General features: G+C 40.5%; 1 long non-coding RNA gene across 1 annotated transcript; it reads left to right on the top strand.

The window, feature by feature from the left end:
• The first annotated feature begins 25,176 nt into the window (after nt 1–25,176).
• LOC113900212 lies at nt 25,177–61,021 on the top strand. Its single transcript, XR_003513090.1, has 3 exons — nt 25,177–25,379; nt 48,896–49,139; nt 59,096–61,021. It is a non-coding gene; the product is annotated as an uncharacterized LOC113900212 (long non-coding RNA).
• The last annotated feature ends 11,068 nt before the right edge of the window (nt 61,022–72,089 follow it).

Genomic DNA, 72,089 nt, shown 5'->3' with positions numbered 1-72,089 from the left:
CAGGTATGCCTGTTAATTACATATATGTACTTTTCAACCAGGTCTCTAAGAAAATTTTCTAGCTAAAATAGATTTATTGATTTTCTTCTTATAATCATAGTAAATTTATCATGGTAAAAGGACACTAAAAAGTAACTTGCTTTTTATTATTTCATTAGTATTTTAAGACTTTTGACTTCTTGAAAAATTAAATAATCCAAATAGCATGATATTGAAAAAATCCAGGGGGTTTCCTATTGTCCCTTAGGAGTGAATCAACAGGAGCCACAGTCCTGTGCCTCTGATGTCCCCTTGCTGGAACTGGGAACTTCCCACCTCTCTCTTTTTCTTTCTTTCATTGCTTCTGCAGACTCTTCCATAGCTTATTATGCCCTCAATCCCATCCTGGCCAGTGCTACAATGTATGGGGATCTGAGTGAGGAGAAGGAGGGCCACACAACCTCCTCCTTCTTCCTGGATAATTCCCCACCAACGTGCCTTTTCCCAGTCTCTCTCTTCAGTTCCTCTGAATTCCCACTCACCCACCCACTTGATCTGGTCCTGTCTCATTTCCCTGAAACTCCAACTTCTTATCCTTCTTTTCATCCCTGAACCACACCAACCATATGGGAATCTCTGTGCTGAATAAAATCATGACTTGTTATGATTCATATGTTGAAATCTTAACCCTCAATATTTCAGCTATGACCTTATATTAAAATAGGGTCATTGCAGATATAATTAGTTAAAATGAAGTCCTACTGGAGTAGGGTGGGGCTCTCATCCAATATACCTGGTGCCCTTATCGAAAGGGGAAATTTGGACACCGAGGCAGACATAAACAGTGGAAGAAGGTCCTGTGAAGAGATACATGGAGAAGATAGCTAACTACAAGCCAAGGAACATCTGAAGCTATCAGAAGCTAGGACAGAGGTCTGAAACAGATCTGTCCCTCATAGCCCTGAAGGAACCAACCCTGCTGATACCTTGATTTCAAATATCTACCCTCCAGAATTGTGACAGAGTAAATTCCCGTTGTTTCATCCAGTTTGTGGTACTTTGTTACAGGCGCCTTAGCAAAGTAATATAGGTCCTTTCAAATCAATATTCTTGAAATATTTACTGAGGCTTATTTTAAAGAAGGCAGTGTCAGCTCCCACTGAGGCAGGACCCATTTCTCTTTCTCTTGTAATTCAATAGACATGAATCTTTGTAGTTTACTCAGGGAATGTGTTATTCCTCATAAACGTCAGTACCTCCCGGAGTCAACCCAGGTGCCCAGCTTCTAATCCAGCTCCACCTCTTCTAGATGTCCTGCCTCAGGGCCCTGCTGCCCAAGGAGCCTGCTGGCTTTGGATTAATTTATATGGAATCTGCTTTCCTGTGAATTAGGGATAAATGTTCTTTTAGTACTTTTTGTAAAATTATGGTTCTAAGCAGTGCCTTGGTATCAGAACAATCTTTGGAGCTAGTTCATAAAGATACCCATGCTTATGATGCCCAGCCTCCAAGTTTTGGGCCAGTGAATGGGGATTAGGGCCAGCCTTTGGTGCTTGTTAAAAAATCTCCTTCCCTTCAGGGGTCATCACGTATAACCAGAGCTGGCAACTGCTGGAGAGTCAAGAAGGATATTTGGCAAAACTAATACAATATTGTAAAGTTTAAAAATAAAATAAAAAAAAAAAAAAAAAAAAAGAATGTAACCCATTATCTTTCTGTACCCGGTAGAAATTAAAGAAAGTAAATTGAAGCATGGAGGAGACAATACTGTCATTGTTTTATCTCAGAGGGCATCCTTTTGTTATTAAGACTAAAAGGAAATGCAATACTTTGTTGTTGTTCAATCGCTCAGTCATGTCTGTCTTTGCGACCCCATGGACTGCAGCATGCCAGGCTTCCCTGTCCTTCACCATCTCCTGGTGCTTTCTCAAACTCATATTCATTGAGTTGGTGATCCATCCAACCATTTCATTCTCTGTCGTCCCCTTCTCCTCCTGCTTTCAAACTTTCCCAGAATCAGGGCCTTTTCCAATGAGTCGGCTGTTCGCATCAGGTAGCCAAAGTATTGGAGCTTCAGCTTCAGTATCAATCCTTCCAATGAATGTTCAGGGTTGATTTCCTTTAGGATTGACTGTTTTTTTTCTTCTTCCTACTCTCTGCACAAAATAGTCTCATCCTTTCTCTTCTCTCTTTTGGAAACATTTAGGCCTTTTGAGATTTGTTAAGGATTGCTATCTCAAAAGGCCTGAGTGTTTCCAAAAGAGAGGAGAGAAATGATGAGATTGTTTTGTGCAGATAGTAGAAAAATCAGTGTCAAAGCTAAGAAACAGATATGGGCAGTGGAAAGGGAAGCAGGATGGTAAGAGGTAGAGTGAGAGAGGTTCAGTGAGAGATGTCAGAGGTAGCCAGGGAGTCAGCCAGGACAAAGACAAGTCACCAGATAGTAATCCCTGGATGGATTACTAAATTCTGACCCTGCCTCTCAGAGCCTTATGCTTCTCAGAGTGGGAGGGAGGTTAGGCTATGAGGAACACTGATGGTTGATTGGTGTGGATGGTCCAAGGGCTTCCCTTGTGGCTCAGCTGGTAAAGAATCCACCTGCAATGCAGTAGACCTGGGTTTAATCCCTGGGCTGGGAAGATCCTCTGGAGAAGGGAAAGGCTAGCCACTCCAGTATTCTGGCCTGGAGAATTCCATGGACTGTATAGTCTATGGGGTCACAAAGAGTCAGACACGACTGAGAGACTTTCGCACACTCAGAGCCTCATGCTTCTCAAAGTGGGAGGGAGGTTAGGCCATGAAGAACACTGACGGTTGATTTGTGTGGATGGTCCTTGCAGCAGCACTTTTCATGTGTCGCTATCTCTCACAACCCTCTCTTTCCCTTCCCTTACCCTCTTAGATATTGTGTGGTTTGTGTGTGGGTTGGATGAGAGTGGGTGAGGAAAGGTGTGATGTATGACAGGATGCAGTGGAGATAAGGCACTTCTTACAGAGATCAGGGGTTAATTTTAATGATTTTAATTGTAATTTTTTAAATTAAACTGTTTATTTTGAGATAACCATAGATTCATGTACACTTTTAAGAAGTAAAATAGAGGGATCCTGTGTAACCTTTATCCAGTTTCCCCCAGTGGTAACATCTTGCAAAATTATAGTACAGTATCACAGCTGGCATATTCACATTAAAAAGTCAAGATACAGAACAGAGCTGTCATCATAAGGATTGCTCATATAATCCCTTTATAACCACACCCACCTTCTTTCCACACCCTTCTCTGCCTGAATCCCTTATAGCCACTAATCTGTTCTTCATTTCTTAGTGTTGTCATTTTAAGTATATAATAGAAGTGGAATCATTCATTTAGATGTGTATGAAAAAAGCCTTTGAGATTGACTTTTTTCATTCAGCATAATTCTCTGGAGGTTCATCAGGTTGTTGTATCTATCAATCAGTCATTCCTTTTTACTGATGAATAATATTTCACAATACAGAAGTACCACAGTCTGTTTAATCAGTCATTGAAGGATGTATGAGTTGTTTCCAATTTTTTGGCAGTTATGAATAAAGAAGCCTCTTTATTTATGTACAGATTTTTATGGGAACTAAGTTTCATTCTTTGGGATAAATGTCCAGGAGTGCCATTGTTGGGTCATGTGATCATTGGGTGCTTAAGGTTTTTTTAGCTTTTATTTTTTATTTTATTGAAATATAGTTGATTTTTAATATTGTGTTAGTTTCAGGTGTACAGAAAAGTGATTCCAGTTATGTAAATATATATCTTTTAGATTATTTTCCATTATAGGTTACAAGATATTGAATGCTTGTCCCTGTGTTATACGGTAAATCCTTGTTGCTTATATCTATTTTATATATGGTAGTGTGTATCTATTAATGCCATATTCCTAACTTATCCCCTCCCCTTTCCTTTTTCCTTTGGTAACTGTAGTTTTTAAAATGTCTGTGAGTCTCTTTCTGTTTTATAGATTTATTTGTATTATTTTTTAGATTCCACATGTAATGATATCATACAATGTTTGTCTTTCTATAACTTTCTTCACTTGATATGATTATCTCTAGGTTCATCCATGTTGCTGCAAATGGCATTATTTCATTCTTTTTATGGCTTAGTAGTATTCCATTATATATATATTTTACCACATCTTTTTTTAATCCATTCATCTGTCAGTGGACATTTAGGTTGCTTCCATGTTTTGGCTATTATCAGTAATGCTGCCATGAACATTGGGGTACGTGTATCTTTTCAAATTAGAGTGTGTGTCTTTTCTGGATATATTCCCAGGAGTGGGATTACTGGATCATATGGTAGCACTGTTTTTAGTTTTTCAAGGAAACTCCATCCTGTTTTTCATAGTGGTGGCACCAATTTATATTCCCACCAACAGTGCAAGAGGCTTTCTTTTCTACACACTCTTCCAGTGTCTGTTGTTTGTAGACTTTTTGATGATGGCCCTTCTGACAGGTAAAGGTGATATCTCATTGTGGTTTTGATTTGCATTTCTCTAGTAATTAGTGGTATGAGCATCTTTTCATACGCCTGTCAGCCCTCTACATGTCTTCTTTGGAGAAATGTCTATTTAGGTCTTCTGTCCATTTATTGATTTGAGTTGGTTTTTTGATATTGAGTTATACATGCCATTTATATTTCAGAAATTTATCTCTTAACAGCCACATGGTTTGCAAATATTTTCTTCCAAAATGTTGGCTGTCTTTTCATTTTATTGATGATTTCCTTCGCTGTGCAAAAGCACTTATGTTTGATTAGGTCCCAATTGTTTATTTTACTTCTATTTCTTTTGCTTTGGGAGACTGATCTAAAAAAATATCGATATGATTTATGTCAGAGAATGTTTTGCCTGTGTTCTCTTCTAGGAGTTTTCCAGGGTCATGTCTTATATTTAAGATCATTTCGAGTTTATTTTTGTATATGATTGAAGGAGTGTTCTAATTTCATTGATTTACATGTAACTGTCCAGCTTTCTAACATCACTTGCTGAAGAGACTGTCTTTTCTCCATTGTATATTCTTGCCTCCTTTGTTGAAGATTAATTGACTGTAGGTGTATGAGTTTATTCCTGGGCCCTCTATGCTGTTCCATTGATCTATGTCTGTTTTTGTGCCAATAGCACACTGTTTTAGTCACTGGTATGCTTCATTTTTATAGAAACTGCCACAATATTTTTCAGAGTGGTTATACCCTTTTGCTTCCTTCCAGTAATGCAACAGTGATTTGATTTCTCTCCAAAATTTGGTGTTATTATTTTTTTATTTTAGCTATTTTGATAGGTATTTGGTAATAGAGCATTGTGGTTTTAATTTGTATTGCCCTTGTGGATAATGATATTTAACATCTTTTCATGTACTTATTGCCATTGAAATATCATCTTTGATGAAATGTCTATTCGTGTCTTGCCCATGGGTTATATGCTTTTTCTGTTGAGTTTTGAATTCTTTATATATTCTTTGCTTGCAAATATTTTTCCCACTCTGTGGCTTGTCTTTTCATTGACTTACCAGAGCTTTCATAGAGTAAAAGTTTTTAATTTTGCTGAAGTTTATTATAACAATTTTTTTCTTTTATAGATCTTGCTTTTGGTGTCAAATTATCTTTGCCTGCCCCCTTTTCTCCTGTTTTTTTTTTTTTCTAAAAGTTTTATAGTTTCATGTTACCCTTTAAGCCTATGAACCATTCTGAGTTAATTTATGTATAACGTATGAAGTTTAGGTCAAGGCTCTTTCTTTGCCTATTGATGTGCAATTTCTTCAAGCACTGTTTGTTGAATAGACTATCTTTTCCTCCATTGAACTGCTTTTTCATCTTTGTCAAAAGTTATTTGGGCATTTTGGTATCTATTTCTGGCTTTTCTCCTCTGTTCTACTAACTGTGCGTCTGTCTTTCCACTAATACCACACAGTCTTGATTTTTGTAACTATTCAATAAGTCTTGAAATCAGATAGATGGATTCCTCTCATTTTATTCTTCTTTTTCAAAGTTCCATTAGTTATTCTATTGATTTTCCTTTCCACATGCATTTTAAAATAAACTTGCCTATATCAGCAAAAACTCTCCTTGAGATTTGGTAGAGGTTGTATTAGATGTCAGTCAGTTTGGGAGAATTGACATCTTTACTACAGTGACTTTTCCTAGCTCTTTGTTTATTTTAGATTTCCTTGACTTCTTTTATCAGTATTGTGTAATTTTCAGCTTATAAGTCATATACATGTTTTCTTAGATTTACAACTAAGTATTTCTTTCTCTTTTCTTTGAGTGATTATGCATGTTTGTATCTGTGTTAATTCCTAGTGTATAGCAGTACAGTTGATTTTGTATGTTTACCTTGTAACCTACAACCTTGCAGAAGTCACTTATTCTAGATTTTTGTTGTTGTTGTAGATTCCTTGGGATTTTCTGCATATGTCATCTGCAAGTAGGAACAGTTTTATTTCTTCTTTGTTCTGTATGTATCTCATTTCCTTTTCTTACCTTAATGCACTAAATAGAAATACAGCATTGTGTTGAGTAAGAGTGATGACAGTGAGAATCCTGGCTAAATTCCTGATTTTAGGGAAAAGGCACTCAGTCTTTCACTATTAAGTATGATGTTAGCTGTAGATGTTTTACAGATGCTCTTTGTCAAGTTGAGGACATTCTCTTTTATTTTTTCTAAGAGCTTTTTCCTTAGTATCATCAATGAGCAAATGACTTTTGAATTTGCCAAATGCATTTTCTGCATTAACTGATATCATCATTTGACATTTTCCCCTTCTTCTTTAGCCTCTTAATATGGTTGCTGCTGTTAAATCGCTTCAGTTGTGTATGACTCTGTACGACCCCATGAACAGCAGCCCACCAGGCTCCTCTGTCCACTGGATTCTCCAGGGAAGAATATTGGAGTGGGTTGCCATTTCCTTCTCCCTTAATATGGTTAACTGATTGCTTTTCATTCATCAAACCAGTTTGAATTCCTGGAAGAAACCCCACCTGGTCATTGTGTAAATTTTTTTTTATATTGCTAAATTAGTTCCAAAGAATAGCAAGGAGAGATGAGAAAGCCTTCCTCAGTGATCAGTGCGAAGAAATAGAGGAAAACAATAGAATGGGAAAGACTAGAGATCTCTTCAAGAAAATTAGAGATACCAAGGAAGCATTTCATGCATAGATGGGCTTGATAAAGGATAGAAACGGTATGGAACTAACAGAAGCAGAAGATATTAAGAAGAAGTGGCAAAAATACCAGGAAGAACTATACAAAAAAGATTTTCATGACGCAGATAACCACAATTGTGTGATCACTCACCAACAGCCAGACATCCTGGAATGTGAAGTCAAGTGGGCCTTAGGAAGCATGACTATGAACAAAGCTATTGGAAGTGATGAAATTCCAGTTGAGCTATTTCAAATCCTAAAAGATGATGCTGTGAAAGTGCTGCATTCAATATGCTAGTAAATCTGGACAACTCAGCAGTGGCCACAAGACTGGAAAAGGTAAGTTTTCATTTCAACCCCAAAGAAAGGTAATGCCAAAGAATGTTCAAACTACCGCACAATTGCACTCATCTTACACGCTAGCAAAGTAATGCTCAAAATTCTCCAAGCGAGGCTTCAGCAGTATGTGAACCAAGAACTTCCAGATGTCCAAGCTGGACTTAGAAAAGGCAGAGGAACCAGAGATCAACTTGCCAACATCCGTTGTATTTTTGAAAAAGCAAGAGAGTTCCTGAAAAACATCTACTTCTGCTTTATTGACTGCACCAAACCCTTTGACTCTGTGTATCACAACAAACTGTGGAAAATTCTTAAAGAGATAGGGATACCAGACCACCTTAACTGCCTCCTGAGAAATCTGTATGCAGGTCAAGAAGCAACAGTTAGAACCGGACATGGAACAATGGACTGGTTCCAAAGTGGGAAAGGGGTATGTCAAGACTGTATATTTTCACCCTGCTTATTTAACTTCTGTGCAAAGTATATCATGTGAAATGATGGGCTGGATGAAGCATAAGCGGGAATCAAGATTGCCAGAAGAAATATCAATAACCTCAGATATGCAGATGACACCACCCTTATGGCAGAAAGTGAAGAGCAACTAAAGAGCCTCTTGATGAAAGTGAAAGAGGAGAGTGAAAAAGTTGGCTTAACACTCAACGTTCAAAAAACTAAGATCATGGCATCCAGTCCCATCACTTCATGGCAAATAGATGGGAAAACAATAGAAACAGTGGCTGACTTTATTTTCTTGGGCTCCAAAATCACTGCAGATGGTGACTGCAGCCATGAAATTAAAAGACGCTTGCTCCTTGGAAGAAAAGCTATGACCAACCTAGACAGCATATTCAAAAGCAGAGACATTACTTTGCCAACAAAGGTTCATCTTGTTAAAGCTATGGTTTTCCAGTAGTCTTGTATGGATGTGAGAGTTGGACCATAAAGAAAGCTGAGCGTCAAAGAATCGATGCTTTGAATTGTGGTGTTGGAGAAGTCTCTTGAGAGTCCCTAGGACAGCAAGGAGATCAAACTAGTCAATCCTAAAGGAAATCAGTCCTGAATATTCATTGGAAGGACTAATGTTGAAGCTGAAGTTCCAATACTTTGGCCACCTGATACGAAGGACTGACTCACTGGAAAAGACCCTGATGCTGGGAAAGATTGAAGGCAGGAAGAGAAGGGGGACAGAGGATGAGATGGTTGGATGACATCACCAATTTGATGGACATGAATTTGAGCAAGCTCTGGGAGTTGGTAATGGACAGGGAAGCCTGGCATGCTGCAGTCCATGGGGTCGACTGAGTGACTGAACTGAACTGAATTGAGTACTTTTAAGGGCTTCTTTGTATCTGTAATCATAAGGGATAATGGTCTCTAACTCTACCTCTGGGGGTGTCTTTCTTCCCAGGTTCAGGAGTGGCCCATGAGGAATATCAGTAATTGATTGGTGGTTATGGTCATGGTTGTTGCATTTCTTGTTTATCTTTCTCTCTTCACCCCCTTGCCCAGTTAGGATTCATTTTTGGTCAGAAAAGATAAACCACAGACACAGTGAGGTGTGCAGGGGGAGGGTTTGTTGGGTGAGAAGGAAGTGGTGGGTGGGAAGCAGTGTAATGTAGATCATGATTAGGTGGAGATGAGGCAGTTTTTACCCAGATCTGGGATTTCAATTGTGCTTCAAAGAGAATGTCCTTCCCTTACCCCCTGCCCTACCTACCCCCCATCCCCACTCCAAACACACAAGTCAGGTTTTAACAGGAAATGGAAAACTTGAAAAAGGTACTGGGAAAACAGGGTATAAACATACCCTTTTTCCCCTTTCTTCAGTTCAGTTCAGTTCAGTCGCTCAGTCGTGTCTGACTCTTTGCGACCCCATGAATCGCAGCACGCCAGGCCTCCCTGTCCATCATCAACTCCCGTAGTTCAATCAGACTCACGTCCATGGAGTCAGTGATGCCATCCAGCCATCTCATCCTCTGTCGTCCCCTTCTCCTCCTGCCCCCGATCCCTCCCAGCATCAGAGTCTTTTCCAATGAGTCAACTCTTCGCATGAGGTGGCCAAAGTACTGGAGTTTCAGCTTTAGCATCATTCCTTCCAAAGAAATCCCAGGGCTGATCTCCTTCAGAATGGACTGGTTGGATCTCCTTGCAGTCCAAGGGACTCTCAAGAGTCTTCTCCAACACCACAGTTCAAAACCATCAATTCTTCGGCGCTCAGCCTTCTTCACAGTCCAACTCTCACATCCATACATGACCACAGGAAAAACCATAGCCTTGACTAGATGGACCTTTGTTGGCAAAGTAATGTCTCTGCTTTTGAATATGCTATCTAGGTTGGTCATAACTTTTCTTCCAAGGACTAAGCGCCTTTTAATTTCATGGCTGCAGTCACCATCTGCAGTGATTTTGGAGCCCAGAAAAATAAAGTCTGACACTGTTTCCACTGTTTCCCCATCTATTTCCCATGAAGTGATGGGACCGGATGCCATGATCTTTGTTTTCTGAATGTTGAGCTTTAAGTCAACTTTTTCACTCTCCACTTTCACTTTCATCAAGAGGCTTTTTAGTTCCTCTTCACTTTCTGCCATAAGGGTGATGTCATCTGCATATCTGAGGTTATTGATATTTCTCCCGGCAATCTTGATTCCAGCTTGTGCTTCTTCCAGCCCAGCATTTCTCATGATGTACTCTTTGTATAAGTTAAATAAGCAGGGTGACAATATACAGCCTTGACGTACTCCTTTTCCTATTTGGAACCAGTCTGTTGTTCCATGTCCCATTCTAACAGTTGCTTCCTGACCTGCATATAGGTTTCTCAAGAGGCAGGTCAGGTGGTCTGGTATTGCCATCTCTTTCAGAATTTTCCACAGTTTATTGTGATCCACACAGTCAAAGGCTTTGGCATAGTCAATAAAGCAGAAATAGATGTTTTTCTGGAGCTCTCTTGCTTTTTCCACGATCCAGCGGATGTTGGCAATTTGATCCCTTTCTTAAGCCCCTACAAAAATAACCTGTGAATCTAAGATCCTGAAAACTGCAATTTAGCCGGGCTAGAAGGAAAACAAATTCCCTTTTCAAGTGTTCCAGGAGTAAAGCTCTGATGACTCACTGACTTCAGCAAAAGCTTTCAGAAAATATCAACTTTAAAGTTCACGTGCTCACGCTTGTGCTCAGTTTCTCTGTCATGTCTGACTCTGCGAGCTCAGGGGCTGTAGCCCACCAGGCTTCTCTGTCCTTGGAATTTTCTACGTAGGAATATTGGAGTGGGTTGCCATTTCCTCCTCCTGAGGATCTTCCTGACCCAGAGATCAAACCCACTTGTCTTGCGTCTCTTGCATTGGTAGGCAGGCAGATTCTTTACCACTGAGTCACCTAGGAAGCCCCAAACTTTAAAATTGTTAACTCACTGTTGTGATGGATGTGATGACCTTTTGGATGTACTATTTCCTGTGCTGCTTCTACTTATCTGACTGGCAAGATGAACATTCTCTTGTCATTTTTTTTGTGTGTGTGTCCTCTGTAAAGAATCTGCCTGCAATGCAAGAGATCGCCTGCAATTCAGGAGACCTGGGTTTGATCCTGGGTCTGGAAGATCCCCTGGAGGAAGAAATGGCAACCTCCTCCAGTTTTCTTACCTGAGAAATCCCATGGATAGAAGTGCCTGGCAGGCTACAGTCCATGGGGTCACAGGAGTCAGACATGACTTAGAGAGTGAACCACCACCATCACCCCAATGCTGTCCACGTTTGGGGAACAATTAGAATGTGAATGCTGCTTATCCATTGTTTTTGTAATTAGGTGTCAACATTACTTAACATTTTTAAAATTCTGTGCAAAATGGCCTCAGAATAATTTTAATAATATAATAGTGTTTCTTTTAAGTCTTCTCTATTATTTATTGCCAAGTCACAGAAGAGAAAAAAGGAATGGAATTTATTTTACATGAGAGCCATTCAAATCATAAAATTCTGGGGGTTGAACTGAGATTGACCACATATTCAAGTTCATTGCTTTAATAGCTAAAATAAAAATATAGTATCACTTTTGTCCTATCGAAATCCATTTTGATAATCCCCTAAATCAGCCTCTAAAACACATTAAATGACTAACAAAAATTTACTTAAATTCTCATTTTTGTGTATGCTTGATTAATAAACACACCAACCAGCCCACCAACCCACCAACCCAGCTTATCTCTAAACATGACTGAAGAAAATAGGTAGATTTGGGATGTAAAGGTGCAGTCCCTCAGCAGGGCTAATTTTGTTAGCTTTTGCAGGGCTATTTCACTTTTAGCTCTTCTTCCCATGTGGGGCATGCACAGACTCATTGGATTTTGTGGGGACTTTCTTTAAGATAGAATATAGACAATGTACAAAATTGGTTGCATAGCTTTAAAAGGTGACTGTGTTGAAAGTCCTTTGGACAGCAAGTAGATCAAACTAGTCAATCCTAAAGGAAACCAGTCCTGAATATTCATTGGGAGGACTGATCCTGAAGCTGAAGCTCCAATACTTTGGCCACCTGATGCAAAGAACTGATTCATTGGAAAAGACCCTGATGCTGAGAAAGGTTGAAGGCAGGAGGAGAAGGGGATGACAGAGGATGAGATGGTTGGATGGCATCATCTACTCAATGGACACGAGTTTGAGAAAGTTCTGGGAGTTGGTAATGGACAGGGAAGCCTGGCGTGCTGCAGTCCATGGAGTCGCAAAGAGTCAGACACAACTGAGCGACTGAACTGACTGACTGTGCTTAGGCTTTTTCAGGTCATGGGGAATCCATACCTCTTGTACATGGAAATGAACCATGTATTCCAAATGGTGTCTTAAAAATTTCCTGATATGAGCTGTTTTTCTGCCACATAGTCATTAAATGTTTCTTACATCATCTGTAAGTACCTCAGACTCTTTTTCTCTGTTGCTCAGCTACTGTCAGTTTGATTAGGCTGATGTTTTAAAATCAACCAGGAATGCACCAAGAGCAACATATTATATTCAGACCATTTTGCTGAAAAATATCTTGAGCCAAATAGACTCTTTCCCATTGTGTCTTTCTCATCTGCAACATTGAGTGACTCATTCACTGTCACAGTTGGTTGGCTGCAGAGCTGGGAACACAGTCATCATCTTCTGACCTTGGATTGGCTCAGAGTATTTTCCTGGAGTTGTGCTGTGAACCAAAAAAGAAAGGGCAATTTAAAAAATGTCCCCAAAGACTCCTCTTAACCCATATGCATTTTTATTGTTGCTCATTTCTGAGCTCAGTAACAATTTATGATTGCTCTGAAGGCAGACTTAGTTCTTCATTTTTGAGCAACTTGCTTGTTTTCACTGAGCTCAGTTTCTTCATATGAAAAAGGGGGATGAAGAATAGGCCCTTCTCATAGGGCTGCTAGGGATTTCCTAGTGGCTCAGATGGTAAAGAATCTGCCTGCAATGCAGGAGACCCAGGTTTGATCCCTGGGTCGGGAAGATTCCCTGGAGAAGGAAATGGCAAACCACTCCACTATTCTTGCCTGGGAAATTGCATGAACAGAGGAACCTAGCAGGCTTCAGTTCATGGGGTTGCAAAGAGTTGGACGTAACTGAGCAGTTAACACACACACAGACACACAGACACACACACATACACGCAGATAAGGCTGCTATGAGGGTTAAATGTAGTAGAGCGTGGGAGAACATTTAGAGAGGGTAACAGATTTGTTAGATGATTGTTCCCCAGGCTGTGTATGAAGTAAATTGAACTTTAAAAATTTCATATTAACAAGGGATACATTTGATGCTCTGAACAATATAATAACTTACTTTTGAACATCTTGAATTTTACCTGTTGTCTTCTTCAGATCATTTCCTGTTTTCACATTTCTTCAGTCAGCGATGGCCCAGACCGTAGTACCAACACACACTTTTCTCAGAAAGCTCAATTTTTACCTTAAGCATGGTTTCTCTGCAATTGTGAAAATTCTGCCCAAATTGCTTAACAAACAGCAGGTGATAGTTTATCATGGAAGGGAGTGATGTTAGCCTCTACTTTTAAAGATCTAGATGAACGTAGCCTTTGCGCAAATGTGTATTGCATGTCTATTGTATGTACAGCATTGTTTCAGTCTCTGGGAACACATGAGTCAATTGGATCCATAAGCTTCTGTTTTCATGAAGCTGAGAATCTAGTGGAACAGGTGGACCAAACAAGACAAAGCCGAAGAAGGAAAATGGGGAAAGGGAGAAAGAGAAGAAGGGGGAAGAAAGATAAAGGAAGAATGTTAAACATGAGAAAAATGCCAGCTGTGGAAAGCCAAAGAAGGAAAAGCCAAAGAAGGAAAATGGGGAAAGGGAGGAAGAGAAGAAGCGGGAAGAAAGATAAAGGAAGAATGTTAAACATGAGAAAAATGCCAGCTATGGAATCATCCCAAATTGCTACACACGGAACGAGGTCATGTTAAAGAGGTGGCAGGATGATTGCCTTTGTGTGGTGGCCAAGGGAAGCCTTTTTGAGGAGGTGACATTTAAGTTAAGTTTCAGTGTTAAAAAAGAAAGCAACATAAGTGGAGAGAATGTTCCTAAAAGAGGGAGTGAGTGAGGAAAGACCAAGGGTGGGACCAGCTTGTGCTGGAGACAGCAGGCTTGGTGAGGAGGAAGCACAACTGCCAGGCGGTCAGAGAGGCAGGTGAAGCCAGATCATTTAAGGATGAGGATCATATAGGGGCCAGACCAGATAGTGGGCTTAATTTCAAATCTGAAGAAAAGCTGCTGGCAAGAGCGGTAAGATCTGATTGCTGATCACCACCCTGATATTGCTTTATTCATGGTCAAAGTTGATTCACAACCACTGAGTTCAGGGCACTAGCATGGACCAAAGACGTGGACACATACTTGAATATGTCATCTTCCTCCTGTTTGGCCTGAAACTGAGATCAGAGGAGGGAAGATATTGCTTCTGGTTTAAGAAACCTCCCAGCTGCACTGTCCCATATCTTCATTAAAGAGAAGCTGCAAATGGGCTTATAGAGGGGACAAAATGTATTCTGAGGGTTGATTGCAGTATTCCTAAGATAAGCAGAACATCCTGAATTGTTCACGGGCAGAGTTGTATCTTAATTACCTTGACATCTCTGACAACCAGACAAGTGCCTTCACCAACATTCACTCTCCATGAGCATTTGTTCTTTGCTGGATGAACTAGTTGACAAATGCGTTTTAGGGCAGGGTATTCCCTCATTTTACAGATGCTTATTGGGTACTTAATATAGGCCAGACATCATTCTAAATTCTGTGATGGAGCAATGAACAAAATAGACAAGTATCTCTGCTCATGAACCTTACCTTCTATTGTTACATGGGTATGTCATGACTTTTGCAAATTCCTGGGCATCCTGGGTTGCGATGGAGGTGATCGTTGCGGTGGTATTGGTGTGTATGTGTGTCTACAAATATATTCTGGGGAGCAGTGAGGAAAAGGAAAATAATGGAGATTAATATAGGAAAATGTATGATTTTCAGAGCAGATAATAATAGTTGATTGAAGCTGTTAGTGAACCAGGTTAGTTTTGTAAGCCGAAATGCTGAGACACGGAGGTTTGCCACAAAGAGAGGGTTTTCACAAGTCAGCCAAGCGAGGAGATGGGTAAACAAGTGTCAAATCTGCCTTCATGGAGGCAAGGGGCTCAGATTATGAGATAAAGAAAAAAGAAACAGAGTGGTCTGAGGCATGGGGAGTGTGTGGAAAGGTAACTGGATAAAGGTGTGGTAACTGTCATTCTGTGCAGGTGTAACTAAGCTACACCTGTTCAAAACGGAGGCACTTAGCATGATGTGAGGGTGGGGTTTTCATCCCTCTGATGTCAAGAGGTCACTGAATAGACACTTGCGCATGCCCAGTTGGAGGGTCAGTGGTCCTATCCAGTCTTAATCGGCTCAACTGCAACTAGACACAATTGACTCCAAGTTCTTGGAAAACAACTCAAACTTCAGATTGTTCAGGCTTGTTGGTGCTTGGAGGAAATGCAAGTCTTATGTAGCCACAGTTAAAACAAACTTGACTAGTATAGGCAGATTACAGGTGAAATGGATTTAACTAATGATGACCCATGGTTTCAAAAGCAGCAAAGCATGCTATGTATAGTTTCAACCCTGTATGCTCCGACTGTAAAACAGAGGAATCTCTAGAGTCTGGAGGGACCACTAAGCCAGCATTCCAGTGGCCCTGAGGACTGTGTTTTTAGTGTCAAGTCAAGATCTGGCCTGAAAAGAACCTGAATTTCCTTGTAGCAGCCAGAGCTCTTAGTCAAAAAGGAGAGTCTTCTCTAGCTAGTGAGAGCAGGAAGAGTATTTATTAAAGGATATATGGTAGAACACTCCTAGAACATTAGGACAGCCAGAGAAACAGTCTTGGAGGCTGTGTGTCAAGAACTATGCCCAAATTGCCTGGAGAACTGCTCCCTCGGAGCACAATGAACTTTCAGCTCACATGGCTGATACCAAGATATCAAGACCTCTGTCTTCCTCCTTTGGGAAGCTCCATGTCTCTCCCATATTTTTTTTGCCACAGTTGAGTTTTTAAAACATTGTTTAAAAAATAAAGAATAACACACATGCAGAAGGTGCAAGTGGTTATATGGTCTACCATATAACCATTACCCTGGCCAAGAACTTGAAATTTCCCTAGAGCTTTCTGCCCCTTCCAGTCCCTGCCTCTTATCAAAGGCAGAATGGCTATTCCTGTTGTTCTCTGGGCTGCATCAAAAATCTTGCATCTGACTGGAGGGAACTGGGTCACATTCATATATTTTAATCTTAACTAAATCTGAGAAAGTGAATTTCTGGCATGACACTAGGGACACCAGGATTTAAAAGATGGAGATTTCCCCCAATATAGGAAGGGTTTGCATAGGTTTTGAACAGCTTCCCAACATGACAGATGGTTGCTGTGTTCTCCAGTGGGTAAATAACACCTCAGCCTTGTTAGGTGGAACCGGGTAAAATTTCTGTCTTCGTAGGTTAAGTGGTTGAATATTGGCAGGTCTTTGTGGTTCAAACTAAGAGAAAGGACAGTATCAGTCTAAGGGCAGGAAATGGAAAATTATCTGAGGGAGATAAGACTAGAAGTGTCAGGAAAACAGAACTGCTTCAAGCCAGCATCAGTGATACGAACCTATAATTTACCTACTTTGTTACCCCAAACTCCCCCACTGCTATACTAGAAGTTTGTGGACCTCAGACACATGGCTGTGTGTGTGTATGTGTGTGTTGTTTAGTAGGGAGCCCCAAAGCATGGAGCTTTGTGGGTTATTTAAGGGGACCAGATGAGAAACCTCAAGACAGGAAATTTAACACCTTGGTAGGTGCTAGTGGAGAAATGTCAAAGCAAGATGGAACTGCAGCCTTGTTTGAGGCCTGCTCTAAAGGCAGGAGGGTGGGTAGTGTTACCCATTCTCACAGTTCTAAGTGGCTGTTGTGAAAATGCACATTGTTAATTCAAGGAAATCATCAGATGGCTCAAAGATAGGCTATAATTAGGTTCAGCTCAGCAGTGCTTAATAGAGGAAAAATAGAAATAGTCAAAATGCCCACTTATAGATTTATTAAGTAAATTATTATTTAGCCATGTACTAGAATGCTAGCTTGTACCTAAAAATGGTGTTGCAGTAGAATGTGCTAAGAAAAGTTGGTCAGGAAGCATGCATGCTAAGTCGCTTCAGTCATGTCTGACTGTGTGTGACTCCAATGGACGGTACGTGGCCCACCAGGCTCCTCTGTCCATGGGATTCTCCAGGCAAGGATACTGGAGTGGGTTGCCATGCCCTCCTCTAGGATCCTCCCCACCCAAGGATTGAACCCGTGTCTCCTGCATTGGCAGGTAAGTTCTTTACCTCTAGTGTCACCTAGGAAGCCCTGATCAGGAAGCAGTATAGTCTAAAGCTTCAAAAGCCAAATGTTTTGTCTTGGCTCTGCCCTTTACTGGTTGAGAGTCAGCAAGTTCCTCATCTGAGAGCTTAAAAGAGTTACTACATGGGAACTTCTCTGGTGGTCCGGTGGTCGAGAATCCACCTGCCAGTGCAGGAGACCAGGTTCGATACCTGGTCAAGGAGGATCCCACATGCCATGCCACAGAGCAACTAGGCCTGAGCACCACAGCTACTAAGCCCACACTCTAGAGCCTGTGAGCCACAACTCCTGAGCCCCTGCGCCTAGAGCCTGTGCTCTGCAACCACAAGTGTTAGTCGCTCAGTCATGTCCAGGTCTTTGCAATGCCATGGACTGTAGCCTGCCAGGCTCCTTTGTCCATGGGATTCTCCAGGAGTGGGCTGCCATTCCCTTCACCAAGGGATCTTCCTGACCCAGCGATTGAACCTGGGTCTCCTGCATTGTAGGAGGTCTCATGCAGTGCAGGTGGATTCTTTGCTAACTGAGCCACCGGGGAAGCAAAATGAGTAACTCTCCAAGAGGTGCTTAGAATTTAGGCTGAAGTACCATCTTCTTGTGTGCTGTGTGTGCTCAATCACGTTTGATCCTTTGCAACCCCATAGACTGTAGCCTTCCAGGTTCCTCTGTCCATAGGATTTTCCAGGCAAGAATACTGGAGTGGTTTGTCATTTCTTTCCCCAGGGGATCTTCCTGATCCAAGGATCGAACCCAAGTCTCTTGCACTGGCAGGCAAATTCTTTACCAACTGCACCACCTGGGGTCTTCTTGCCTTTACAGGTTCAAAATTATAAAGTGTTGTCTTCTTAAGGCAGTTTTGAAAATTCTACCCTTATCCTGCCCTTCTGTCCTTCCCTCTCTCTACTGGTAACTGCTACTTTTGCTTTTTATGTCTGTGAGTCTGTTTCTATTTTGCTATATATAGTTGCATACAATGAGGCACTAGTGGCTCAGATGGTAAAGAATCCACCTGCAATGCAGGAGACCTGGGTTCGATCCCTTGGTTGGGAAGATTCCCTGGAGGAGGGCATGGCAACCCACTCCAGTATTCTTGCCTGGAAAATTTTCATGGACAGAGGAGCCGGGTGGGCTACAGTCCATGGGGTCGCAAAGAGTCGGACATGACTAATTGACTAAGCACAAAGCACATCTAACGTTAATCAGACACAACTACTATCATGACTAGTACTGGACTACTAGTACTAGACTAGTCTAGACTACTGCTTCTTGGTAGAAATTTGTATCGCAAAATTTGAATTTTCTAGTAGCTCCATTTAAAAAGGTAAAAAGAAATGGATGAAATTAATTTCAATAATATACTTTATTTAAACCAGTATACCCCAAACATTATCATTTCAGCATTTATCAATATATTCATAATGAGATATTTTATACTCTTTTTCATACAAAATTTCACAATTTGGTATGCATTTTACACTTAGGACACACCTCGGTTCAGACCAGCTGCATTTCAGATGCTCAGTTAGCCGCCTGAAGCCAGTAGCTACCATATCGCACAACGTGTCCTGGATACTTTCTTTTTAGCTGGTTGACAGCATGTGGAGCACAGAAAATTGTTTTTGGGAGACTGGGACATAAGACAGACATTCTAACTAAGGGGTAGGGAGGGGCAGATAATAATGGAAAAGTCTGAAAAATGGTGTACCCAGATAGAGTGCCCAAATACTTTAATACCATGGAATCTAATGTCTGCATCCCCTCAGGAAACTTTTCTACCAGTTTTTCTCTTTCTTCTGTATCTTGAACCTCACCGTCCTTTTAATTCCTAAGTCTTGACTATTTTTTATTCATAATCCTGAGGGATCGCGGGCAGGAGGAGAAGGGGATGACAGAGGATGAGATGGCTGGATGGCACCACTGACTCCATGGATGTGAGTCTGAGTGAACTCCGGGAGTTGGTGACAGACAGGGAGGCCTGGTGTGCTGTGATTCATGGGGTTGCAAAGAGTTGGACACGACTGAGTGACTGAACTGAACTGATTCCCCAGGGAAGGTTCCCAAGAAGGGAACCACCCTTCTTCACTTCTGAAAAGTTCCAATCACAATAGACAATGGCCTGTTATAACCATTTTCAAAAATAATGAGATAATGCAAGTTAATTGCAGGTCAAGAAAGGAAACAACCATTGAATATCAGACATTAGTACTGCAAGATATGTTTTACCAATTTACCTTCCCTGCTCCACAAAATATTACTTTGATCCTGTCTACTCTCTTCTTCATGTCATTGGAATTTCTCCCTTTATCTTTCTATCCAGTTTAAGAAGTACTTTCAAATTCATGTAAAGCATTGTAGCTCTCTCCCACCATTTGAAATGTGATTTTGTTCTGACTTTGCACATACAAGAATTTATTTTGGGCTTAGCTAAATAAGGAATTATTTGCTCTATGACTTTATCATGGAAAAAAATACAAAGAACTGGCAGAATCTTTGAAACTACAGTTATTCTTTAATATAACCCAGGATCAAATTCTTAGGCATAGATTCTACCCACAGAGATCCAAGGGGTGTGAGCTGTATCCTTATTACAAATTATTATCTTGCCAACTTTGGAAATGATTGTCATGTTTGCTCAGCTGTTCTGACTGCTTCCACCAGTGCACCACTGTTAACAAAGCTAGGGTAGGTTTTTCTCTGGGACCCACAGCTCCTTTGATTAACTGTAGACTCTTATGGTTTCTAAGCACCTAAAAGAGCTTTTATACCCTTCAGTAAAATGCTCTTCTAGTTTTACCGTTCCCTCCACTGAGAGATCTTCAGCCACAAAATTCCATTCTCCTTTAGCCAAGGTCTGTTGGAACACTGCCCTAACTGCTCCTGATTCCCAGGGTGGGTAAAGTGATGAGACCTCCTGACCACGAGTTAAAAGGGTCTTAGAGATGATGTCGACCCACCTCTCATATCACTGATGAGAAACTGAAACCTATGGACACAGTTAATTGGTGGTAGATCCAGAGCTGGACCTCAGAACTGTGGTCTCTGTTTCATTATTTTTTCCACTCCAAAAATGAATGGGTGAGAGAAGAGTCAGGGAGGCCATTGTTGTTCAGTTGCTCAGTGATGTCAGACTCTTTGCAACCCCATGGACTGCAGCATGCCAGGCTTCCCTGTCTTTTACTATCTCCTGGAGTTTCCTCAGAGTCATGTCTATTGAGTCCATGATGCTATCCATGATGTTGTGAGGGGACAGGGATGGGCGAAACAGGAATTCACTACTTTAAGGACCTAATGTTAAAGGAAGTAGAGAGACCTCTGAGAAGGGTGAACAGATAATCTTGGTGTTCACTAATACTAGTCCAGTGTATGATGTTTGAAGCTTATATGACTCAGGAGTTGGGAAAGCTTGTCACTTCAAGGAAGTGGCTTAGGGAAATACCTTTAAGATTAAAGAGGAAAGTCTCTGCTGGTCTAATTACAAGAGGTAAGACACAGAGTGCATTCTTTTAAATAGAAATCCTCTACCAATATCCACCTCTAAGGCTTGACCAAAGGGTCAAGTTATGAGCAGTAGCTGGGTACTTCATCCTGGGTGCTGGAACCCTGCTGAGTTCTCCCTCCCTTCCTTTAGGCCATCAACATATTTCTCAAACAAATCAGTCCTAAAGGAAATCAACCGTGAAAGACTGATACTGAAGCTCCAATACTCTGGCCATCTGATTTGAAGAGCTGATTCATTGGAAAAGACCCTGCTGCTGGGAAAGACTGAAGACAAAAGGAGAAGAGGGCAACAGAGGATGAGATGGTTAGATAGTATCACCTACTCAATGGACATGAATTTGAGCAAATTGGGAATTAGTGAAGGCAGAGGAGCCCGGTGTGCTGCAGTCCACGAGATCACAGAGTCGGACACAATGACTGAACCACAGCATCTCTGCTTTTAAGACTCAGGTTCAAAGGCTCACTTTCTAGACTGACTCCTCTCCTCATTAGCTGCAGAGGACCTGAGAGAGAGTAGGGAATTTTTAGTGGCTCTAGCTAGTATTTCAGGCTTATCTATCCATTAGCAGGGGATTGGCACTTGCTCTTTCATTTCCACAAGGGAATAAATAAATAAAAACTTGGAAGGAAGGACATTGCTGAAAGATTAACAAAACAATATAAATCATATAAGGAACAGTTGGCAACTGAGTGTCCAAGATATGAAGCAGGAGAGGTGAAGGGAGAATTGAGGATTGGTCTGTCAACTCCCGTAGGTCTTAGAAATGAAACGAGATGGGCGATGACTGATGGGACCCATTGAACTTCCCGTTGGCAGTAGTCTCTGAATTCCCTGCCTTGGGAATTCCATAAAGAATGTGCTTTAGTTTTTATCACTAAAGCCTAGCAATTGCATCTCAAAGTGTGCCCAGCAAAGTATAGGAATGTTCCCTATGAAAACATTCTGCTGAGATTCAAGATTTTATTTCAGCAGATGAAAACTAGAAGGCTCTGCCCACAAACAGCTCTGTCTTTTGCTGTCCGTTCTGATCAGGGCCAGCAAATGGTATGGGCAGAACTGTAGCCTTCTGGGTGAAGACTCAGGCCTGTTTTCCTGTCATGTAGAGCAGATGGTGTCAGGAATAGTTGGGCTACTTGCCTGATGGTAGAAAGACAAACTGTGACGTTTGGGGAGGTGGTGGTTGGAGACAGGGCCAGCCATAGAAAGGCCCCCTTTTATGACCCTCTGGGGATGCAGCACTGGGCTTAGGACTTAGGAATCCTGGATTCAAAGCCTGGCATTCACATTAGCTGTGTCTTGCACGATCTTCTCCATGTCTTAGAATGCTGGTTTCCTTGGTTGTGTCCTGGCCCGGTTTTTGTCTCTGAATGGTACATGTGTGCTAAGTCGCTTCAGCCTTGTTGGACTTTATGTGACTCTGTGGACTGTAGCCCACCAGGCTCCTCTGTCTATGGGATTCTCCAGGCAAGAGTACTGGAGTGAGTTGGTATGCCCTCCTCCAGGGGATCTTCCCAACCCAGGGATTGAATCTGAGTCTCCTGTATCTCTTGCATTGCAGGCAGATATTTTACCCACTGAGCCACCTGTGAAGTCCCTCTGAATGGTAGGGGAATATATATGTATATATTTATTGAGGTCTAGTTGATTTATAAGTTTCAAGTGTACAACATAAAGATTCACAATTTTAAAGGTTAAAATCTATTTATAGTTATTATAAAATATTGGCTGTATTTCCTGTGTTCTACACTATATCCTTGTAATTTAATAGTAGTTGGTACCACTTAATGCCCTACCTCTATCTTATTTCTCTCCACTAGTAACCTCTAGTTTGTTTTGTAATTCTGTGAATCTGTTTCTTTTTTGTTATATTCACTAATTAATTTTTTAGATTCCACATATAAGTGGCATCATATCTTTGCTATTGTACATAATAGGCTGTTTTTATATCTCTGCTATTGTAAATAATGCTGCCATGAACATTGGAATCATGTGTCTTTTCAAATTAGTGTTTTCATTTTCTTCAGATATATATCCAAGGTATATATATAACTGCGGAGTTATATGGTGGTTCCATTTTTAGTGTTCTGAGAAATCTCTGTACTGTTTCGACAGTGGCTGCACCGTTTACATTCCTACCAATAGTGCATGAGGTTCCTGTTTTTCCATATCCTTGGCAACGTTTGTTATTTGTGTGTGTTTTTTTTTTTTTTTTACGATAGCCATTATTAACAAAGAATGTTCCATCTATGTTTTCTTCTGGGAGTTGTATGGTTTCTGGTCTTAACATTTAGGTCTTCAGCCTATTTTGAACCTTCTCTTAAGAAACAAAAGAGGGAAACCAGATGTTTTCCTCTTTTCTCTCTTGTCGTAGATCCAAGAGAGACTCAGTCTACACAGACATCCCTTCTTATCCAGGTCTCCCATCCCCAGGACAGCTGGGCTCAAGCAGAAGTGATTAGCTTGATGATGGTGATGATACTACCGCTACCAATAACGATAACTTACTGTGTATCAGGCACTATCCCAACTACTTTACAAATATTGCCTCATTTAATCCTTCCACAACACGATGTGATACCTGGCTTTATAATTCCTGTTTTGCAGTCATAAAAGGGGAAGTGATAAAGTAGTTCACCATCTCTTATATTAAGTTTGTCTTAACTTATACTACCATTGCAGCTGCCTTGCTCAGTGACTATGCTAGCTATATAAAGAAGTACATGCAATGTGTTGTAAATGGTATAATGTGCTCGGGGTCGCTTACAGGCCTGGTAGTGGTCAAGAGGGCAAGCTCTTGTATGGGAAGCCTTCGTTAGAATCCTGACCCCATTCACTTGGACAAGTGACTTCACTTTTCTGTACCTCTTTGTCTTCATCTGAATCAAGGAGATAACAGTGCCTTCCTCATAAGAGAGTGGGGAGAATGAAAGGAGATAATCTATGTAAAGCTGTTAGCACAGCACTTGTACATAGTAAATTCAATACATGTTTGTCATTATAACCATAATTCAAATAAATGATGTATTTGTTAAGAAGGGCATCAAGGAGTTGGTAAGCTCCAAGATCTTGGAGGATAGGAAGGTAGAATATTTTGGGCATGCTTTGGGCATACTGACTTTCATCATAATGTCGAACAGTTTTCGAGCAAGACAAATGCTATGATGGTATAAGTTAATATATAGTTAATGTAAGTGACTATGAACTTCTTTTATCAATTACCCTTATATGACTGTGAAATAAGCTTCCCCGGTGGCTCCGGCAGTAAAGAATCCACCTGCCAGTGCAGGAGACCCAGGTTCGATCCCTGGGTCAGGAAGATACCCTGGAGAAGGAAATGGCAACCCACTCCAGTATTCCTGCCTGGAAAATTCCATGGACAGAGGAGCCTAGTGGGCTTCAGTCCATGGGGTTGCAAGAGTTGGACATGACTTAGTGACTACACCAGCACTGTTCTATGACTGTAAGATGGGAATAGCACCACATATGTCATTACACTGTGAAGGGATTAAATGAAGCAATATTTACAAAGTAGTTGGGAGCAACTGAAGCACAATTAATTCAGATTGCTTGTAGGGTATCAACCAGGCAATTAATTTTGCCTGGGAAGCATTTACTCTCTTCCTCTGGTAAAACCACCCAGTTTTGCTTTGGGAAATGGCCCTTCCCTGTGCTATGGGGTTCTGACCTGGTTCCTTCTCATCCCAGGCCACTCATTTCTGTTTCCTTCTGGATTGACTCAACTCATGGGACCCATGCTATGGCTAAAGTGTACTCAAGGCATGGAGAGCCAGTCGGAGCTCCCAGGAGATCACTGAAATTCTGGGTTCAGATGTGCCTGAAACTAGACACACACCTGAATGCCCCGACTTGTGATTTAATAATTCTGCTTTTAGCTTAACCTTTTTGAATTTGTTTTCATCTTTGTAATTGAAAGAATACTCCAGGTATACTAGTTATACTACTACTACTACTACTAAGTCACTTCAGTCGTGTCCGACTCTGTGCCACCCCATAGACGGCAGCCCACCAGGCTCTCCCATCTCTGGGATTCTCCAGGCAAGAACACTGGAGTGGGTTGCCATTTCCTTCTCCAATGCATGGAAGTGAAAAGTGAAAGTGAAGTCGCGCAGTCCTGTCCGACCCTCAGCGACCCCATGGACTGCAGCCTTCCAGGCTCCTCCATCCATGGGATTTTCCATGGCAAGAGTACTGGAGTGGGGTGCCAAATGCTATCTAAATATAGCTCTAAATTCTGGGTATACTCTAATTTTGTGTTTTATTACTTATAGAACATTTTCGTCTTCACTGTTGACAGATTATAATAATAACTACTTTCATCATCGTCATCAGTATTCCACCTATACCTGATCTCTCTGCCAGCCTGACAACAATTACTAGCTCAAGTGATTTATTCAAGGAATAAGGAACGAGGTGAAATTCAAACTCACATCTCTCTGATTGTAAAACTGGTGCATTTTCTACTACACCAAGCCTCCTCTTCATCTTGAGGTAAGAATGTTTTCCATCTGAATGCATCTTTTATATTATGATGAAAGTCAGTGGAAAGATAAATTTAGCAAAATTCACTTTAAACATCTTCTGTGAGTCAAATCCTTTTTGAAAATTACAACCCCTATGGTGCTTCATATTACATCACTGAAGTTCAACCTGCTAAATCCCTGCCCCTGCCAGTCACACCAGTGTCCTTGTTTCTGAGAAAAAGCCTTGGTTTTCTTTCCTGGGAGACATGGAATTAATGCATATTTTGCAGTGAATTCTATGCAAAGTAACTATGAAGGAATAGGGCTGGGGGTGGCCTTTGTTTTCAAGGAACTTCAGCTCCATTGGGGAAGATACATATAGAGTGAACGGAATTTCTTCCAAGCCAGTTGGATGTATGCAACCATCAGCCCTAATAGTGGGGTGACAGCTACAGAGGAAGGGTCAAGTATTAGTAGGATGGTACGTCAGGGAAGGAAGACTTTAGGGAGTCAAAATGTTGAGCTATGTCTTGAAGCAAGAGAAGAATTCCTCAGCAGAATGTAACCTCAGGTGATCTAAGAGTTCACCGTCATAGGTGGAGCCTGGAACCCTCTAAGGTTTCATGGTTTGCCTGCTGTCAGGCACCGGGACACTGCTGAGCACCGGGAATACAACAGGAATGTGGACAGAGTCCTCACCCCACAGTGCTTTCAGTTTGGCAGAGACAGACCAACATGGCAGAGTGATACATGTAGAAGTCCAGTAAGGGCATGCTGCCCGGAGCATTCAGGGTGGCCTGGTCGTGAACATTTCAAGCCGGATCTGACGGGTGAGAGGAGGGAGCGCCACAAGGGGGCGCTGCAGAGGCTGAGGAGCAGTGGAGGCTGGTCCAGGAGGCTGGCGAGAAGGTGGCTGGTGGAGGGAAGGGCTGGTTGTTCGCTGGAGCATTTCCAGGTGGACCTGGAACCAGATGCGGTCATGAGAGAATACGTGGGGACCACCTGGAGATGGCATGAAAGAGGAGAAGGGGTGGCCCTGACCCCACCCTCTGCCTTTGACGCTGTTGTAAAATCCAGTGAGATGAATTCAAGGCTTGTGAGAAAGGACTCCAGGTGTCTCTTTTCTCCCCCTCGTTAGTCAGTCCGTCTTCCCTCAGCTCAGCCTGGCAGAGTTCTGGGTTTCCACCTCCTTCTATGTTCCTTGTTGGCAGTGGATAACCTCACAGAAATGGCTTCCTGGAGCTCGCAGAGCAAAGCCCACCAGCACCCAACCCCTGGACTGTTCTTCCCTTTTTCTAAACTACATGGACGGCAGCTCGCCTACACCCTGGAGGCTGTAGCTCTCGCCTCACCATGGGAGATCTGGGCAAGGGGGTAAAGGAGAGGGAGAGGGTTAGAAACCTCGGACTCTGCTTCTCTATCTGTCTCAGGAGCCACCAGCCCTGGGTCCTGTTCCCTTCCCTGCTCATCTTTTCCCCTCAGGTCTCCACTGGGGCACCAACTCTTGTGATACATGCATGTCTTTTGTGATACATGGATGTCTCCCGTAACCCTGGCCTTCAGAATTCTCTCAAATATCCAAATCTGCAACTCTGTCCCGAAGTGTAGAGAGGGCCGAGTTAGAGCCTCTGTGTGGAGATTTTGTCTGCCTCTATGAGATCTCAGTCAAGTGGGCCTTAGGAAGTATCACTATGAACAAAGCTAGTGTAGGTGATGGAATTCCAGTTGAGCTATTTCAAATCCTAAAAGATGATGCTGTGAAAGTGCTGCACTCAATATGCCAGCAAATTTGGAAAACTCAGCAGGGGCCACAGACCTGGAAAAAGTCAGTGTTCATTCCAATCCCAAAGAAAGGCAATGCCAAAGAATGCTCAAACTACCGCACAATTGCACTCATCTCACATGCTAGTAAAGTAATGCTCAAAATTCTCCAAGCCAGGCTTCAGCAGTATGTGAACCGTGAACTTCCAAATGTTCACGCTGGTTTTTAGAAAAGGCAGAGGAACCAGAAATCAAATTGCCAGCATCCACTGGATCATCGAAAAAGCAAGAGAGTTCCAGAAAAACATCTGTTTTTGCTTTATTGACTATGGCACAGCCTTTGACTGTGTGGATCACAATAAACTGTGGAAAATTCTGAAAGAGATGGGAATGCCAGACCACCTGACCTGCCTCTTGAGAAACCTGTATGCAGGTCAGGAAGCAACAGTTAGAACTGGACGTGGAACAACAGTCTGGTTCCAAATTGGGAAAGGAGTATGTCAAGGCTGTATAGTGTCACCATGCTTATTTAATTTATATGCAGAGTACATCATGAGAAACGCTGGGCTGGAGGAAGCATAAGCGGGAATCAAGATTGCTGGGAGAAATATCAGTAACCTCAGATATGCAGATGACATCGCCCTTATGGCAGAAAGTGAAGAAGAACTAAAAAGCCTCTTGATGAAAGTGAAAGAGGAGAGTGAAAAAGTTGGCTTAAAACTCAACATTCAGAAAACAAAGATCATGGCATCCGATCCCATCACTTCATGGCAGATAGATGGAGAAACAGTGGAAACAGTGGCAGACTTTATTTTTGTGGGCTCCAGAATCACTGCAGATGGTGACTGCAGCCATGAAATTAAAAGACGCTTACTCCTTGGAAGAAAAGTTATGACCAACCTGCTGCTGCTGCTAAGTCGCTTCAGTCGTGTCGGACTCTGTGCGACCCCATAGACAGCAGCCCACCAACCTAGACACATATTAAAAAGCAGAGACATTACTTTGTCAACAAAGGTCCGTCTTGTCAAGGCTATGGTTTTTCCAGTACTCATGTATGGTTGTGAGAGTTGAACTATAAAGAAAGCTGAGTGCTGAAGAATTGATGCTTCTGAACTGTGGTGTTGGAGAAGACTCTTGAGTGTCCCTTGGGCTGCAAGGAGATCCAACCAGTCCATCCTAAAGGAAATCAGTCCTGAGTGTTCATTGGAGGGACTGATGTTGAAGCTGAAACTCCAATAATTTGGCCACCTGATGCGAAGAGCTGACTCATTTGAAAAGATCCTGATGCTGGGAAAGATTGAAGGCAGGAGGAGAAGGGGACGACAGAGGATGAGATGGTTGGATGGCATCACCTACTCAATGGACATGAGTCTGAGTAAACTCTGGGAGTTGGTGATGGACAGGGAGGCCTGGCGTGCTGCAGTCCATGGGGTCACAAAGAGTCGGACACTACTGAGTGACTGAACTGAACTGATGAGATCTCAGTGGAAATAGAATGCAGCATAGAGGGCAGTCTTTGAAACCTGGTCAACCTCCCCTTTATGCATGAAGACCCTTAGAACTCATTTTTTAAGCTTGGTTTATAGAAAAGTGAAAAACTCTGGGATTATAGTTTGTTCCTCAATGGAGGGTAGCAAAGGTTTTCACTGACACAGAGAGCCAAGCCTCAGAACACTGGGAGAAAAGGGGTGGCAAGAATGCCCCTGAGAATTAAGCAGGCATTGGTTATCTTCACCAGAGACCCTATCCTCAGCCTTTATCATGATGGCAACTTATTCTCCTGCATTCTAGTCGCTAAAAGATTAAACACATTTAGATCCTTTTTTAAATATTTTAAAACATTTTATTTTATTGAAGTAAAATTTATTTACATTGTTAATTTCTGCTGTATAGCAAAGTGATTCAGTTATATATATATGTATATATATATATACATATATATATATTCTTTTTGATTGTGGTTTATCACGAGGATTGAATATAGTTCCCTGTGCTATACAGTAGTTGCTTGTTTATCCATCCGATATAGAATAGTTTGCATCTGCTTACCCTGAACTGCCAGTCCTTTCCCCCTCTCCCCTTTGGGAACCACTAGTCTGTTCTTTAGCATGGAATGATGCTAAAGCTGAAACTCCAGTACTTTGGCCACCTCATGTGAAGAGTTGACTCATTGGAAAAGACTCTGATGCTGGGAGGGATTGGGGGCAGGAGGAGAAGGGGAGGACAGAGGATGAGATGGCTGGATGGCATCACTGACTCGATGGACATGAGTCTGGGTGAATTCCGGGAGTTGGTGATGGACAGGGAAGCCTGGTGTGCTGCGATTCACGGGGTCACAAAGAGTCAGACACGACTGAGCGACTGAACTGAACTGAGTGTGTTCTCTACGTCTGTGAGTCCGGTTCTGTTTCATAGATGTGTTCATTTGTGCCATATTTTAGAGTCCACATATAAATGACATCATAGGGTATTTTTCTCTTTCTGACTTAATTCACTTAGTATGATGATAGTTGCATCCATGTTGCTGAAAATGGCATTATTTCATTCTTTTTTTATGACTGAGTAGTATTTAATTGTATATGTATGTACCAATCTTCTTTATCCATTTATCTGTTGATGGACATTTAGGTTCCTTCCATGTCTTGGCTATCATAAATAGTAATGCTATGAACATAGGGGTCCATGTATCTCTTTGAATTATAGTTTTGTCTAGATATATGCCCGGGAGTGGGATTGCTGGACCATATGGCAACTCTCTTTTTAGTTTTTTGAGGAACCTCTGTACTGTTTTCCATAGTGGCCACACCAATTTACATTCCCACCAACAATGTAGGAGGGTTTTCTTTTCTCCACACCCTCTCCAGCATTTCTTGTTTATAGACTTTTTAATTATGGCCGTTCAGGTTGGTGTGAGGTGGTTCATCATTGTAGTATTTATTTGCACTTGTCTAATAATTAGCAATGTTGAGCATCTTTTCATGTCCATTGATCCATATGTCTGTTTTTGTGCCAATATCAGATTTGATCACCGTAGCTTTGTAATATTGTCTGAAGACTGGAAGCGTTATGCTTTCTGTTTTGTTCTTTTTCTTAAGAATTGCTTTGGCTATTCTGGGTCTTTTATAGTTCCATGTAAACTTTGGGACTATTTGTTCAAGTTCTTTAGACGGTGTTATGGATAATTTGATAGGAATTGCATTGAATCTGTAGGTTGCTTTGGATAGTATGGCCATTTTAACAATATTAATTCTTCCAATTCAGGAGCATGGGATATCTTTCCTTTTCTTTGAGTCATCTTCAGTTTTCTTTATTAATGTTTTATACTTATCAGCATATAAGCCTTTCTCATCCTTGGTCAGGTTTATTCCTAAGTATTTTTGATGCGATTTTAAAAGGGATTTTTAAACATTCCGTTTCAAGCACAGTTAGATCTTGAATGTGAATGTAGAAAGTGTAGCTGTAAAATAATGCCTCTGCCACATCAACACATCAACAAGGAAACCGTAGTCCTTTGCTTAGATAGAGTAGTCCTCTTGTGTAATCGGCTGCATTGTTGATGGTCTACCACGAGGGGGCAGAAGAGCATAAGTTTTCCTCAGAAGACTGTGTACTGATGTACCAGGCCTCCCTGGTTCTTTAGTTTTCTCTCTATCTCTGCTTCACACTCTCTCAAGAGACATTTTAGAGGAAATTACACACTGCAGATGGTGATTTCAGCCATGAAATTAAAAGATGCTTACTTCTTGGAAGGAAAGTTATGACCAACCTAGATAGCATATTCAAAAGCAGAGACATTACTTTGCCAACAGAGGTCCGTCTAGTCAAGGCTATGGTTTTTCCTGTGGTCATGTATGGATGTGACAGTTGGACTGTGAGGAAGGCTGAGCCCCGAAGAATTGATGCTTTTGAACTGTGGTGTTGGAGAAGACTCTTGAGAGTCCCTTGGATTGCAAGGAGATCCAACCAGTCCATTCTAAAGGAGATCAGCCCTGGGATTTCTTTGGAAGGAATGATGCTAAAGCTGAAACTCCAGTACTTTGGCCACCTCATGAGAAGAGTTGACTCATTGGCAAAGACTCTGATGCTGGGAGGGATTGGGGGCAGGAGGAGAAGGGGACGACAGAGGATGAGATGGCTGGATGGCATCACTGACTCGATGGACGTGAGTCTCAGTGAACCCCGGGAGTTGGTGATGGACAGGGAGGCCTGGCGTGCTGCGATTCATGGGGTCGCAAAGAGTCGGACACGACTGAGCGACTGAATTGAACTGAACTGAACACAGTGCAATCTCTGAGGCAGGAAGGTTGTCTGCCTAACTGATTCTCATAGTGTGGTTCTTCAGATTTCTGAAGGTCACTAACACTTTCAGGCAGCCATGAAGTAAACTATTGTCAGATTAATACCAAGACATTATTTACCTTTTCCCCTGGGCTGTTACCAGCACCAATGGTGCAGAAACAATGGCAGTTAAAACTGATAGGGCCTCAGCGTGAATCAAACTACTAGAAGTCAGTGTATTCTCCACCATCATACATTTGCAATAATTAAAAAAAAACATCAATTTCACCTAAGAATGCCCTTGATAAAGTCGTAAAATTCTTAGTTTTATCAAATCTTGAACCTTGAATTCATTTCCTTTTAATATTCTGTGCAACAAAATGGGAATATGCATAAAACAGTTCTGCTGAATGTCAAAGGAGAAAGGTCACCCCGAAGAAAACACTTGTGTATCCTGAACAGAATCCCCTTTTTTCTGGAACACCATTTTTAGTTCAAAAATAAAAATAATTTGGCAAACAAATTATGGTTCTTCAGACTTCAGTATCTAGCAGATACTTAAAAAAAAAAAAAAGGTGAATTCATCCCTTTAAGGAAATTATCAGTATTTGTGCCCATGATACAATTTGAGCTTTTAAGTGAAAATTAGAAATCTGGAATATTTTTATCTACCACAGTTAACTTCACAAATTCTCTATATTTGGACACTTTTCTGGTGATTTTGGTGGCAATAGGAATGAATTTTGGTATTGCATAATGTAATGTATCAAAATTTGAAAGTTCTGCCTAGCTCAATGAATTACTGTTACCCTATGCATGAGTAAAAGATTTATTCAAAGCATAAGATAGATCAGTGGATTTTAGTGTAATAGAGTACAAAAAGTTCACTGATACAGTTTCAGATTCCATATTGTTATCGTCTTTTAGGAGAAATGATCATTTTGGCAGTTTGGTGTAATGTGAAAGATCATCAGCATATCTGAAAAGCTGCAGAAATTCCTCTCCCATTTCCAGCTAATTCTCTTTGTGAGGCTAGGCTTTCTTCACATGCTTCAACCAAAACAGTATCTCACAACAGACTGAAAACAGAAGCAGATACGAGACTACCATAGCCACTAACAACTATTCTACCATTTTTTGAAGAGACATTCAAGGAAATGGGTGTCTTGATTTGTTCCCCTGTCATTTAATTTCTCCAAATAAGCATGGCTTCCTTCTCTGTCTACAAACTGTCTTTAGAAAACAGCAGGTCTTGGCTACTCTGCTTTGCTAACAGTAGTATGATAATATCACCTTCTATTGTAAATGTTTTGCAGTTAACAAATACCAGACAGTCCACTCAAATAGCCTGAGGAAAACGAGGTCAGGACAGGTGTTACTCGCGGCCATATAGTAAATAGCAGAAGCCCAACTGAAACTCTGCCTTTATGATTCAAGGTCATTTGCTCCCCTGAAAAGTAATTCCCACAGGTGGTTTGTTAGAGGAGGAGGGCAGGGCGGAATTAAAGAGGACAACCAGTTCTGCATTTGGAAAAGACCAAATCTATCTTGTTTAGTCAAAACGGAAAGGGGATTCTTATGTGTGCGAGGTTATGGAGCTGAACTACACGCAAGCAGTTCATTCTTTACTCAAGTGATAGGGAGTTGTGGAAATAGGGGAAAAACAGCACTGTGTTTGCTTCAGAATCCAATGCCATGCTCCTTCCAGCTGACCTTTCAAGAGGGCTCTAGAGGTTATACTTTCTCTTTGTAGAAGTAAATGAAGTAGCCAGGTACTGGTTATAGAGTACTGGGCTTCCTTTTAAATTGCAGTGTCTTCACTTTATCTATGTGGTATGCCTTTATTTCAAACATAAACAGACAAGCAGGATGAAAATCAAGGGAGGAAAGCTATATATACAATCAAAATGATGATTTTTTCAGTAGCTGAGTAGTTTATATAATCTGACATGTGTGTCTCTTCCATTTATTCTGTTTTTCTCCTTCATACAGCTCCATCAGAGACTAGGCAACTTGAACAATATTTACATTTGTATGGTCCCTCTTAATTTTCAGAGTATTTTCACAATCATTATGTCCTCTGAACATCAGACACAGCTTTATCTCTATGCGGAAAGTAGGGTGGGTATTATTTTCTCGTGGTGCCTTTGGGAAGCAGAATTGTTTCAGTGTGATGTGTAAGATCATTCTAGACTTCCTAGACCATGAGCTGGTAGGATGAGGAGGAACTACCCCAGTGCAGTGTCCCAGAAGACCAGCACCCCCTCCCATTTGGAGAAGAGGAAGCACCAGAATACACCGTGCATTTCTATCAAGTTCCTGGTAGATGATGTGGTCTGAGGACTACAGTTTGAGAACCAGTGCTGTAACTCATACTGTGTGTTTTCAGAACTGGACTACAAACTTGTAGTCCAGTGGGTGGCATCCGTGTCTATGAAGGAACCTACCTTTTATAAGCAGTCCTTTTTACCAATGAACAGAGATTAAGTGACTGGTCCAAGGTCATACTGATAGAAATTTAATATCGTTTAAAGTAAACCCAAGGTCTTCTGATTCCTAATCAAAGGTAGTTCCTTAAGCTATTAGTCTGTTGTAAGTTTCTTTAATAGCAGACAGTGACAATTGACAATTGTTATATGTTCAACAGGTATATCTTTAGTTGAACCTTTTGCTGAGCAGGATCTAAGTAAATAGCAAAGGAAAAATAATCCTCCTTGATTTTATCCAAGATGCATTGTAGGAGATAGACATGCCCTTCAGCATACCTGAGAACATCAGGGATAGAAATATATAAAATACTTAAATTCAGCTCTTTAGAATTGCATATCTAAATGCTGTCGGTTTCTAAAGATAATAGATTTTAATCCAGTTTAATTTTTTTTTAATTTAAAATTTTTATTGAATTATAGTTCATTTACAATATTAGTTTCAGGTATACAACATAGTGATTCAATATCTTTATAGATTATGCTCCATTTAAAGTTATTATAAGCATTGGCTTTATTTCTTGTGCTATACAGTATATCCTTGTACTATATTTATTTTATACATAGTAGTTTATATCTCTTAACACCTACCCATATTTTGCCCCTTTCTCCTTTCCTTTCCCCACTGGTAACCACTAGTTTGTTTTCTGTATCTGTGAGTTTGTTTCTTTTTTGTTATATTCATTTGAACAAAAAAATTTTTTTATGTTTACTCTGAGCAAATAACTCTGCTAACTATCTCTACCAAATGAGATCTGGTCTTTGACTTACAGGAATTTATAAACTAGTGGGAAGAAGCAGAATGTTCATAACTAACTACAGAATTACGCCAGATGGAATGTGGTATCTATAAAACCGAAGGTCCACAGTATATAGTACAGGGAGACAGTGGAGAGATAGATTTCATTTAGGGAGACCTAATGAAGAAATTGCATCTGAATATGAAGGAAGTAGCATCTGAACTGATCCTCTGAAAGGGAGGAGGATTTTGCCTGGTAAAGATAGAGAAGAAGAATCTTCTGGGCAGAGAAAACTGCACTGGAAAAGATATAGGTCAGCACAGGGCTTTCTTGGGGAAGAGCTACTTTTCCATGTGGTCTGGGAAGGGCACAGGAGTGCAGTGTGTGATACAACTGGAAAGTCATGGGAGACAGCCAAGAGTGAGTGAATAGTTCTGAGCCAGGAGAGATAGGAGCCAAGGGGTGCTGTAGAGGAGGTGGCTGGGGACCGGAGAATAGACCAGCGAGGATGCGAAGCCAAACAAGGAGGACTTTTCAGAAGCTAGCATGATCAGAATGGGTTTGGGGTCTTCTGGTTTTAAACCTGGTTTTGAACCTTACTACCTCTGTGGCCTTAGGAAAATATGACTCTCTTTGGACTTTAGTTTTCTCACTTCTAAAAGGAGAGGGTAGATCCTGACTAACATCTCTCTCCCCCTAACATTCTTTGATTCTGAGGACCTTATTTGCCCTCTGTTGCAAATCTCATTCTGGATGGCTTGAATCCATTGTTCATCCTTCTTTCTAAAATGGTATGGCTCCTTCTGGGATCACAGTGTGAAATATAATGCAGTTGAAGGTCCCATTGATCTGGCCATGGTTTGGAGCAGAAGTGAGAAAATGAAATTCTTGAATTAGAACTTCATCAAACCTATCTTATTTGTAGCTTATTTCAACTGTACCAACTTTTCAAGCATAGCTATTTGCAACAGAGAAAACTTTATCTTGCTGAGTTTACAAGCTCATGGAAGCATGATTGCAGCTCTGAAAATGTGTGGGTTACTAGGCTTATTTCTAGTAAACATAAAGGTTAGCTTCAGGGGTAGAGGCCAGATTTCATAACTATAACTGGAAATCTTAGGGAACAGATGAATCATATAATACATCACTTCAACCGGAAATCGACCATGTTCCCCTGTTAGAGTCTATCTCAAAATGTTTTGTGAGATGAGCTGGAGGAACCACAGCCCAAACCATGTATGGGATGGGGTGATTAGATTCCAGCCAGAAGACCAAATATTGCCTTTTGTTCTTTCCTGGGGGTGGGGGTGGGAAGGATATGGAAAACAATGTTCTGGCCACAGAGAGGATTCCAGGGAGTAAAAATGAATCATCCCCAGCCGCCAGGAAACGCCAGGAGTTCTCTAAATGGAATGAAGTCCTCCTGTACCTTGGGTGGGAGCAGAGGGGGTGAGGGAAACAACAGCTGGTGGGGGAGCCGGAAGCTGGAGAAGGGGACACCGAAGCACGGCTGAAACTGGCAGCCATGGCAGAGGAATAAACCAAAAGGGATGTGAGTTTGTGCAGGTTTCCTGTGGGGTCCCTTAGGGAGAGGCTATTCCAGAGCTGCCCTCCGTGGTTTCCTAATCAGTTGCTGCTGCCTCTAGTCTCCACCCTGTGCAGGAGCATCTGCATAAAAATGTGGAGAATGTAACCAACTATTCACGCGTGTCCAAAAGGGCTCTGCGAATTAGGAAGCTGCACGTGCAGCCCACTGCACAAAGGGCCTCCCACCAGCAGCCTGGGAATGGGAACGGGACCTGCCGCCCTAGGCCAGGGAGGCCCAGGGGTCAACGGACATCTGGAGCCATGTCCAGGCCCTGGACTGAAGCTCTGGGGGGTGTCAGGCACATCCTGCTGCTTGCTGGAGCCTGAGGCATGGAATTGGGGCTGGATTCTCTCTTGCTTCCTGTGTGCCTTTAATTAACTTCATTAGTTAATTATATCCTAATATCTCTCCATGTATTTGGGTCCTCTTTAGTGTTTCTAAATAAGAGTTTGTTTCTAAACAGAGTTCTGTTTTTTAAACCTTTTTTTATTAAGGTCATTTTCAAACATACAAACATACAAAGAATACACAAAAAAATAGTATGTTGAACCCATACCACCTAGCTTTAGTATTTATCAATATTTTGCCAAATTTCTCTCACTTATGTCTCCTCCACTTCTTTTTCTTCCAGTGTGTTAAAGCAAATCCCAAATATATCATTTCAGCTACAAAAACTGAATATATTGCTGGCTGGTAAGGTCCCTTTTTTCCACATAATAATGCTACTATCATATGTAATAAAATTAATAATTTTTAATATCATATAATCATGGATAAAGACCATATATTTCTCGTACTACAAGATTCAAACAAGATCCACCCAATGCATATTATTTCCTCTCTTTTTAAAAAGTTTTGAAAAATATTTATTAGTGTCTGTACTGGATCTCTGCTGTGCTCCGGTTTTCTCTAGTTGTGGCAAGCAGGGTCTACCCTTTGTTGCTGCGCACGAGCTTCTCAATTGCAGCGGCTGCTCTTATCGCGGAACACGGGCTCTAGGTCTGTGGGTTTCAGTAGCTGTGGCACACAGCCTCGGCATTTGTGGCATGCAGGCTGTAGGGCGCCCAGGCTTCAGTAATTATGGCCTACAGGTCTAGTTGCTCTTCAGCATGTGGAATCTTCCCAGATCAGGGTTCGAACACTGGCAGGCGGACTGTCAACTGCTGGACCAGCAGGGAAGTGCTCCTCTCTTTTTTAGTGCCATTTATTTGTAGGAGAAATTTGATCAAACGTTTGATCAAATCTACAGAATTTCATATTCTCTGTTTGGCTGTTGCATCCTTGTTGTATTTTCCCAAGGATTCCTAGTTACTTTTCACTGGGAAATGGTATTTAGAGACCACCATATGGGCATAAGAGATAGTCTTTGCTACTGAATTATCATTGTTTTGTGGATTTTTCAGAGTAAAGAGTGAGAACATTTACACATATGAAGATGAGAGAAACTTGAGTTCTTACTGATATTTCCAATTTAAATTCAAGATTACATGGTTTTTCCTAACTGATTTGTATCTGTATGTTACTTCTCCCTTGCTGATCAGTTTGATTTCTGTGATATTATTAGTAACATCATTACTTATTAGCTTTAGTTTGAAAATAACACATTTAATGCAGGTTAAAATTTCTTTGTAATAAATCCATGGGGGTAATATTATCTCTTGTGTCTCTGAGGATATTAATTATAATGTTTTTTACATTGATATATTTTAAATTCCTTTTATTGTTTCTGTTTTCAGTGTTCAGATTTTCTTAAATATCTGGTGAACCTTGGCTGTTAACTCAAAAATAAGAGATACTAAAGCATCAGCATTACTAATAACATAAGATTACTAAAATAAGAGTATAAAACCAACAGAGTTAAGTAAAAAATCCCATAATCTCATATTTGAATAGGAAATATCAGTATAAACTGATTTTTTGTCTCTTAAATTAAAAATAACATATTTCATTGCTCTGACTGTTGAAAAGGCCTAGAAACAATGAATTTAGTAGTAATAAGCGCAACAGGCATTCACATTATGGTCTCTGAATACCATTCCCTACTAAGAGGAACCAGAAATCTTTGGGGAAATGCCTGACTCCAAGTTTGCCCTGTGCTGTGCTTAGTCACTCAGTTGTGTCTGACTCTTTGCAGATTCCAAGTTTAGGGCGGGACTTAAAAAGTGAGTCTGGGACATTATCTTAAGTCAAAGAAGAAATGAGGAAATCTTTCAAAACAAATAGTCAAATCGAAACGATGTAAAAGCCATTCTTAAGAGGCTCCCACTGGCCAAAGATGGGGCAATATGTACATGAAAAAAATTAGAACACATCAGATAATGAAAAATTAATGAATTTATGCAGGTCAGGAAGCAACAGTTAGAACTGGAAATGGAACAGACTGGTTCCAAATAGGAAAAGGAGTGTGTCAAGGCTGTATATTGTCACCTTGCTTATTTAACTTATATGCAGAGTACATCATGAGAAATGCTGGGCTCTAAGAAGCACAAGCTGGAATCAAGATTGCCGGGAGAAACATCAACAACCTCAGATATGCAGATGACACCACCCTTATGGCAGAAAGTGAAGAGGAACTAAGAAACCTCTTGATGAATGTGAAAGAGGAGAGTGAAAAAGTTGACTTAAAGCTCAACATTCAGAAAACGAAGATCATGGCATCCAGTCCCATCACTTCATGGGAAATAGATGGGGAAACAGTGGAAACGCAGGCTGACTTTATTTTTGGGGGCTCCAAAATCACTGCAGATGGTGATTGCAGCCCTGAAATTAAAAGATGCTTACTCCTTGGAAGGAAAGTTATGACCAACCTAGACAGTGTATTAAAAAGCAGAGACATTACTTTGTCAACAAAGGTCTGTCTAGTCAAGGCTATAGTTTTTCCAGTGGTCATGTATGGATGTGAGAGTTGGACTATAAAGAAAGCTGAGCACCGAAAAATTGGTGCTTCTGAACTGTGGTGTTGGAGAAGACTCTTGAGTGTCCCTTGGACTGCAAGGAGATCCAACCAGTCCATCCTAAGGGAAATCAGTCCTGAATATTCATTGGAAGGACTGATGTTGAAGCTGAAACTCCAGTACTTTGGCCACCTGATGCAAAGAGCTGACTCATTTGAAAAGACCCTGATGCTGGGAAAGATCGAAGGCAGGAGGAGAAGGGGATGACAGAGGATGAGGTAGTTGGATGGCATCACTGACTCAATGGACATGAGTTTGGGTGAACTCCAGGAGTTGGTGATGGACAGGGAGGCCTGGCGTGCTGTGGTTCATGGGGTCACCAAGAGTCAGATATGACTGAACGACTGAACTGAACTGAACTGAAAATGATTAAAAAAAATATGTCTTTAGTTGTTTTTGGAGGTCACTAGGGCACCAGATCATCACTCAAAAATGTATTCAATTCAGCTCAGTTGCTCAGTCGTGTCTGACTCTGTGATCCAATGGACTGTAGCACACAAGGCTTCCCTGTCCATCACCAACTCCTGGAGATTGCTCAAACTCATGTCCATGAAGTCGGTGATGCCATCCAACCATCTCATCCTCCATCGTCCCCTTCTCCTGCTGCCTTCAATCTTTCTCAGCATCAGGGTCTTTTCCAAAGAGTCAGTTCTGTGCATCAGGTGGCCAAAGTTGGAGTTTCAGCTTCAGCTTCAGTCCTTCCAATGAATATTCAGGACTGATTTCCTTTAAGATGGACTGGTTGGATCTCCTTGCAATCCAAGGGACTCTCAAGAGTCTTCTTAAACACCACAGTTCAGAAATATCAATTCTTTGGCACTCAACTTTATTTATAGTCCAATTCTCACATCCATACATGACTACTGGAAAAACCACAGCTTTGACTAGACTACCTTTGTTGGCAAAGTAATGTCTCTGCTTTTTAATATGCTGTCTAGGTTGGTCATAACTTTCCTTCCAAGGAGTAAGCGTCTTTTAATTTCATGGTTGCAGTCACCATCTGCAGTGATTCTGGAGCCCACAAAAATAGTCTGCCACTGTTTCCACTGTTTCCCCATCTATTTGCCATGAAGTGATGGGACCGGATGCCATGATCTTAGTTTTCTGAATTTTGGTTTTAAGCCAACTTTTTCACTGTCCTCTTTCACTTTCACCAAGAGGCTCTTTAGTTCTTCTTCACTTTCTGCCGGAAGAGTGGTATCATCTGCATATCTGAGGTTATTGATATTTCTCTGCAATCTTGATTCCAGCTTGTGCTTCATCCAGCCCAACATTTCACATGATGTACTCTGCGTATAAGTTAAATAAGCAATGTGACAATATACAGCCTTGACATATGCCTTTCCCAATTTGGAACCAGTCTATTGTTCCATGTCCAGTTCTAACTATTACTTCTTGAAATACAAAAATGTATTAAAAAGGGAAATATCAAGGATTTTATTCTGCCTTTCCTGTATGAACTATATTTCACGATAACCAAATTATTTATGAGGGAAAGTTTTTTATGGAATAATTCAACCAGCGAATGCAGAAGGAATCATGGAATTATAAAATCGTCATTTTGAAACCCCAAATAAAACAATGGATCTAGACAACAATTATGTTTGCTAAAACAGTTAAGTTAAAAGTCAATGAAGAGGGACTTCCCTCATGGCCCAGTGGTTAAGACTGTGCTCCCAATGCAGGATACATAGGTTCCATCCCTGATCAGGGAAATAGATCCTGCACATGGCAACAAAGATCCCACATACTACAACTAAGACCAGGCACAGCCAAATAAATTGAAAAAAAAAAGTCAATGAAGAACTTCATAATGGAAATATTGGATTGCTATCACCTGAATCCACCGATTCCCTTAGTATAATTAAAAATAAAACAACTTGACTGTATAATGATGTCCTACAATAAGAAAAACACACCACTTAAGAAGTATTCTTGCCTAAAAAAATTAGACCTGAATCTTATCCAGCCAATAGCTTTAGCTATCAGCTCACAGAAAATAAGGCAAAGAATATTTTAAACAAAACCACCAAGATGCAATAAATCAAATCCTGAATGAGATATTCTATAGGCCAAATGAGCTAGTTTTTCTGAAATAATGACATAAAAATTGAGGGATGGATTTATAAGCAATGAAAGATATTTAACCAAATCCAATGTATGAAACTGTTTAGATTCTGACTTGAACAAACTTGTGACAAAATACATCTGAGATTATCAGGGAAATTTGAAGATAGACTTAATATTCAATTATATAAACAAATTATTTTAAGTTGTATTATTATCAAAATGGGATAATTGGCATTTTTTAAAACTTCTTAACAGTTAAAGATAGATGTATATAGAAGTATTTCCAGGTGAATTAATATCATGTCTGAGATTTGCTTTAAAATACACCAGGAAAAAAAAGGAGAATAGATTTTTAAAAACTGCTGTTAAATGGGTGCTTGTGAGTTCATTATACTTTTCTTTCTACTTTTAAGTTCGAAATTTTCTATCATTAACGGTTTTAAAAAATAAAAAGATGAACTATTGATATCTAAGTTATCTCTAAATAAACATAGTTTATAAAAAATAGGAAAAATACACCTTGGTGAACATAGAAAAAGAGGGAAAAAAGGAAACTGGACATTTCCAAAAGAATATTTAAATGAACAAAATAATCTGGTGAACTAACCATCTCCTCTATATATTTCCATTTCTCTCTCTATTGGCATCACCAACCTAAAAGAACCCAGTTAGCTCTCTTCCATATGATTCTAGTAATATTCAGACAAATCCCAGTTCCTCTGACTTTTTTCTTAGAACTAGCTCCTTTCTGTTTGCATGTGTAATGCCACCTAATCCAGCCATGACAAAATTTCCTGTGACTGATGTGATTTACGGTTTGTCTTATAAGGTTATATCTTAGCTCTATTTTTCCAGAAGTCACTAAAAGAGACACCCAAATTGCATAAGTAAGCCCTGTTTGAGTCACAGTACAAGTTGGGATACGACTTATTCCCCCTTAGCCAGGTTGATTCTTCTCCACTGGTGAGTCCTGGCTTTGCCACTTCAGCCCTGACACCAAGTTGGGGGCCTCCCAAGCCTGTTACCCACCATCTACTTACAATAGTGACCAGAAAAAGAAATGAATATTTCTCTTTCTGAAAGCTAATCTATTTCACAGCGTAGCTAACAACCAGCCTGATTCAAAATTAAAATGCTTCCAGTACAGACTTCTCCTTCTCTTCAGAGTCAAGGGCCAGGGGGAACAAGTGCGCCTTGTGTTCTGCCCTCGAGGTCAGCAGATTGAATGTGGCCTTGTGTGTGCTGTGAATGTACAGTGCATGACATCATGCATATTCAGTGGGCTTTCCAAACTGGAGTCTCACTAGTGGCCCCAAATTTTCTTTTTAGAAAAGCACTCCTCTTTGATTTCTGAGATTGTTCTACTATCCTGTGACTTCCCTTTTTTCTGCCTTAGCCATGACTCCTCCTCCTCCTGACTTGCTCCTTTTCCTCTCCTTCCCTTGCTTTTCCTCTCTTCTGCCTTCTCCTATTCTCTCTTCCCCTCCCTTCCCATCCTCTTTCTCTTTCCATTTTCCATACATAAAACTAACAGCAACTATCAATTTTTTTAAATATCAATTAGGTTCAGTTGCCCAGTCGTGTCAACTCTTTGCAACCTCCCAGACTGCAGCATGCCAGGCTTCCCTGTCCATCACAACTCCTGGAGCTTGTTCAAACTCAAGTCCATCGAGTCAGTGATACCATCCCACCATCTCATCCTTTGTCATCCTCTCCTCCTGCCTTAAGTCTTTCCCAGCATCAGTCTTTTCCAAGGAGTCAGTTCTTCACATCAGGTGTCCAAGGTGTTGGAGTTTCAGCTTCAGTATCAGTCCTTGCAATGAATATTCAGGACTGATTTCCTTTAGAACTGACTGGTTGGATCTCCTTGCAGTCCAAGGGACTCTCAAGAATCTTCTCCAACACCACAGTTCAGAAACATCAATTCTTCAGCACTCAATTTTCTTTATAGTCCAACTCTCACATCCATATATGACTACCGGAAAAACCATAGCTTTGACTCTATGGACCTTTGTCAGCAAAGAAATGTCTCTGGTTTTTAATATGCTGTCTAGATGGTTGTAGCTTTTCTTCCAAGAGCAAGCATCTTTTAATTTCATGGCTGCAGTCACCATCTGAAGTGATTTTGGAGCCCCCCAAAATAAAGTCTGTGACTGTTTCCATTGTTTCCCCATCTATTTGCCATGAAGTGATGGGACTGGGTGCCATGATCTTCATTTTTTGAATGTTGAGTTTTAAGCCAGCTTTTTCACTCTCCTCTTTCACTTTCTCCAAGAGGCTCTTTAGTTGCTCTTTGCCATAAAGGTGGTGTCATCTGAATATCTGAGGTTATTGATATTTTTTCTGGCAATCTTGATTCCAGTGTGTGCTTCATCCAGCCTGGCATTTTACATGATGTACTCTGCATATAAATTAAATAAGCAAGGTGACAATATACAGCCTTGATGTACTCCTTTTCCAATTTGGAACCAGTCCGTTGTTCCATGTCCTATTCTAACTGTTGTTTCTATATGTTTCTCAGGAGGCAGTTAAGGTGGTCTGGTATTCCCATCTCTTTCAGAATTTTCCAGGTTTGTTGTGATCCACATAGTCAAAGGCTTTAGTGTAGTTACTGAAGCAGAAGTAGATGTTTTTCTGGAATTCTCTTGCTTTTTTATGATCCAACGGATGTTGGTAATTTGATCTCTGGTTCCTCTGCATTTTCTAAATCCAGTTTGAACATCTGGAAGTTCTCGGTTTATGTACTTTTGAAGCCTTGCTTGGAGAATTTTGAGCATAACTTTGCTAGCGTGTGAGATGAGTGCAATTGTGCAATAGTTTGAATATTCTTTGGCATTGCCCTTCTTTGGGATTGAAATGAAAACTGATCTTTTCCAGTCCTGTGGCCACTGCTGAGTTTTCCAAATTTGCTGGCATATAGAGTGCAGCAAGCACTTTCACAGCATCATCTTTTAGGATTTGAAATAGCTCAGCTGGAATTCCATCACTTTCACTAACTTTGTTCATAGTGTTGCTTCCTTAGGGCTGCTTGACTTTTCAATCCAGGATGTCTGGCTGTAGTTGAGTGATCACACCATCGTGGTTATTTGCATCATGAAGATCTTTATTGTATAGTTCTTCTGTGTATTCTTGCCACCTCTTCTTAATATCTTCTGCTTCTGTTAGGTACATACCATTTCTGTCCTTTATTGTGCCCATCTTTGCATGAAATGTTTCCTAATTTTCTTGAAGAGATCTCTAGTCTTTCCCATTCTGTTGTTTTCCTCTATTTCTTTGCATTGATTGCTGAGGAAGGCTTTCTTATCCCTCCTTTCTATTCTTTGGAAATCTGTATTCAGATGGATGTGTTTTTCCTTTTGTCCTTTGCCTTTGCTTCTCTTCTTTTCTCATCTATTTGTAAGTCCTCCTCAGACAACCATTTTGCCTTTTTGCATTTCTTTTTCTTGAGGATGGTTTTGATCATGGCCTCCCACTCAATCAAATCTAATCCCTTGAATTTATTTGTGACTTCCTCTGTATAATCGTAAGGGATTTGATTTAGGTCATATCTGAATGGTCTAGTGGTTTTTCCTACTTTCTTCAATTTAAGTCTGAATTTGGCAACAAGGAGTTCATGATCCAAATCACAGTCCGCTCCCAGTCTTGTTTTTGCTGACTGTGTAGAGCTTCTCCATCTTTGGCTGCAAAGAATATAATCAATCTGATTTCAGTATTGAGCATCTGGTGATGTCCATGTGTAGAGTCATCTCTTGTGTTGTTGGAAGAGGGTGTTTGCTATGACCAGTGCATTCTCTTGGCAAACTTTGCCCTGCTTCATTTTGTACTCCAAGGCCAAACTTGCCTGTTACTCCAGGTATCTCTTGACTTCCTACTAAATATAATTTATTTATTTTATTTTTGGCCGTGCTGAGTCTTCATTGCTGCATGTGGGCTTTCTCTAATTGTGGCGAGCAGGGACTTCTCTGTTGTTGTGGTGCTTGGGCTTCTCATTGCAATGGCTTCTCTTGTTGAGGAGGACAGGCTGTAGGGTGAGTGGACTGCAGTAGTCGTTTCACGTGGGCTCAGTAGTTGCGGCTCCCAGGCTCTAGAGCACAGGCTTAATAGTTATGGCGTACGGGCTTAGTTGCTCCTCAGCATGTGAGATCTTCCCCCACGAGGGACTGATGTCGCCTGCATTGTGTCCTGCAACCCATGTCTCCTGCATTGGCAGGTGGTTTCCTTACCACTGAGCCACTAGAGAAGCTCTCAGATTCTTAATCTAGTTTTTAAGCACAATTATTTCTAGCCACTCAAAGGAAACTTCAACTTATACTTGGTACAGCATTTTGAAATGAAAGCCTCAGTTTAGGCCAGCCTAGCCAGGGCTTTCCTGGTGGCTCAGTTGGTGAAGAATCTGCCTGCAACGTGGGAGACCTGGGTTCGATCCTTGGCCTGGGAAGATCCCCTGGAGGAGGGCATGGCAGCCCACTCCAGTATTCTTGCCTGGAGAATCCCCATGGACAGAGGAGCCTGGTTGGCTACAGTCCATGGGGTCACAAAGAGTCAGACACGACTGACTGACAAAGCACAGAACACACAGCCAGATATCTCAGAAGCCAACCCTCTGATGGCCATTGGGATTAGTGCTTATTTACTCATCTTTGCTAAAGTGAGACAAGAAGAGGAATGAACGTTTAGTTAAGAAGCAAGGACAATTTGTTTTTCTTAAAGCTGATTTCTGGTTAATATCTGAATGGGAAGGTATTTGAAGCTTGCATCCAAAAGAATATTGTTTGGCCTTTGAGAAATGGGCCACTCAAAGTCAGAAACACAGGCAGATATCTCCATGTATTTGTCTGTTGGCGTTTGAAATTATATAATCCTCAAATAAATGAATTACAGCCCCTGCATCTGGCAGGACTTCTCCTCCAGGCTGAGAAGCAGTTTGGGTCCCGGCAGCTGGAGAATTTACAGACACCAGAGTCCAGTTTCCAGCTGAGCAGGGGAGAGGCTCGAGCAGAAGCCAGCCAGGTGCAGGCCAAGCTCAGGGCTACAGCTGGGGAGAGGGGCTTCCATGTGGGTGAGGGTCAGCCCGAGGGCGGATTTGCCAAAACTGAGATGATCTGGAGGGCTCTGGAATTCTCATTAGGCCTTGGTGGTGAGATGAAATTTGGACTTTGATCCTCTGGGCAAGGTCAGACCCCCTTGAGAGGGATTCTAATCAGCGCTTACCCTCTGTTTCATGGAGGAGGGGAAAATTTGCAACGTCCTGAACACAGAAAAGAAACCTCTTTTAAAGCTGTCTTTTTTCAAAGGGGAAGTGTGTCATTTTAGACATTCAGGTACAATGTAAACAGGATTTAATAGCTTAGCTGAGAAATTGTTGCTTTGTTTGCCTTGAAGAAGCTGTGTAAAAATATTCAGGACTGCTTGACCGTTTTCTAAAATTTAAATGTGTGTGGCCGACACTGGGTGGGGGTGGGGAAGTGGGGTGGGTGCTTGGCATGTAAGGATGGTCTGGGGCCCTAATGATAGGTTGACTTGGTCATGTGGCTTTGTACAATTTAGAAGGGTAAAACCAGTGTCTCTTTCTATGCTGACTTCTATAACCACCCCTTTGTATCACATGGCAGCCAAGGATATTTTGGGGTCTGGCTAAAAGGATGTTAAATTAAAGATATACATTGAGTTTGGGTTCAGTGAGATATATTTATATAGTTTACAGGTATTCTGGGTATACTTATTTCTGGCTGTTTGAATATAAGAGTGGCTTTTAGGAATGATCTTAAAAATTTTAAGTTTTAGCTATAACTCACATATTATAAACTTGACCTTTTAAAAGCATATAGTTTAGTGACTTTAGTATGTTCCGCACTCCAGTACTCTTGCCTGGAAAATCCATGGATGGAGGAGCCTGCTAGACTGCAGTCCATGGTGTCACAAAGAGTCAGACACGACTGAGTGACTTCACTTTCCCTTTTCACTTTCCTGCGTTGGAGAAGGAAATGGCAACCCACTCCAGTGTTCTTGCCTGGAGAATCCCAGGGATGGCGGAGCCTGGTCTATGGGGTAGCACAGAGTTGGACACGACTGAAGCGACTTAGCAGCAGCAGCCGCAAAGTTGTGAAACTATCACAGCTCTTTAATTCTAGAACATTTTCATCCCTCCCCTAAAGAAACCACATCAGTAGTCCCTACCTATTCTCTCCCTTCCTCTCACCAGCCGACTCCTAAATCCCTTCCTAAATATCTTCTGTTTCTGAATTTGCTTATTCTGGACACTTCATATAAATGGAATCATATAATATATGTGCCTGTTGTGTCTGGCTTTCCTTACTTAGCACAGTGTTTTCAAGGCTTATCTACATTTTAGCATGAATCAGTATATTATTCCTTTTTGTGCCTGAATAGTGCTCCATTTTGTTAATCCATTCATCAGTTGATAGACATTTTGGGTTGTTTCCAGGAATACTCTTCCTAATCAGTGTGTTAATTCTTTCAGTGTGAAGGTCCAGGGCCAGTGGTATTATCATTATCAGCCAGATAATGAGGGTTGTTATCATTATCAGCCAGAGTGTGAGGGTTGTAGAGGAAAAATAAGTTTGAGATAGTCAGAAACTTTCATGCTAGAGGAATGACTAAACCCATCTATTCTTTGGAAAAACAACAAGACCCTACTTTATAAAACAGGGAACTATATTTAATATCTTGTAATACTCATGCAAAGAGTTAACTCATTGGAAAAACCCTGATGCTGGGAGGGATTGGGGGCAGGGGAAGAAGGGGACAACAGAGGATGAGATGGCTGGATGGCATCACCGACTCGATGGACATGAGTTTGAGTGAACTCCGGGAGTTAGTGATGGACAGGGAGGCCTGGCGTGCTGCGATTCATGGGGTTGCAAGGAGTCAGACACGACTGAGCAACTGAACTGAACTGAACTGAATAATGGAAAGGATATGAAAAATAATGTATATATATGTATGTATGTATGACCATGTAACAACCACTTTGCTGTGCAGGAAAAATTAACACAACATTGTAAATCAACTATACTTCAATGAAATAGGAAAAAATTAAAAAAATGAATCTATTCTCTTAACATGTGATATTACCAAGTTGTTGTCCGAGATTATCAAAATATTTGCAGGCAAAAAATCTAGGACAATATTATAGAGGCATGTCAGGTAGTTTGTTAATTAAAATATGCTTTTTCTGGATTTGGGGGATTTTTGGGTAATTATCAATTTTTTCCAAAATGTGTGATTTGTGGTTTATTTTCTCACTTTAAATAAAAACTTTAAAATCTAATTTTATATTTGTAATTTCGTATTTCTTTTCTTAAAGAAAGCCCCTCCACCCCCCACCAAGTTATGCATATAAGCTGGCAACCCCTTACAGTGAGGATCCGCCATGCCTGAGGGCAGCCCTTTCAACCCACTTTCCTTGTCGTATACTTTGAGGTGGTCAGATGTGAGGGATTTCCTCCCAGGGAATTATACAGAAAGCTGCTCATTTTGTGGTTTTTCCACCCTTTTATTGTCTACCCTTTTCCTTCTCACCCCGGGAGGCTTCCAGGAGAAACTAGCTCACAGAGCACCTTCATTGAGCATGCAATACCTTCAAGAGTTGTTGTAATGGAACGTCGCTTAGCAGATGTTCCCATCTCTGCTCCCCTTCCCTTTAGGGTGGAGTCTACTTCCCCACTGATGATGGGCTTGGCCATGTGACTTGCTCTGGCCAGTGGAACATGGACAAAGAAGTCCACGTGACAGTTCTAAGCACCAGCTTTAGGAACTCTACAGTTAGATCAAGCTCTAGAAGCCTGTCGTCCTTCATTGTGGGCCCTGGAAGAAGATGTACAGGATGGACCTGCATCCTGAAACCTACATTCAGCCTGAAGAGGAGCAGCTGCCATGGACCTGCAGACTGTGAGTGAGAAATAAATATTTGTTATTCCAAGTTATTGAGATGGCCGTGTCTAAAAACACAGTAGTACTGCCGCAGCAGCTGACTCGTCAATTGCACATTGCCAATCTGAACAGCATAACTAATATCATTGATCTCTCAGGAGGCAACTAAGCTTAGTCCCAGAGTGAGTCCCAAATTGACTACAAGAGGACCTTTTAGTGTCTACCATGGTGTGAGCTCTGTACCTTTTTCAGAGAAGGGGCAATTTTAGATTCAGTGTTTCCCTGTTGAGATAAACAGTGGTAAAGAAATAAAATCAATAAAATGAAAAAGATAAACTGTAAGAAGAGAGAAATAGAAGTAACATAAAATTGTTCAACAATGTGATCAGCTGAAAAAGATCACAAAGACTGTCTGAACAATGGTGGTTAAAGCAGCAACAGAGGATAGAGTGGGTTTCTTCACAGCAGGCACTGCTTACAGGCTGAGCATCCCTACCGGAAAGCCTCAGACACTCTGATGAGACGAAGATGGAGCAGAAGACAGACTAGGGGTGAGCTGGAGGAGCCTGTTGTGCATTTCTCTTCCTGGCTCTGCATTTAGTGAAATCAGCTCTGGTGGGAGCATCTACACCAGAAAAATGAGCAAGTGCTATATAGATAAGGGTTCTTTTCCTCAGAGAACTAGTTGTTAAACGTTTAACAGTGCATCACTGTGACAAACCATAATAATCTTTCAGAGGAAATACCAGAGAATATCAAGCAGTCCTGGCAGAAGTTCAAAAGCATACAAACCCTTAACCACTTCATCTCACTACCCCCTGCCCACTGCAGTGCCCCACGACTCCCTGAAAGCCCACTTTCTCAAACACTTTCTTGTTATGCCAAGCAGGAAGCTTCCCAGGGGTTCTTAGAACAGGCCAGAAAACAGAGTACATTCTCAAGGAGAAGCAAAAGAATGGATGAAAATATGACTCCTGACATAACAGGGCATGCCACCCCTGAGCACAAAGTGAAACTTGAACTATCCCTTTGATCTTATGAGGAACGTATAAAGCAAAGTAAAAGGGCCCTTAACAGCACTTGTATTTGTAGAAGAGCAAATCTCACTTCCTTTATGCTTTTTCTCCAATATCTGCAACTCTGTCTTGAGTAGAATTGCAGATGGTTTTTTCATTCCCTTTTTTTAAATGTCTGGAGAAACAGCTCAACTTTCCAAGTAGAATTATTAAAAGAATTTGGGGTAGGATGTAAAACCTTTCACTTTTTCCTAGTTGTCAACTCTTCCTACATTATCATAAGTTCTCATAAGCTTAGTGACTTCCCTCCTGTTCCCTCCCCTCCTGGGCTACACTTTTGTGATTTTTGTCAGTAGGCTCAAGGGACACTATTCCCTCCACCGATTGGGTTGTGGTGGGACGAGGTCAAGGGTATGGGGAGAGAGAGAGAGAGTGACTAGGCAGCTATGTTGAGTTAACGTGACATCCTTTTTAAGGATGGACATAGTGGACATAGTCCACTTTGCATAGTTGTCATTTTTTGTGCTGATGTCTTTGTCTTGTATGTATGACTCCATCAGTGCTGCCTGTAACATCCTCATAAGAACAATTAAAAGTTTAATTTAATGGCTATAATATGTAGAGAAAAATGAAAAGAATCTCCACATCCTGAGAAAGCTTCAAAAAAGATAAACCCTGTACTTTAGTGAAAAATAATGCTTTAATGTTTTCATTATAAAAGCATCCATGCATATTAAAGAAGATTTTGCTTCTATGGAAGCAAAACCCAAAATAGCTAAATCCGCAGGATATGGACTTTTTGTTTTCTAGAGTTTTCAGGTCCATTTTGGTTGGATTGTCTCTAACATCTATTGATGTGTGTGCGCTTGTACTTATTCAGATATAGAGCAGAAGATGCAAATGGGCAGCTTTGGGGCCAAAAAAATCATCTGGCCTGTTTTATCTGGCCTGGGAAATATATTTATACTTTAAATTCAGATTTAACATGCAAAACTGAAGAGATTTCGCTTGAAATCCATACTTAGAATTTTTCTTGAAAACTTTAGATGCATTCTCAAATGTCAAGAGTGAAGAAGAGGTGGTCTCCCTCAGAAGGGGCAGGTGCTTGCCAACTTGAAAATTGTCCCAGTGCAGTTTCTTTTATTTATACTGTGTTTGACTCCTGTTGGTATTTAAATTTAATGCTCTTGATATAGAAGTTTTCAAAATAATTGCACCCAGTTTTTCCATGCAGCTTTAGCTTGGAAAAAAGTTCAGCATTTTTCTCTAAGCAGTAGCTCACTAGGCTTTCCGTATGTTTTCTCTATGATTGTACCAATGCATGTGAAATAGTATATATCAAGTGTGTAATAGTTTAAAGAGCAAGATAGCTGTTATTTGTAATGTTTTCTTCCCACGTTTTCTATGTGAATATCCTTTTTATTAGCGGGAATCATATTACACATGCAGTTTCATATCCAGCTTTTTAAGTTTTTTCTTGTATTATAAATACTTACACTACTCATTGAGTATGTACTGCTTAGTTAACTTAGTCTCTCCAACTTCCCTGATAGCTCAGTTGGTAAAGAATCTGCCTGCAATGCAGGAGACCTGGTTCAATTCCTGGGTCAGGAAGATCCTTGGAGGACTTCCCTGGGGGCTCAGGTGGTAAAGTGTCTGCCTTCAGTGCAGGAGACCTGGGTTCAATCCCTTGGTCAGGAAGATCCTCTGGAGAAGGAAATGGCAACCCACTCCAGTACTCTTGCCTGGAAAAATCCCATGGACGGAGGAGCGTAGTATGCTACAGTCCATGGGGTCGCAAAGAGCCGGACACGACTGAGCGACTTCACTTCACTTCATTTCACCCGCTCCAATATTCTTGGGCTTCCCTTGTGGCTCAGCTGGTAAAGAATCCACCTGTAATGCAGGAGACCTGGGTTTGATCCCTGGGTTGGGAAGCTCCCCTGGAGAAGGGAGAGGCTACCAACTCCAGTATTCTGGCCTGGAGAATTCTATGAACTGTATAGTCCATGGGGTCGCAAAGAGTCAGACACAACTGAGCGACTTTCACTTCACTGCACCCCCACATGTTTACCTATTTAGGTTTTTCTTTTTCTGTCATAATTATATTATAATAAATATCTTTGAGCTTGAAAGCTTTTTTTCTCTATTGAGGATTCTTTCACTAGGATACATGCCTAGAAGTGGGCTAAGAGAAAAGGGAAGGTTAGACAACAGCCTGATCCAGATATCATAGCCAAAGTCCAAAATAGCTATATCCACAGGATGCAGATTTTTCATTTTTTTTAGCATATAGTGTTTTGGGGTCCAAAATCCTAATGAGGCCAGTAGTCTTGGAGGCCACTTTACATTTTCCTCCACAGGTAATTTCTCCATTTCTTTATCCTTCTCTCCAGTTCATCCTACCACCTGGAAATTATTCTTGAAAAAAGATCCATCCAAAGTTTACTGTCCTGAATCTGAATCATTTATTTAACTTTGTTCACAGAGGCGTGTAACCAAACTAGAAGCCGGGTACCATGAATCTGGACTGTGGGGCTGGATTAAAATTACCTAAGATGGAAAGGAGAGGCTGACGTGGCTGCTCAGACTCCCAAGCCAAGGGCAACAAGGGGAGCGGACCTTGCTCACTGCCTGGAGCTGTTTACTAGTGACGTGGAGTCAAACAGCTTTTCATATATTTCTTTCTATGAATACTTCATAAAGCCAGAGTTTGGAGGGAAGGGGGAAATATGAACATCTGAAACCTAATTTGAATAAATGAATATACCTAACCGGAGCAAACTGTAATCGAACTTGACAGGAGCAAGTTGTTTCTTGGTTGAATTTGAAATTTATTTCATTAAACATATTTTTCTTAGTTTCTGCCTCTGGGCTTTAGGATTTGATTCTAGTGATTTTACTACCTGGGAAACTGAGAGGGTTTGTGTATCTGTAACTTTCATATAACTTTCATGAAGTTGTAGTTACTTGTCCCTAGTTCACAGTAGTGGTGGTGGTTAGTTGCTTAGTCGTGTCCGACTCTTTAGTTAGTTAGTTGCTTTAGTAGTGGTGGTGGTTAGTTGCTTAGTCGTGTCCGACACCAGGCTCCTCTGTCCATGGGATTTCTCAGGCAAGAATACTGGAGTGGGTTGCCGTTTCCTTCTCCAGGGGAGCTTCCTGACCCAGGGATTGAACCCACATCCCCCGCACTGCAGACGGATTCTTTACCACTGAGTCATACTGTGCTTGGTAATGTAAAAATGTCAGCAGTCACTTGCCTGGAAACTATCACAGAAGTTTCCTCTCGGGGATTTGTTCAAGTTCATTTCCAGGCATATTCAAATAGAGAAGACTAAACCTGTTAATATTCTCACTTCAGTGGTTTTATGCAGCTTCATAGAGGCATTTATTGCCATTAGTAAAGAAGAAAACTAGGTACTTCTTTATAAAGTAGGTACATTAGTGTTCAAGTTAATAAAAAGAGTGATGGAAATGATTTCAAGATAAAGAAACTCTATCTCAGGGAACATAAAAAAGGCCAGGTGGGACTTTAATTTGTAAACACATTACTTTGTAAATATTGTTCACAGTACGTTAATATAAGTATTGATTTTCACATCAGGGATAGCAAACCTTGCCAAATCCTAGCCTGCTTTTGTTCAGATTATGAGCTAGGAAGATTTATTTGTGTATTTAATATAAGCTTCTTTCACCAAAATGTCAAAGGTAGTGAGTACATATTTATTCTTCCTGTGTCTTTCATCTAAGTTATAGCAAGCACTTAACAAATGCTTCTTTGGTAAGCGATGACTATCTATCTATGTAATATCTATCAATGTATACGTATAGATAAGTATCTATCAATGTATAAAAAGCAGAGACATTATTTTGCCAACAAAGGTCTGTCTAGTCAAAGCTATTGTTTTTCCAGTAGTCATGCATGGATGTGAGAGTTGGACTATAAAGAAAGCTGAGTGCCTGAAGAATTGATGCTTTTAAACTGTGGTGTTGGAGAAGACTCTTAAGAGTCCCTTGGACTGCAAGGAGATCCAACCAATCCATCCTAGAGGAAATCAGTCCTGCATACTCATTGGAAAGACAGATGCTGAAGCTGAAACTCCAGTACTTTGGCCACCTGATGCGAAGAACTAACTCACTAGAAAAGACCCTGATGCTGGGAAAGATTGAAGGTGGGAGGAGAAGGGGACAACAGAGAATGAGATGGTTGGATGGCATCACTGGCTCGATGGACATGAGTTTGAGTAAACTCTGGGAGTTGGTGATGGACAGGGAAGCCTGGCGTGCTGCAGTCCATGGGGTTGCAAAGAGTCGGACATAGCTGAGTGGCTGAACTGAACTGAACTGATTAATGTATAAATGATACTGTTTAGAATAGGCTCAATTACCATGGGCATCTAAATTTTATAAATTATTTTTATTTACTCATGTTTTAATGGCTTTCCATAAGAATATATCATCTAGACTGTATACCTGTATGTAAAATTAATAGAATATATGAGGATGAGAGTAGGCTTTTTATCTTTTCCTGGTTTTATTGAAATATGACTGGCATATAACATAGTATTCGTTTTAGATGTATAACATGATGATATGATATGTTTATGTATCACAAAATGATCACCACGGTAAGTTTAGTTAACATCCATCACTTCATGTAGTTATGAATTTTGTGTTCTTATAATGAGAACTTTAAAAATCTAGTCTCTTAGCACCTTTTAAGTATGATACAGTATTGTTAACTTTAGTCACCATGCAGTACTTTATTATTTTTTAAATATTGATGTATTTGACTGCATTGGGTCCTAGTTGCAGCATGCAGGATCTTTTTTTTTTAATTAATTAATTTATTTTAATTGGAAACTAATTACTTTACAATATTATAGTGGGTTTTGCCATACATTGACATGAATCAGCCATGGATGTTCATGTGTCCCCCATCCTGAACCCCCCACCCACCTCCCTCCCCATGCCATCCCTCAGGGTTATCCCAATGCACCAGCTTTGAGTGCTATGTTTCATGCATTGAACTTGGACTGGTGATCTGTTTCACATATGGTAATATACATGTTTCAATGCTATTCTCTCAAATCATCCCACCCTTGCCTTCTTCCACAGAGTCCAAAAGTTTATTCTTTATATCTGGGTCTCTTTTGCTGTCTCACCTATAGGGTCATTGTTACCGTCTTTCTAAATTCCATATATATGCATTTATATATTGTATTGGTGTTTTTCTTTCTGACTTACTTCACTCTGTATAATAGTCTCCAGTTTAATCCACCTCATTAGAACTGATTCAAATGCCTTCTTTTTAATAGCTGAGTAATATTCCATTGTGTATATGTACCACATCTGTCTTGCCAGTTATTCTGCTGATGGACATCTAGGTTGCTTCCATTCCTAGCTATTGTAAACAGTGCTCTGATGAACATTGGGGTACATGTGTCTCTTTCAATTCTGGTTTCCTCGGTGTGTATGCCCAGCAGTGGGATTGCTGGGTTGTATGGAAGTTCTGTTTCCAGTTTTTTAAGGAGTCTCCACACTGTTCTCCATATTGGCTGTACTAGTTTGCATTCCCACCAACAGTGTAAGAGGGTTCCCTTTTCTCCGCACCCTCTCCAGCATTTATTGTTCGTAGACTTTTTGATAGCAGCCATTCTGACTGGAGTGAGATGGTCCCTCATTGTGGTTTTGATTTGCATTTCTCTGATAATGAGTGATGTTGAGCATCTTTTCATGCGTTTGTTAGCCATCTGTATGTCTTCTTTGGAGAAATGTCTGTTTAGTTCTTTGGCTCATTTTTTGATTGGGTCGTTTATTTTTCTGGAATTGAGCTGCATGAGCTGTTTGTATATTTTGGAGATTAATTCTTTGTCAGTTGCTTCATTTGCTATTATTTTCTCCCATTCTGAAGGCTGTCTTTTCACCTTGCTGATAGTTTCCTTTGTTGTGCAAAAGCTTTTAAGTTTAATTAGGTCCCATTTGTTTATTTTTGTTTTTATTTCCATTACTCTTGGAGGTGGGTCATAGGGGATCCTGCTGTGATTTATGTCAGAGAGTGTTTTGCCTACGTTTTCCTCTAGAAGTTTTATAGTTTCTGGTCTTACATTTATATCTTTAACCCATTTTGAGTTTATTTTTGTGTATGGTGTTAGAAAGTGTTCTAGTTTCATTCTTTTACAAGTGGTTGACCAGTTTTCCCAGCACCACTTGTTAAAGAGATTGTCTTTTCTCCATTGTATATTCTTGCCTCCTTTGTCAAAGATAAGGTGTCCATAGGTGCGTGGATTTATCTCTGGGCTTTCTATTTTGTTTCATTTACCTATATTTCTGTCTTTGTGCTAGTACCATACTGTCTTTACAACTGTAGCTTTGTAGTATAGTCTGAAGTCAGACAGGTTGATTCCTCCAGTTCCATTCTTCTTTCTCAAGATTGCTTTGGCTATTCAAGGTTTTTTCACAATTTCCATACAAACTGTGAAATTATTTGTTATCGTTCTCTGAAAAATACCATTGGTAACTTGATAGGGATTGCATTGAATCTACAGATTGCTTTGAGTAGTATACTCATTTTCACCATATTGATTCTTCTGATCCATGAACATGGTATATTTCTCCATCTGTTTGTGTCCTCTTTGATTTCTTTCACCAGTGTTTTATAGTTTTCTATATATAGGTCTTTTGTTTCTTTAGGTGGATTTGTTCTTAAGTATTTTATTCTTTTTGTTGCAATGGTGAATGGAATTGTTTCCTTAATTTCTCTTTCTGTTTTCTCATTGTGAGTGTATAGGAATGCAAGGGATTTCTGTGTGTTAATTTTATATCCTGCAACTTTACTATATTCATTGATTAACTCTAGTAATTTTCTGGTGGTGTCTTTAGGGTTTTCTATGTAGAGGATCATGTCATCTGCAAACAGTGAGAATTTTACTTCTTTTCCAATCTGGTTTCCTTTTATTTCTTTTTCTTCTCTGATTGCTGCGGCTAAAACTTTCAAAACTACATTAAATAGTAGTGGTGAGAGTGGGCACCCTTGTCTTTTTCCTGACTTTAGGGGAAATGCTTTCAATTTTTCACCACTGAGGATAATGTTTGCTGTGGGTTTATCATCTATGGCTTTTATTATGTTGAAGTATGTTCCTTCAATAGCATGCAGGATCTTTAGTTGTGGTATGTGAACTTCTTAGTCACATAGTTACTAAGAAGTTACTAAGAAGTTTCAGAGAACAGTGCCTAGTTCTCTGACCACAGGTCAAACCCGGGCCACTGCAATGAGCACATGGATTCTTAGCCATTGGACCACTAGGAAAGTCCCATTATGCTGTACTTTACACCTCAGAATCTATTCATCTTATACCTGGAATTTTATGTATTGACCACCTTCATTGATTTTTTCCACCACCTCCCCACCCCCAGCCTCTGGTAGCCACCAGTTTATTTTCTGTTTCTATGAATTTGGATCATAGAAAATATGAAAAAGATCATATAGTATTTGTGTTTCTCTGTGTTGTTTCACTTATCATAATGGTCTCAAGTTCCCTTCATGTTGTTGCAAATGGCAGAATTTCCTTGTTTTTATGACTGAATAATATTCTATTGTAGATATACAATATTTTATTTAGCCATTCATCTGTCAGTGAACGCTTATGTTGTTTCCATGTCTTAGCTGTTATAAATAATATTGCAATGACCATGGAGGTGCAGATATCTCTTGGGTATGTTAGTTTCATTTCCTTCAGATACATACCCAGGAATGGAATTGCTAGATCGTATGGTAGTTCAATTTTTAATTTTTTTGAGGAAACTCAATACTGTTTTCCATAATGACTGCACCAATTTACATTCTAATCAACATTCACTTTCCCTTTTCTCTAGTTCCTTGGCAATGCTTATTTCTCATGTTTTTGATGATAGCCATTCTAACAGGTATGAGGTGATATCTCATTGTGATTTTGGTTTGCATTTCCCTGATGATTAGGAATGTCAAGGACCTTTTTATATACCTGTTGGCCATCTGTTATTCTTCTTTAGAAAAATGTCTATTCACTTCTTCAGCCCATTTTTAATTGGATATTTTTGCTATTGAATTGTGTGAGTTCTTTATATATTTTGGGTATTAACCCCTTATCAGATACATAGCTAGTTCACAGTATGTTAATGTAAGTATTGATCTCTATGTCAGGGCTAGCAACTTTGACAAATCCTAGTCTGCTCTTGTATAGTCTGTGAGCTAAGAATAATTTTTAAATGTTTAAATGGTCAGGAAAAAATCAAAAGGAAAATAATACTTTGTGACTTGTGAAAATTATATGAAATTCAGACTTTAGTATCTATACATCAAGCCATATTGGAACACAACAATCATGCCTGTTTACTTATGTATTGTCAATGGCTACTTCTGTGCTATGAGGGCAGAGTTGAACAGTTGTGACAGAGACCATCTGGCCTACAAGACCTAAAATATTTACTCTCTATCCCTTTACAGAAAACTTTTGCTGACTCCCACTCCAGTGGATTTAGAGACATAACATGACACATCTTAACCCCCTTACTGAGAGATTCTGTCATTAGTAGAAGATCTAAGAGAGATGACCCACATGACTTGAAATCAAGTATTGAACCTATATTGGCTAAATTTGTAGGTGCCTCTAAATAAGGCAGGATAAGGAGAACGTTGTTCATTGAAAGTTAGAAAAAGAATTAAAATGAATATGATAAAGGATTATTTTGAAATAGTCATTTAGGATCTAAAATGAAATACTAAAGGTACAAATTGAGGAAAACTGAGGGAAAGTATGGCATTAACATTCTGATGAACAGTGTCAAATCATAATGTTAAAAAGTAACTCACATTCACAAGAGAAGCAAACGTAGGCAAGCTTTAGTAACAATGCCATTTGCGTCAGCTTGAAAACAATGCTTCTCCCAAGCTCAGGAGCTGTGCCTTCTGGTTCTTAGGATTCTCTCACCGTGGACTCCATAAAGGCTGTTGACTCCTGAGCTGATATAAACGCTGGTGTCCGGATTTTGGAGCTCCAAACTAAGACGTGAGACTGAGGGTTCTACAAAGATAACTGTGAGTGGGGAGAAATAGATGGATGGAAAATGATCCTCAAAGCTGGTATGTCTAAGCTGGGGAATGAAGACGGAGCAGCAAGCACACAGACTGGATGTGAAAATAAGCCTCCCCACTTATTAGCCAAGTACTTTAACCTATCTTAGCTTCTTTATCTAAATTTCCTTATCTATGAAATGAAAATATCTCTTTAGGTGATTCTTAAAGGAATTAAAAGAGATAATGTCAAAGGAACTTTGTAAAACGCAAACAGATGTGGGGCACTGTTGTTGATAGACAGCCGAGCTGGGACAGTGATTATCCTCAAGTATTGAAGAAGTATTCCATACGGTTGTTGAATCTGTACACTGAACAAGGAGTTGCAGCCAAAATGGCCAATGGGGGCTTGCCAGACTGTTGCCCTGGCTCAGACTAAATTCATAAAGGATATAAGAGCACCTTTCTCACGCTAAGGCATCCTCTGCCTGGCAGGACAAGCACCCACCCAGAAGAGGTATCTTTCCCCATTCAGTTTCATGAAGGTGCCGTGTAGGTTTTGCGCATTTTTATATAAATATACAGCAGCATTGTATATTCAATGGTAGTCAAGAGGATAATGCTAGACAGTTGTTTTCCATCTCCTCAGTGGAGATGCAGTATTTGTTGAACTTGAAGTTAAAGGAGAGCTCAGGCAAAGAGAAGCTCTGTTGATCTAAGAGAGCTCAAACATTAGACCACTTGAAGTGACAATAGAATATCCATCTTTGAAAAATCTTTTAAGACAAAATAGGAGATCTTCTAGATGTCTGCCATCTAAACATCTCTCTGACACATTTTCTGGTTCTCTGATTCTTATATTATCCTGAGTTTAAAAGACTTTAAGCCTGCCCTGTGGCTTTTCCCTGGTTCACTCACCAGGAAAAATAAAAAATTATTTCTTTTTCTTAGTTGGATTTGTATTTGTCAAATACCAAACTGCATTGCATAGTAATAATAAGTTAAACAAAAACAGACAGGAAATATTTGAAACTTTTGGGAGTCTATAGATGTCTCATGTCCTGTGCATGGAACTTCTTTACAAAATTTTTTCTGACATGTATTGCTTAATCCATTCAACTTTGTAACCTAGTCTGTAAGAATTGCTTCCCAAATGGCGATGTTTCCTCTGCATTAACATGAGGTTAGCCAGTGAGCGATATAATCTGTTGACATCAACAAGGATAATACTGCCTGCTCTGAGCCAGGAGTTGAAATCAAAGCAAACAGGTAAGCTGTTGGCCTGAGCCAGCTGTACCTTCCAAAGATCCCAGCATGCTGATTTCCCTTCCATTTTTGGAAATGCTGCAGGAATTATAGCTGAATGTTCCTGTGTTGAAATAATGGCTTTACCCTCAGGACCACTTTATGCAGAGGACTCTGTTTTCAATATAGTTTTGCAAACAGTGACCTTATCTGTATAAATTTGCCCCATAGAGAACCATCTTTTTTTTTTTCCCCCAGTGATAGCAAATGGCCCACAAATGAATACTGCTTAAAATGCATTCATTGACTGAAGGAGTGCTCAAACACTTCTAATATAGAATAGTTTACATTATAAAATACCTTTAAATGTTATGTAAGCTTTTATAACAACTCTGAGAGTCACAGACAAATATAATCCTCGTTTAGCAGATGAGGAAATACACCTGGAAGGAAGTTAAATATCAGAATCAGAATCATAAAAGTCAGTAGCTAAATCAAATTCACCCCATTACTCTTGGTCAGGCTCTTTTTTATTTGTATATGTATAATTTTATTTATTTATGTATTTATTGGCTGTGCTGGGTCTTCATTGCTGCAAGGGCTTTTCTCTAGTTGTGGTGTGTAGGCTTCTCATTTGTGGTGGCCTCTCTTGCTGTGGAGCCCGGGCTCTAGGGCCTACCGGCTTCAGTAGTTGCAGCACGTGGGCTCAGTAGTTGTGGCTCCAGGCTCTAGACCACAGGCTCGGTAGTTGTGGTGCACAGGCTTAGTTGCTCTGCAGCATGTGGGATCTTCCTGGATCAGGGATTGAACCCATGTCTGGTCAGATTCTTTTTGGGCCACTCTTTCTGAATATCAAGCAGAAATAGAAGCTTATTTTTGGGTATTCTGAAAGGTAAATAAGGGGACACCACCACATGATCACATTGGATATTAAATTATATTAATTCAGTTAACCTCTTATTGTTACATTTTCTAATGTCACACAGTTTAAAAATTATTTTCAAGGTCTTCTGTGTGAAACACAGGTTAAGATAGGAAGTTCTTGACCTACTTTTAATTGTTCTTCATTTCTAGAGATTTAAACCTCTAGAGGTTATTTTCATTCTATCATCAACCAATTAAACTCCCTGTTCATACTGAATAGCTGCCCTTGAGAAATTTAGAGTTGAGTCAGGGAGGCCGATTATATATATTCCAGTTGGAAACTATAAGTGTAATCCCAATGTCTAAAGCTGCTAAACACAAATGTGAGTCCATTAACACACATAGGCAAGTCTTCATGGCTATTGACTGCATGTCCAATTTCTACCAGTGTTTCTCTCCAAATAAATCTTGGGATTCCCAGAGATGCACACTTGGTTGTCTAAGTCCCGGTCTTGGTTACTGAAGCAACAGTGGGTGACAAAGCCAAGATTCTGAACTCCTGGTTCTGACAGTGCCTCAGAGGTGTCTCTCTGATAGTGGAATACTGCTCGCCCTGAATGGCCACTGCCAGGGTCATACCTGTGATGACCACCAGGAGGACAGTTGGGTTGTCCTTTCTAAGGGTTGAGAATATTTCTATAATTGATCTCCATCTGTGCAGGGGAGAGAAATGGACACACAATTTTGTTCAAACTCCTAAAGAAGCGGTTTACCATGAGGGCTTTAGTCACGTTTTGATGCAGTGTCATCAGTAAAGGGTTCAGTTCATTTCAGTTCAGTTGCTCAGTCATGTCTGACTCTTTGCAACCCCATGGACTGCAGCACGCCAGGCCTCCCTGTCCATCACCAGCTCCTGGAGTTTACTCAAACTCATGTTCATTGTCAGTGACGCCATCCAACTGTCTCATCCTCTGTCATCTCCTTTTCCTCTCGCCTTCAATCTTTCCCAGCATCAGGGTCTTTTCTAGTCAGTCAGTTCTTCACATCAGATGGCCAAAATATTGGAGTTTCAGCTTCAGCATCCATCCTTCCTATGAATATTCAGGACTGATTTCCTTTAGGATGGACTGGTTGGATCTCCTTGCAGTCCAAGGGACTCTCAAGAGTCTTCTCCAACACCACAGTTCGAAAGCATCAATTCTTCAGGTGCTCAGCTTTCTTTATGGTCCAACTCTGATATCCATACATGACTACTGGAAAAACCATAGCCTTGACAAGATGGACCTTTGTTGGCAAAGTAATGTCTCTCTGCTTTTTAATATGCTGTCTATGTTGGTCATAGCTTTTCTTCCAAGGAGCAAGCATCTTTTAATTTCATGGCTGCAATCACCATGTGCAGTGATTTGGGAGCCCCCCCAAATAGTCTGCCACTGTTTCCACTGTTTCTCCATATATTTGCCATGAAGTGATGGGACCGTATGCCATGATCTTTGTTTTCTGAATGTTGAGTTTTAAGCCAACTTTTTCACTCTCCTCTTTCACTTTCATCAAGAGGCTTTTTAGTTCTTTTTTTGCTTTCTTCCACAAGGGTGGTGTCATCTGCATATCTGAGGTTATTGATATTTCTCCTGACAATCTTGATTCCAGCTTGTGCTTCATCCAGCCCAGCATTTCTCATGATGTACTCTGCATGTATGTTAAATAAGCAGGGTGACAATATACAGCCTTGATGTATCCCTTTCCCTATTTGGAACCAGTCCATGTCCAGTTCTAACTGTTGCTTCCTCACCTGCATACAGATTTCTCAAGAGGCAAATCAGGTCATCTGGTATTCCCATCTCTTTCAGAATTTTCCACAGTTTGTGGGTAAAGAGTAGAGAAAGTAAAGGGTAAAGGGTAGAGAAAGACAAACATATATGAAAGTAACAACAAGAATTTTTTTTTAATTAGAACTGATTTTGTATTCAATTTTTAGTCAGTCTAGAACTAGTCAGGAGAATAAGTCTCAAAGGATTGGTTTGATCAGTTTTAATTAACCAGGTGACTTTTATCTCTTTTATTGCCTAATTGTTTTGTCTTTTTTGATATATTTACCCAAGCACCGTAAAATGTATGAAGTGTTATCAGACTCCATCTTGGATGGTCTAGGACAGTTTTCTTTTTTAGAACTCTTTAGGCAACAAATTTATACTAGCTTCTTAAGCAACTCAAGTTTGCATTTTTTAACTTGATAATGAGGCCATTGTCAGAGATAAATTATGGATCTTTCATCATAGTTCAGAAATACTTGTGAAAAGGTGAAATCCACTATAAGGACAATTTTTGGTAAGTTGTCATATAAAACTCGATGAAATATGAACAAATGAAAGAATGGCTTTGAACGCTTGGAAAGACTAGATTACCATGTCTAAAGAACAGATCACATTTTGGAATGGTCAGGACAACAAGGCTGTCTCATTAATCAAGAAGGATAGGCCCAAGAATGGCCATCGAGATCCCTTTTAATGGTAATAGATATCATTAACAGTTTGACTGTAATTGGTCTAATTGTAGAGGACAAAATACCAGGGAGAGTTTAAAAAATCATGCAATGATTCTGCATAGCTTTTTGGGAAAATAATTGGAACAGTTTGCTTAATTAGTCTCATATTTCCTTGTTCTCTGATGTCCTTGGACCCTTTGAGTTTCTGAGAAATATCAGTAACAGGAACTAATTGGTAGGGACTTAGAATCCCATTAAAGAATATAGATGTGTCAGAGCTAAAAAATATATATGTATTAGTGAATTTTTAGGATGTATATCAAAATTAATATTTAGAAAGTTTGGTAGTGCTAGTGCTTAGTCACTCAGTTGTGTCTGACTCTTTGCAATCCCATGGACTGTATCCTGCCGGGGTCCTCTGTCTGTAGGATTTCCCAGGCAAGAATACTAGAGTGAGTGGTCACTGCTATTCTTTGAGAAAGGCAAATTTAGTTGAGACATTCATGGGAAATGAAGAAGTTAAGCCGAGAGCAAAAGAGATTAATGCAAAAGAATATAAGTAAAGAAGAAAGAGACAAAGAATACATTTCAAGTTCAAAGATAAGGCCTTTGACCCAACTATGTATGTGCATCCAAACATATAAAAACATACTTGATGTCACCTTCTTCATCCATCAAGGGTTGGTAAGGAAGCTGATGGCTTCCAGAAACTGTCTGCTTCTGGAGGCCTTTTAGTGAGGCTTGAGTCAGATGTACAGCGGTCTAGATTGGAAGATTCAGATGAAAAGCCTCAGTATGTTTACTAGCAAAGTTGATTGTGATATGTGTCTTGGAACTTAAAATCAGTATTTGTGTTTAAGAACACCTGAAATGGCTCTGTTGTATGTAGTTTGAAGGCTGACTTTCATTGTAGTCTGAGTGTATTTGGCTTCCTAAATCTATAACATGTGGTGGTGAATTGAGCCAAGTACCTTCCAGAATCGCAGCTCACATCTGTTGGACCTATGACTACATATCAATCTATCATATCTGACAAGGCCAGAATGTTCCAAATGGAATCTGTTGGAGGGAGAGTCAAGTCTCACAGGGCTTTACGTAACAGTTTTATACAGTGAAGATTGATGTGGATTTTGACAGATCCCACTAAAATGGAAAACTGGGGTAGTTTTGGTTATAAAACAATGTAACTCATTTTATGTTTCAGAAATGATGTGTCATTGACATACTTCTTTAAATATTTTAACGGTAAAGTGACATTTTAAAAAATCATTCAGTTTTCCCTGGGTAAAATTTATTCATAGGGTAAAATTTCATCACCTGTTGAGTCTCTCAGGTAAATTTTTTCCCACCCATAATTTTGTAATGTCTGAACCAATTTGACCCTGACACCCCCACTGGGTTGTTTTTCTTCTTTTTTTTTATGGTTCATTAACGGTAAAGGCCTGGAGATATAGTTTGGAGAGACACGAAAGGATGTGAGAACATTTTGATATAGTATATATTTTTTTCTACTGGAGTAAATTGTTATATTTGAGTAAGTCCATTTTATTTATCAGTCAGATTGAACAACTGTCTTTTAATGGATTGAACAACTGTCTTTTAATGGCAGCAACACCAGTAAGGGTCATTAGTTTTGTACAATAGTAGTCAGGTGTGTTTTTAGGATGGGCTTCAGTCTGAGTTACTGAAATTTTCTTTAGATGTTAGATTGTTTAGAATAAGTGGATATTAATTTATTTTTTAATGTTTTTATGGGGGTGTCAAAAGAAATCAGAAAAGCCCTTTCAAGAAAGTAATATGTCAAAATCATGAACAACGTTAACTTTGACCTGTCTTAATTGTGACATAATCATGTGGTGCTAGTGAAGGTGAAGAACCTGCCTGACTAATGCAGGAGACTTAAGAGATGTGGGTTTGATCCTTGGGTTGGGAAGATCCCCTGGAGGAGGAAATGGCGACCCACTCCAGTATTTTTGCCTGGACAATCCCATGGACAGAGGAGCCTGGCGGGCTACAGTCCATAGGGTTGCAAAGAGTCAGACATGACTGAAGCGACTTAGCATGCACGCACACATGCATGTCAGAGCTATCTAGGGGACAACAAGCTATTGCTAGCAGACTATTTGGGCTTCCCAGGTGGTTCAGTGGTCAAGACTCTGCTTGCCAATGCAGGTGATGCGGGAGACGCAGGTTTGATCCCTGGGTCAGGAAGATCCCCTGGAGGAGGAAAGGCAACCCAATACAGTATTCTTGCCAGGAAAATTCCGTGGACAGAGGAGCCTGGCAGGCTACAGTTCATGGGGACACAGAGTCAGACACGCTGAGCACACACACACAAACACACACAACAGAGTATTTAGAGTCTTTTATTATTATTCATATAGCACTAAGTATACATTGATTATTCTGAAGATGTAGTCATCCCCAAATAATATTATCTTAGGATTGTCATCAGGGTCAAACATCAGCCAATAAGAACTGGGCATGCTCTAAAGCAGCTCTTAGATGTCGTGAGATTCACTTATATAGGGAAGGGAGATAGGGTTATCTACTGCTGTGTAGGAAGCAGACAATACAAGAATTTTATAGGTGATAATCAAATGGCCTCATGTGTTTGTTATTGTTTGCTGCCTCTAGCAGATAAACAAGGTCGATAAGCCTTAGATGAGAGGTGGAGAAAAACGTAAGCTATGGGCTTATGATAAGCTCTGAGTTTTGAATAAGTACCTTTAAAGTATAACCTTGTCCTGAATTCACAGTGTGGAAGAAGGGATTGGCATAGGTCAAAATGTTCAAAGTAGGGGATTAGTCTAGTTTTTGCTTAAGAAAGGAAAAGGCTCATTTGGCATCTGGATTCAGAAAGTGAGCATTGATGTAATGGTTCGTGTCACTTGTGTCATTGACAGAGCTAATTAAAATATGAAGAGCATGAAACAAGCCTTATTATTTTTGTATTGCTCCTTTCATAAGGTGAAGGGATAAATCTTTTTGGTTACCTAAGGACTATCTGGAAAGCTCAAAGATGGTTTTGATGTGAAAGAATCTTATAAGCTTTTTAAAAATAAAATTTGCATTTGGGGTTTAAATTAGGCAAGAAATAAAAAAAAAGGAATGAATGAAGCACCATATGCTTCAGGTGGTGTGATAGGAATAATGGTAAATAAAGCATTTGCAGGATGGTCTGGAGTGGAGAAGGTCTGCAGTGGAAATGAGTTATGCAAATATCACAATGGTCCAGTCATAAGGTGATGAGGGCCCAAATGAGAATCTGTCATTGAGACTGGAAGGAATGTGTAGCAGCACATGAAGTAAGAACTGGCAGAACTTCTGATTGCCTGCGAGTGAAGCACAGGAGCAGGCAAAGGTCATGCCTCGCTTTTGATCCTGGGTCTCTGGGAGACAGAAGGGAACCTGGGACAGACATGGGTTTGTAGTATGGTGACGTGCATGCATGCTTAGTTTCCCAGTCGTGTCCAACTCCTTTCAACTCATGGACTGTAGGCCACCACACTTCTCTGTCCATGGAATTTTCCAGGCAAGAATACTGGAGTGGGTTGCCATTACCTGCTTCAGGGGCTCTTCCCCACACAGGGATCAAAGTCGCATCTCCTATGCTGGCAGGTGGATTCTTTACCACTAAGTCACTAGGGAAGCCCTTGTAGTATGATGGAGCTGAGGTTGAAAAATCAAGGGATATTTTTTATTAATTTTGTTCCTATATAAGATGATGGATGTCCACTAAACATATTGTGATAATCACTTCATGATATATGTAAATCAACTCATTATTATGCTGTATTCTTTAAACTTATACAGTGCTATCAATTATATCTCAATAAAATTGGAAAAAGAAACCTTAGAATTTCCTAAGTGGAAAAAAATTAATTTAAATAAATAAAATGGTTTATTTTCAAATTAAAAAAAAAACAGGAAGGGAAAAGGCAAGTGTAACCTTGTAAATTAGGAAGAGATAGAAGGAAAGATATGTGCCTTTTCATTCATTCATTCATTCCATCACTTTATGCTGCAATAGATCTGAAACCATCTGTAAAATTACATAGATTATAAGTAGGTGAGGGAATTGATAGATGAGAGAAATAAACACAGGAACTATTAAACCCAGATGTGATATTGACACATAAGTTTGCATACTATAGACACTACACTGCATGTTACTAGGGCGATAGTGTTAATTTGGGTCTAGACTTCCAAATAATCTGTGCAGGGACAGAAGCACTGCCAATAGAGGATTCTCAGTACCCATGAAAGTAAATTTCCTCTTTAGTAGGAGCACAGCTTTTCACAGTATTGATCCGTGAATGTTTTCCTGCTGTCATAGAAAGAGGACACAGTGATGTAACAGATGAGATAGTCTCCTGCCTGATGCCTACAGGGATTTGTAATGGAGAAAAGGCATTACTATATAAATGGTGCCGGCTTTTCCCTCTGCCCTTCTCTTTAAGGAGTATTTTCTTTGTTCAATTCCTTCTCCTCATCTATCATGTAAGGACAGTTCTGCCTTTGCAGACTTTCCCCCTAGGATTCTGTGAATGACTAATTGAGAGGAAAGGGGAAGGATGAGAAGCCAAGGCACATGGGTGAACTAAGGTTGGGGGAGGGACCCTGTAAGGAGTTTTCAGAGGAGAGGTCAGGCTGCAGAATATTCCTAGATGGTTGGATGGCATTGATTCAATGGCCATAAGTTTGAGCAGGCTCCAGGAGATAGTGAAGGACAGGGAAGCCTGGTGTTGCTGCAGCTCGGAGGAGCCATGAAAAATGAAATAGGCACAAGGAGAACAAAATGATTTTGAGAAACATTGCTGTTGACTGTGTGTCTCTTTCATAATGTTTGAGAAATGTTAATCAGGGATTATTTTACTTTGAAATCTTGGTTGTTGGAGTTTCTTCCGTGGATGCTGGTACCACTCTGAGATGGCAGGATGTGAGTCCTTGTTTCATTATGGAGATATAGGGTGGCACTGGTAGTGTGGTGGGGGGTGCGGATGGTAGACCTGAAATGCTGCACTTCATCCCTGTCCTAGACTGACATCACTGTGCATCTGAGGTCTGTTTCTCTCTGACGGTTAGATCAAGAGCACAGGTGGCCGGCCTTGAAATATTGGAACAGTGGCCAAACTTAAAGATTCGGTGCACTAAAAGTTGCAAACTAAGGGATAATGTACTGATGTGTGTTCATTAAATAGAGGTTGCCTCACCAGAAACAAAACAAGAAGGCTCAAGGAAAGGCAACTTGTTGGTTTCCAAGTCAGTACCGAGGAATGCCTACTTTCTTAAGACAACTCCAAGAAGAAGCACAATCCAGACCTATGCTCTGCATGGCTGGAATTGTCCCAGAGGCACCTTTGATTATAGGACATTTCTTTGTCAGGGTTACAGAATATTCCTAGATGGTTGGATGGCATCACTGACTCAATGGCCATGAGTTTGAGCAAGCTCCAGGAGACAGTGAAGGACAGGGAAGCCGGGTGTTACTGCAGTCCACGGGGTCACAAAGAGTCGGACACAACTGAGCAACTGAACGACAACAGACATCCATGAAATTATCACCACAATCAAGATAGTGAACTTATCGTTGAGATTTTTAAGAAATATTCTGTGAATTTTGAATTGCCTTTGGTCAATTTAAGAAACACATGTTAAGAGTTTTCATTTTTTTGAAGTTACTTTTTGGCTGCCAAGCTGTGTTTCTCTGACTAGGACTCCACTAAGATTCTGGGCTTCAGTAGGATTATATTTAATACAGAATTTAGAGGCTGTTTCTTTACCATTCTTCAGTTGAAAAAAGAACTTCAGAACGTAATTTTATGGCTGATGGGTGACATGGGAGAGAGAAGGAGGCTTAACGGTACAGCTGTGGTTGCTGGACCGTCTGTTTGGGCCAAGAGCAAGGTTTCTCATCTCCAGTAGAATGAGGATTCTGTCCCTGTTGGCAAGCTCCGTTCTTGTAGCTGAGCTTTGGAAAAGTCCTGGACCATAGAGAGTTGAAAGTTGTAATATTTAGCAAAACCTTGGAGTATCAGTATTCTGGGTTGCTAATTGATACCAGATCCAAATGCGTTGGCAATCAGTAGAGCCCAGGGGAAAATTATGATTTTCTTATTGAAATTAAGGAGCCTAACCAGGACAGTTGTCTGGGCAGAACCATGGCAGAACCAAAATCATCCCCAGGAAATACATTCACTTGTGTGTGGGCTAACTTGCTTCAGCCGTGCCTGACTCTCTGTGATCCTACGGGCTGTAGCCCGCCAGGCTCCTCTGTCCATGGGATTCTCCAGGCAAGAATACTGGAGTGGGTTGCTATGCCCTCCTCCAGGGGATCTTCCTGACCAAGGGCTCGAACCCATGTCTCTCGAGTCTCCTGCATTGGCAGGCGAGTTCTTTACCACTAGTGCCCCCTGGGAGGCCTGAAATATGTTTGGGGTTATTCTAATTTTTTAAGTGACAAAGATTCTAGGACTAAAGTTCTTGTGGTATGGAACAGATCATCTAATCATAAGATTAGAAAATTTTAAAAGAAGATAGTATTCACTTCCTGCCAAAGTCATAGAAGAATTTAAATAAAATTCTCATAGAACTTCTGATTCTAAGCTGTGTACCTTTCTGGTTTGCTCTCCAGTACAAATTAATTGTACATTGAATTCCCAGTGACCACATCAGGATACTTTGAATTGTGAGTAACAGAAACCCTGACTCAACTGGCCTGAATAGTAATGGAGTTATTTCTCATTAACAAACCCACAGTTTGAGCAGTTCCAGAGTTGGTTAGTTTAGTGACTAAAAGACATCATCAAGAATCTGGCATTTTTGTAGCTTTTCCACCATTCCTCATTAGGGTATCTGACTCATCTTCAGTCGAGTTCTCTAGATGCTCCAAGCATTCCATTCCTATTCAACAACATCCAGTGGCAATAAACTCATTCCTTATCTTTGTTTACTTTTTTAAGATCAAGTATAATGTGTCCCCAAAGCCCCTCAACTGTCTCCCCTTCACATCTCACTGGTTCAAATGGTGAGTAATTCACCCAAATGAATTACTGGCAAGCTGAATGGGATCCCTGGATACACATAGATCAATCAAGATCCAACACTAATTTGCTGGGAGAGAGATGGTTACTAAAACAAAATCAAGGATCTCCTGCATTGCAGACAAATTCTTTACCATCTGAGCCACCAGGGAAGTCCTCTAAAACAAAATCAAGGTTTTGCTAAAAGGAAGAAGGGGAAGAACACATCTGTCATTCAGAATTATGGAAAGAATCTGATTAGAATTGAAAACATATGCCAGAGTTAACTATTTTTTATTAGGATTCTTTCTTAAGCCATTATTTCTGACAAAAATTTATTAGTAAGACTAATAGTCTATAAAGACCCCTCCTAGTACATTGCTGTAAAACCATAACCTTTGCATTGAGAATGTGTTTTAATTCTTAATAGCAGGCATTTAATAATTAAAATTCAAGTTAAAAAGACAGAATATCTCTTTTGTGCAGTGCTACAAATGGTTATCTGATCAATTAGAAGATGAACCTTATCAACCCTGACCCTCAGGATCTATTGAGGTGTGAGTTTTGGCTGGAGTATGATTACCTGGAGGCTCTATACTGAACTCATTCAACCTAGCCCTTTCAGACTCATGACCATAGAACCATGGGTTAAGAACAGTCAAAAGCAACTACAATCAACTGTCTTTATTCCTGTCTTTATAAGGAAACAGAGAACAGGATCAAAGTCAATAGCAATCGTATCAAACACCTGCATCAGACCTCACCTGGTCTGGTTCAAAGCCCCTGTGGGAACCGGTACTGACGTGCGCTCAGATAAACTTCCTGCAGGTGCCCCCCGCCAGGGCGCCCCTTTCTCTATATATTGTACCTCTGTTGTCTCCAGCCCCATAGCTTCCCTTCTGATGCTGAGGTGTGGGTCACACCCTATTTGGTACTCAAACATGCAGTCCTGAAAGTGCAGAAAGCAGTAACACTCCATGGGGCAAACCTTTGACCGGTAGAAAAGGAAACTGATTGGTAAATTCTTCCTCCTTTATCCCTGCCCCACATGCAGCTTTTATCATGGCTTTTTAAGGGACAGTCCCAACAGTATCAAGGCGTCAATTGAATTTAATGGCATAAAACTATGAAGTATCCTTCTGTTGGCTTACTTTCCTTCCTGCCTCACTCTCCCTGTGTCTCATGCCTGCTACCTGAACGTGCATCCCTAATAAGGTAATGACATCAAAAACCGCTTCAGGCCCTGCTTTCTGGAAAGCTCAGCTTAAGTCAGAAGAGCAGCTA

This window comes from Bos indicus x Bos taurus, chromosome 10, assembly GCF_003369695.1.
Source record: "Bos indicus x Bos taurus breed Angus x Brahman F1 hybrid chromosome 10, Bos_hybrid_MaternalHap_v2.0, whole genome shotgun sequence".
NCBI lineage: Eukaryota > Metazoa > Chordata > Mammalia > Artiodactyla > Bovidae > Bos > Bos indicus x Bos taurus.
The sequence above is the reverse complement of the archived record's forward strand: the minus strand, read 5'-3'. Positions and strand labels throughout refer to the sequence as shown.